Raw genomic sequence first — 66,848 nt, forward strand, 5'->3', positions numbered from 1 at the left:
TCCTACCTACCTACCTACCTACCTACCTTCACCCTGTCCTTCCTTTGCTCTGTCCTTCCTTCCTTCCTTCCTTCCTTCCTTCCTTCCTTCCTTCCTTCCTTCCTTCCTTCCTCCCCCTTCCTTCCTTCCATCCTACTTACCTGCCTATCTCTCTCCCTTCACCTTGTCCATCCTTCCTTCCTTTGCCCATTCCTTCCTTCCTACATCCCTACCTCCCTGTCCTTCTTTCCTTTGCCCTGTCCTTCCTTCGCCCTATCCTTCCTTCCTTCCTTCCTTCCTTCCTTCCTTCCTTCCTTCCTTCCTTCCTTCCTACCTACCTACCTACCTACCTACCTACCTACCTACCTACCTACCTACCTTCACCCTGTGCTTCCTTCCTTGCTTCCTTCCTCTTCCCAGTCCTTCCTTCCTTCTTCCCTCCTTCCTTGTTTTCTTTTATTTTCCTTTCTTTTCTTTTTTAAATTCTTAGATGGACTTCCTCTTCAGGTTGAATCATAAAATGTCCCACCTGTGCTTGGCATGACTGAGCACCAGTGGCACATTGCTTTATTTATATATTTTCATATTTATATTTGAGTTTTGGGGTCCCAGGCCAGGTCTTCTAGCCTTTATGGAAAGTCAGCAGGGAGGATGCAGATCTCACCTCGGGGGGGGGGGGGGGCATAGTGTTCCAAAGGGCAGGAGCCACAATTTTACTGGGTCCTTTTACTGGATCCTATCAACTAAAATTTCTTCTCAGATGGGCTCTGCTCCCCATCACAGGTGCCCATCTGCACCTGTGATGCCCTTTCTGCCATCACAGGCCAATCCTATCCCATTTTAACATCTTAAATCTATGATGTGCTTGGTTTGTTTGCTTTAGCTTTAGCATTAGGAAGTCATTGATCGATTCACCTGTAATTTACTATCAACACTGTTTCAAGTAGGTGTCTACTGTTGCAATGTTTTGCCAACCAATCAACATACTTCACTGATGTCACAGAATCAATTAGAAAAGAGCTGTAATGCATGTTAGATGATAGAGCAAAATTCCAATAGATAAATCACTGTTCTTTTTTTTTTTCTTTTCAAAATTGTGTCTGACAAATGGGACTTCTTCTGATCTTTTTTAGATTTAGATGGATTATAAGACGGAATTCCCTTTGGAGCGTTTATAAATATCCTCAATCATAGTTCATTTTAGCAAGATTAAAGAAGTAAATCTAAGTCCTTTGAAGTTATCTGAATCTATAATGTGGTTCATTAGGTTGCTTAGATAACAGAGTAAGAGAGTTGGAAGGAACCATGCAAGTCTTCTAGTCCAACCCCCTACTCTAGCAGGAAAACCTATATGAATTCAGATGAATGGTTGTTCAATCTGTTCTTAAAAACTCCATTGTTGGGGCATTCACAACTTCTAGAGCCAAGCTGTTCCCCTGATTAATTGTTCTGTCTTGAAATTTCTCCTTCGTTCTAGCTTGGTTCTCTCCTTGATTAGTCTTTACCCATTGCTTCGTGTCCTGCCTTCTGGTGTTTCGGATAATAGGTTGACCTCTTCTTTGCAGATTAAAATTTGTAAAACACTGCCCTAAAACCTGGCCTCTGAGCACTGTGGAATTAGTGTGGAATACACCCGCAGCAACCTATTTTAGGAGTCTTTGAAGAATAACAAACTGTCAGCCATTGAGGTTATTTTACTGTTGCTACCATAGAAGACCTTGCATTTTATATAAACATTAAAAGAAGCGTGTCGAACATCAAATAATTGAGTTGGAAGGGATCCTGGAGGTCTTCTAGTCCAAGGCCCTGCTCAAGCAGGAGACTCTATACCAGTGATGGCTAACCTTTTTGTCACTGCATGCCAAAAGCACATGCGTGTGCAACAGCACACACGTGCACCAGCCCCTATAATGCAATGCGTGCATGATCCCTCCCTGCCCATGCATACATGACCCCATCACGCTCCCCTTGCATGCGTCTGCTCCCCCGCCCCACACTACATTTTAGGCTTAGTAGGCTTCCCTGCAGCCTCCTGGGAACAAAACTGGACCGTGAGGGGCCTACACTACACCTACATGGCCCCCACACATGGATACATGCCCCCCCTAAGCATGCGGACCTCCCGCACGCACCCCGCCGGTTGTGCATGTGCAACAAACATCCAAAATCAGCTTGCTGGCGGGAGGTACATGCGCATGCGCGGTGGAGCTGAGCGGGGGGCGACAGCTCGCATGCCCGCAAAGAGGACTCTGCATGTCACAGTTTCACCATCATAGCTGAATACCATTCTGGGCAAATGACTGTCCAGTTTCTTCTTGAAAACATCCTGTGATGGAGCACCCACAACTTATGGAGGTAAGCTGTTCCATTGGTGGTTCTTAGAATCAGGATTTTTTTCCCCTTAGTTCTAGGTTTAATGTCATTTTAATGGTCTTTCGCCTAATACTTTTTCTCCTACCCTTCAGATGCTTTGGAGAATAGGTTAACCCTTTCTTCTCTGCGGCAGACCCTCAAGTACTGGAAGGCCTTTATTGCATCACTCCTAATCCTTCCCTTTGTTAGACTAGATATGCCAAATTCACCCAATTGTTTATCATATGGTTTCGCCTCCAGACCCCTTATCACCTTTGTTACTCTTCCCTGCCCTCTTTCTATGGTCGTAACATCTTTTTTGTGACCTTGGTAGTCGTAAATGGACACACATGTAGTTCCATTAAGTTCCATTAACTACACACATGTGGTTCCATGTCGCTGGATATGATTGGTCAGTCAGTACAAATCAGTGGTGGGATTCAAATAATTTAACAACCGGTTCTCTGCCTTAATGGCCAGCTGGATAGGCGTGGTTTGGTGGTCATGTGACTGGGTGGGTGTGGCCAACTCAACGTCACTCTCGTCGATGGGCGCTTCGCCTTAACTGTTACAATGTAATAAGGGTTTACGGGAGAAGCAGTTTCTGTAAGCAGGGCAATAAAGATCAGGCTAGAAACAACACCAGAATGTTTCCTTCCTGCCTTCCTTACAGGATTAGCCCTGCAAAGTGGGGGAAAACAAAAGGAGAACCACCGGTTCTCCCAACTGCTTAGAAAGTTAACAACCGGTTCTCCCGAATAGGGGCGAACTGGCTGAATCCCACCACTGGTACAAATCCATCTGACGGTGCTACTGTCCATCCTGCGTTGTTTTATCTTAACAGTGTGAAAAAGCAAAAACAAAAAAAAGTAAAAGAACAAGTACAGCTCTAATGGTTGTAGATGCATCTTGGCTTTTTTGAAAGCCCCAGTTGCCAAACATCCGAATTTTGATCACTGAGGCTGTGGGAATGCTGCAAGAGCTGTAAAGGGCAAGAACCAGTTGCTACGTCGCTTTTGCCAGTGCTATTGTAACTTCTAACAGTCGCTAAACAAATGTCTGTAAATCAAGGACCATTGGTATTTCCCCTCTGCTAATTGCTCATAGTGGGGAAATTTAGTTTTGGAAGGAGTCTGAAAAAGCCCCTTTTAGGGAGAAGATAGAGCGGGGGAAAGGGGGACTAAGGAGGAAGATACAACCACATTTTTTTTGCATTCTGTTTTATCCCATAACCAAGCTATTAAGAAGCACAGAATAACTTTGGATGGATTTAGCTATGTAATATTTTCAGTAGATCAATAGTCAATGCAATGTAGTCATTTTAACCAACTCCAGTCCCATTGATTTAATTGGGTCATTTTAAAATATAGGTAAAAGTTCCCTCGCACATGGGTATTAATTGCTCCCGGCTCTAGGGGGCGGTGCTCATCTCCGTTACAAAGCCGAAGAGCCAGTGCTGTCCGAAGACGTGGTCATGTGGCCGGCATGACTAAATGCCAAAGGCAACAGAACGCTGTTACCTTCCCACCAAAGGTGGCTCCTATTTTTCTACTTGCATTTTTATGTGCTTTCGAACTGCTAGGTTGGCAGAAGCTGGGACAAATAACAGGACCTCACTCCGTTACTCGGTGCTAGGGATTCAAACCACTGAATTGTCAACCTTCTGATTGACAAGCTCAGCATCTTAGGCACTCAGCCACTGTGTCCCTTGAGACGTGTTGGTTGTAAGTCAAGGACCGTTTTAAATATTCAAAAACTGTTTTAAATATACAGCAAGGTAAAATGGGTGGGAAAGTCCTCATTCTTTTCTTGAGCTTGCTGCTATTACTTATTTCAGAGGTCTTGCAGAGGAAATTATATTAGAATATTGCTCCCAGCTTCGTAGGATTATTGATGAAATCAGTGGAAAACAATTCATACAAATTTGTTTGCATGTCAGATAATATCAAATTCATCCACTATCATTGAAACTCTACATTTTTTAAATGTATATCATGCACACACAATGCATGGAAAGTAATTTTTATTTTTTATTTTTTGGCCCACATTACGGACACAAACATACCTACTAACTCTGAGCTCGGAGAAATAAATCAGAGAGGTTTAACAACTTAAGAATATCAGGCTTCATTTATTTAATTGCAAAGGCAATGAGCTAATATGACTCTCCTATTGCTTCCTTTAAACATTCTTGCTTCAATTTTTTCTAAATATGCCCTCAAAGCAAAATTAAATATAAACTGAGACTGGATATTCATATTTTCTATCTGAATAGCCTTTAAAAAGAAAAAAAAAGATGTGATGAACCAGAAAAGCTTTGTTATTATATACTAACCAGATTGTGCATGGCACATTTTATTTCTATAAAACTATTACAAAATATTCAAAAAATACATTTTAGTAAATTGACAGCAGTTATTTATCAGTTTATTAATGCAAAACATCCTTTCCCTGCCTGTACAAACTATTCTCCATTCTCACCATAATAGTCAACCTGTGCACATTTTAAAAAATATTTTCTCATAAATTTCTTCTTGATTTTGAAGACAAAAATAAGAATTTCTTCCACCTCCCCACTGAATAAAGATGTGTAACAGTCTTGAGTATGAAGAATGTGGATGAAAGCGTGCTATTATTTTTATACAAAACAAAATATTTCAGAGGCAATAGAAACATATAGAGGATGACATTACATTTCATATTATTTAAATTAAAATAATATATTCTCATATCTTACATTATTTCAAAAAAAAAATTGAAATGTGACTGTTAGGTATTGTTCTCTCTTTCTTTCTCTTTCTCAAAAACAAAAACAGAAAAACCACGAATTTACAATTCTGTGTATAAAAATATAATTTACGGATTCCCCCTCCCCCTTCGTTGTGTCTTTTGTTCTGAGTCTGGCTATTGGGAAAGATCAAATCCGGAGGGGGGGAGGGGAGGTCTGCAGGGTCTGTCAAAAAAGTCAAAATGGCGGCCATTAAGGTATGATCAAAACTCTACCTAGTTTTTGTTTTGTAAAAAGTAGGCGGAGCTTCAATCACATCCTCTCATCCGCCATCTTGATTTGTGTTCACTGCTCACTGCGGACATCCCTGAGCAAATCCATGGATAGTTGGAAGAAGGAGAGGCATTTTGCTTTTCGAAATTCTGGACATACATAGAAAAATAGAACTCTGTGCAGTTTTGCTAGGCAGCGCAAAATAATTTGCTTTTCCCTGTGAGTGTACAATTCACATGATAATAAATTATCAAAGAAACTATTTAAGGCTCTTGAAGTTGGGTTCATATTCCTTAAAACATCTATTTAAAAATACCAAACAAATAAATATCCAAGAGATGAGGACAACAAAACAGACAAAAAATATAAATCAAATAAAAATATAATATATATATTTATATTTATAAACTAAAACAAAAACTTCCTGGGTTCTTCCTGTTTCTTGAAGTCTACTTTGGAGCGTCCTACTATTATTGTTAAATTTTCTTTCTTTCTTTCTTTCTTTCTTTCTTTCTTTCTTTCTTTCTTTCTTTCTTTCTTTCTTTCTTTCTTTCTTTTTTTGTTTCTTTCTTTCTCTTTCTTTCTTTTCTTTCTTTCTTTCTTCATCTTAGTTTCCCCCACCCCATTGGTACTATTTTAATCTTCAAATGGGTATAAGTGGACTTGCCAGCTGTCACTCTCAGCTGGCCATGCCCAATGGGTGCATCATTTCAGAACCCAAAATCCAGCGGCCAATGTAGTAGAGGAGGCGGGAGTACCAGTGGACTCCAGCCAATGAGGAACCCTCTTCTGGTACAGCAGCTGGAAAAAGGAGAGGGGAGGAGAGACCCTCAGGATTCAGCACTGCCAAGGCTGTGTGAGCTATGCGGAAAGGCGCAAATGCCCAATGAGCCCAGCTGTGCTCCTCAATGACAGCATAACAGGAAGCCAGCACCTGGTTGATGAGAATGGTGCCCTGAGCGGTGAGTGGGGCATAAGCTCCCGAGGCCTCCTCCTTCAGGGACACACGGTGCACTGCCGCTTGCAACAGGGTCTGACCCCCTTGGGCCAGCACATAGACATGTTGTCCAGGCTGCACACGGCTAGCGAAGATAGGCTGGGGTTGGGAGTGGGAATGATTGTGTGGTGGGGCCACAAATAGCAGGTGGGCAGCGGTGAGCAAGAGGCGGGCGTGGGGTGTTTGGGTCTCAATCACGTAGAAGAGTTTGTGGACAGGAGGGTCCTCTCGGTCCAAGAAGGCTAGGAATTCACTGTAGAACAGCTGTCCGTGCACATCTGCTGCCAGAACTCGGTCACCTGGACGAAGGTCTTTCACCAGCTTTGTGCCTCCTCCTTCCAGGTTCACCCAGGCAGAACCAGGGAAGCAGCCACCCGATTTGGCAGCCACCGAGTTTTCTGAGAGAGGGAGACAGAAAGCAGCATTAGAGAAAAGCCAGAAAGGGAATAAAGAAAAGCGTAATGCTAGGCAATCATCCGTGTCCTACTAGCAGAAGCAAAGACTGTGAAATCATCCTGGGGATACCAGGCTCCATATAACAGAACAATAGAGTTGGAAGCCCTTATAAAGCCCTTTATGGTATTGGACCTGGGTACTTGAGAGACCGCCTTCTGCCAATTACCTCCCACAGACCCGTTAGATCGCACAGGGTCGGCCTCCTCCGGGTTCCATCTACCAGCCAATGCCATCTGGCTACTACCCGGGGGAGGGCCTTCTCTGTAGCAGCTCCGGCCCTTTGGAATGAACTCCCAGTGGAGATTCGGACCCTCACCTCTCTCAAGGCCTTCCGGAAAGCCGTCAAAACCTGGCTGTGCCGGCAGGCCTGGGGTTGATGAGTTCCCCTCCCCTCTCGACTTGTATGGCTGTATGACTCTTGTGTATTTTAATTATATGTATTGTGTTTGTATCCCCTTTCCCCTTTTGAGTTGTTCGCCGCCCTGAGTCCCTCCCGGAGAAGGGCGGCATACAAATAAATTAAATCTGAAATCTGAAATCTGGAAAGGATCTTGGAGGTCTTCTAGTCTAACCCCTTGCTCAGGCAGGAAACCCCATATCATTTCAGACAAATAGTTGTCCAATCTCTTATTAAAAACTTCCAGTGTTGGAGCATTCACAACTTCTGGAGGAAAGCTCTTCCACTGATTAATTGTCCTGATTGTTAGAAAATTTCTCATCAGTTCTAAGTTGCTTCTCTCCTTGATTAGTTTCCACCCATCGCTTCTTGTTCTACCCTCAGGTGCTTTGGAGACTACTGTGTTTCTCCAAAAATAAGACAGGGTTTTATTTTCTTTTGACCACTGAAATAAGCACTTGGCCTTCTTTTCGGGGAGGGCTTATTATATTTGAGGCATAGGAGGCGGTGAGCATGGTCATCTCATGGCTGCTGCTGTGTTGCAATATTTTCGGGGGAGGGCTTATTTTAGTGCATGCGCTTAAAAGCTCGATTGGACTTATTATGTGGGGAGATCTTATTTTCAGGGAAACAGGGTGGCTTGACTCCCTCTTCTTTGTGGCAGCCCCTGAGATATTAGAACACTGCTACTATATCACCTCCCTACTCCTTTTCATCAGACGAGACATACCCAATTCCAGCAACTCCGTTCATTATATGTTTTAGCCTCTAGCCCCCTAATCATCTGTGTTGCTCTTTTCTGCACTCTTTCTAGAGCCTCAACATGCTTTTTTACATTATGATGACCAAACACTGGATGCAGCATTCCAAGCGTGGCCTTACGAAGGCATTATAAATCGGTATTAGCACTTCACATAATTTTGATTTTAATTCCACTGTTAATGCAGACTGCATTAGCTTTTTTGGCAGCTGCAGCACACAATTGGCTCAGATTTAAGTGACTGTCAACTAGGAGGATTCCAAGATCGCTCTCATGGCTATTACCATTGAACCAGGTACCACCTGTCCTATAACTTTGCATTGGTTTTCCTTGTCAAAATGTAAAACTTGACTTTTTTTCACTTTTGAATTTCATTTTGTTAGATACTTTACTGACTTTCTTCACAGGATCATCTATATCAGGTTATATGACATTATATCTTCTGGTTTTCTTCTCTATCTTATCCCAACCTGACTGAAAAGAGATTCCATCTTATCTGTCTATTCTCTCTGTCTCTCTGTCTCTGTCTCTGTCTCTCTCTCCTATCTATATCCATCCATCCATCCATCCATCCATCCATCCATCCATCCATCCATCTATCTATCTATCTATCTATCTATCTATCTATCTATCTATCTATCTATCTATCATCTATCCATCCATCCATCCATCCATCCATTCAACCCATTGCATTTTTTACATGCTTTCAAACTGCTAGGTTGGCAGAAGCTGGGACAAGTAACAGGAGCTCACTCCATTACATAGATTTGAACTGCCAAACTGCCGACCTTTCTGATCAACAAGCTCAGCCTCTTAGCTACTAAGCCACCGTGTCCCTTTGAGTCACCACATCCCTGTAAACATTAGGCAGCCCCAGATCAATTGCAAAACGCCATTGGTGAGTGGTAGAGGCCTCCATCCTTGCCTCTGATTGTGAAGGGTGTTTGCTAGATCCTTAGCAATTCCTACTAAAATGCAGCAGGTCTGTTCTGTATTGGGGGTGGCATTCACTTGCACTTACTTTCTCTACCATTTCATAAATGTGAGCGTGCACACACACACACACACACAGGCTAGCTTCGCTCACATGCGCCACATCCACGCTTGTGTTTTGATCACACTCATGGCTTACACACATGTGCCTGCCTTGAAAATGTGCCTAAATAGGATGGCATAGAGCTGGGGCAGAGGGGGCAGGCCCACCCGCGATTTCCATTATGTGTTGGAGTGAACCAGTCCGAACCGGCTGAATACCACCTCTGTTTTGTATGCTTACACAATATTACATTCCTGGGATCATCACAAAGCTTTCCCCATTTCAAGGTACTTGTAGATAAACTGGCTATTAGCTTAAAACCAAGATGTTCTGCTACAAGTCACCAATCTCACTGTGCAAAAGTGGAGTTGCTTTTGGGATAATGCAATCTACTCTGGCTCACTTCCAGTTTTGCTTCTATTTCTCCTCTTGTAATTATAATTATCATCGTACATTCCTCCTTGGAAAGGGAAAACCCAGGGCTTAATCTGAGGAGCAATCATTTTCAGAAGCTTGTTTCTGAATGCCAGAGAAATAATTAAAGCTAGAAGGGAGCGCTCCCAAAAGCATACAATATCTTGCAACTCAAGATCGTGACTTGTAATCAGCTTTTGCCAACCCAGTGCCCTTTGGAGATGAATTGGACTTCAATTCCCAGAATTCCCACTCCATCCAATCTAGAAAACCAGCACCTTGAATCGGGTTCGGAGACCAATGGGCAGCCAGTTGTTCTACACATGTGCAGAAGCAATAAACAAGATGGCAGTGCCTACGGCGCCACCCAGAGAACCAATCCCAGAAAACCCCGGGGCATTCTGAGCCCACCAATTAGTTGTGGGTTCCTATTGGTTCAGACCAATTTGGCTGAACCAATGGTGGTTTGGAGGCCTGGGCTGCTGGAACCTGCAGCAACCCAGGCCGGCCACGCCCCTAGATTGGTTCTCTGGGTGGCGCTGTAGGCACTGCCATCTTGTTTATTGCTTCTGCACATGTGCAGAACAATTTTTATTGCCCTGCGCATACGCGGGCATCGTGCATCAAGCGTGTGTACTGCACCCCCAAGCGAACCGGCAGTAGTGCCTGCCAGAACCCACCTCTGCCACCAAATGCTGGGAAAGATTCAGCTGCTGTTTGACTAAAGGGCACCCAGCTGTGACCATGTTAGCAATTCATAGCTGCTGCACCTGCTGCTTCTTCTTCTTTTTTGCCTTGATCCACCCTCTGTCCTCTCACCAGCTTTCATCCATGATATATGAAAAGTCAGAGCACCGAACCCCAATACTCTGACACTGGATGAAATAGCTGCTGTCAATGGCCCCACTGTGCATTTAAAGTCGGGGCCAGCTTCCAGATTTAAGGGTTGCAATGTTGAGCTCTGAAGCTACTTTCTAAAGATTAAATGCTGGGAAAACCCCTAACTCCTGGCAACGGTGCTGGGGCTAAAGCATATGTGCATGATAAAAATGCCAGATGAGTAGCAAAACATGCCTGCTGCTTCTGAGGGCAGGCTAGGAGTCTTTGAAATCTAATCTCCCTCTTCCCACCGCCAACCCCCCCCCCTGCATATTTGTACACCTGCTTCCTTACTTATGAAGTTAGCACGCATCACAGTAGAATTAAAACAGAATCAAAGAGAGACGAGGAAAGAGCTAATGTCTTCTCCTCAGCTGCCCAGATGCTGCTCTTTAGTAATTACAACATGCCACAACTTTTCCGAGTTGGAGGATTTGATACTCCTTGGTCGGGTTGCCAGCTTAAAGGTGCATTGGGGCAGACAAGCTGTGATCAGTTCCCCCCGCCTTGAAAGTTTAGAAGTCCCTTATCGTGGAATTAAAAGTGACATGCCATGATGGACAGATCAAGCTTTCAAAAACAGGAAAACAACTTGAACAGTTTCCAGGTTTTTAAACTGTAAGCTTTGATTTTTAAAAAGGGGAGGGAGACATAAATTAATTAAAACGTGGGGTGATGTAGAATTCCTAACACTTAATTTCAGAAGTTATGCCTTCTCTAAAGTAGGCACAACCTGGTGAGGCTCAAATATATTTGATTTCCAAATTCCAGCTGTAGTTCCACACTGGAAAGAAATTTGGGGGGGGGGTACAACTGCACATCTGGAAGGGGTCAGGTTTGGGAAGGGTGGCTTAAATCTTTATGATGTACAGCATAATTCTTTTTAAATGCACACAATAATATCTACTTGCAAATAAGTAGATAAAGTTCTGCAATCCAAATAAACTATATAACACTTTTACCGGATTATCACTTTAGCATGTGAACAAACATGTACAAGAGACAAAACCAGAGAGAATAGAATTCGGTCATCAGAAAGATGATGCTTAGACAGGGGTGGGATCCTGCCAGTTCTCACCTCTTCTATAGAAGAGGTTCCACAAATCTACAGTGCCATTTAGAACAGGTTCCAGCTCCCTCCCCCCGCCTGTCTGTACATCATCAAGATGAAGAGCGAGGGGAGGAATTCTGGGAGTTGAAGTCCACAAGTCTTAAGCTGTCAAGTTTGAACACCCCTGGGGTTTTTTCTAAAGGGTTAGGGGTGCAAGGGGTTAGGGGTCTTGTAACTTGACAGCTTTAAGACTTGCGTGCTTCAAATGCCAGAGCTTCTGAGTCAACATTTTGGTTGCTAAGCAAGAGTGTTGTTAAGTGAGTTTCACCACATTTTACAAGTTGGCCATACCTACCCAATCACATGGCTGGCAAGCCACTCCCACCCAGTCACATGCCCAGCAAGCCACTCCCACCTGGTCACATGCCCAGCAAGCCACTCCCACAAAGCAGGCCACACCTACCGAAGAGGTTCTAAAAAATGTTGAAACCCACCACTGTGTTTAGAGCATGCATTTTTGCACAGCAAATATTTCAGTGCTAAAAGCCATTGTTCATTGAATCAAAATGAAACAACACTGATTGTCGTTCAGAATAATGCTGCAAAAATCTAATGGAATATTGCTGAATGTTGGTAGTGCAATTCCCGGATTATCAGAGGCCCGTGATCAAACAAAAAAGACTATTCCACCTAAATCTAATCTTTTTTCGTTTGAAAAAAAACCCAAACCCCTCCATATTTGTCAATTCTTATATTAAAGGCTCACTGTACAGACCAAATCCAATAATGCTAGCGTAATTAGAGAAGTTGCAAAGCAAATCTAATCATTTGCTTGATGTGGAATTCACTCCAGTTGAAAACTAATTCAACAGCTTCTCAAATAGGCTTTGATTTATGACAATTGGGACCAGAATTTCTATGCTAAAACAAGGCGGCTTGTTCAGGGAGTCATGCCTGGTTTTTTGCCATGGTTGTTAAGTGAATCACTGCGATTTTTAAAAATGAATTGTACAGTCATTAAGCAAATCCAGCTTCCTCAATTGACTTGGCTTGTTGCAAGCCGGCTGGAAACATTGCAAATGGTGATCACATGACCCTAGACTGCAGCAACTATTGTAAATATCTGCCAGTTGGCAAGTGTCCAAATTTTGATCATGTGATGCGGTGATGCTACGAGAGTTATTAATGTGATGGTTGGTTATCCGTCACTTTTTCTGGTGGTACTGTAATTTCAAACGGTTGCTAAGCAAATGACTTCAAATCAGGGACTATCTGTACTATAAGTGGAGCTACTTATAATATCTGTCTTGAATTTTTCAGGATGATGATCCTGTTTGAATGCCCTGCCATCAATTTGGATCAGCCTTGCAAAGAAGCCACCTGAATTCTGTGGCTATGCATGTTCAGATAATCTTTTGCAAAAATGAAAACATACCCCCCCCCGTCTGCCAAAAGAAGGACCAGGCACCATTCTTCAATCCATCCTTGAAAATTCAACAGACTTCCGTCCACCTTCCTCAAAAGCTTTGCCCAATGAGCCAATTTAAGGCAGACACATAGATTCCTATCTACTAACATTTCCCCATGTCACAAGTGAAACTGCATAGAGAGGTGATAAAACAATAATTGGCCAGTGCTCCAGAGACTAACTTTTGTCTAAGGAGGCCTGTTTGAGGTCAAGGCAAAGAATTCTGGGCAACTTTTGCCCAAATGAGGCAAAGCCATCATTTAACTATAAAGCTGTGCACCTCTGTGGCCATGGAAACCTGGTTACTATGGAAACACTGTTGCTAGGGTGAAAGGAGAACATGCAACCGCAAATGTGCTTCACATAGAACCTATAGTCCTGGCTTTCCATTACTCAGTACATTTTTAATTTATTATTGGCCTAGTTTTTCAACACATGATCCAAGAAGAGATTAGAAACTGCTAAAAATGCCCCAAATATCTTTTTCCCAAACATAGTTAAAGTGGCAGCCCATTCACTTCAAACTCTTGGTCTTCCCCCTATATTTTTTCCATCATGGTGCTGAAATATTCATAATAAAACACCCTATCTATTCATCTGTCCATCTAGTCCACCTAATAATCTGCATTGTGATTGAAGCAAACAACTTGAATACAAATCAGGTATGATCCAATCTTTGAATCCACATTCAAATAATAAAAAAAACACACCCTATTATTAGATAAAAATAAAACCTATGAAGAAAAACCCATACTTATAGAAGGTCTGCTACCAAGAGCCGTAAGGCACAGTGGTTAGAATGGAGTGTTGCATGCTAACTCTGCATTTCCTCTGCCAGGAGTTCGGTCCTGACCAGCTCACGGTTGACTCAGCCTTCCATCTTTCCAAGGTCAATAAAACGAGGACCCAGATTATTGGAGGCAAGATGCTGACTTTGTAAACCACTCAGAGAATGCTGTAAACCACTACAAAGCGGTATATAAGTCTAAGTGCTAGTGCTATTTTTACTACTATTTTAACTGCTCAGTTCATGTTCCAGAAGTTGCGGGGGGGAAAGCAATATGGAAAATACTGAAAGTAGAAGTCCAAACTTAAATCTGCCAAGATTACGAAATGCTGCTTTAGAAAACAGTGTGTTGTGCAGTGGCCAGATACATACCGTATTTTTTTGGACTATAAGATGCACTGGAGTATAAGATGCACCATGATTTTAAAGAGGTAAATTAAAAAAAAAGTTTTTGCACTTTGCAGACCTTCCAAACTCTCTGCACACCTCATTTTTTGCAAAAATAAAAGGGGCATGCAGAGCCTTTGGGAGGCTTGTAGAGTGCTTCTGGGGGCTTGCCCCCCTTAATAAGCAAGCAAAACCAGCCCATTTTTCACTCATTTTTGCCCTCCCCAGCTCTAGAAGCACTTTGCAAGCCTCCCAAAGTCTATGCACGCCCATGTTTTGCAAAGGGGGCGGGGTTTTGGGGCGCCAAAATGCTGTATTCAATGTATAAGATGCACCCAGATTTTCACCCTCTTTTTTGAGGATAAAGGTGCATCTTATACTCTGAAAAATACAGTACATGTATACAGATAGTCCTCGATTTATGGTCACAATTGAGTCTGAAAATTTATGTTGCTAAGTGAAACATTTGTTAAGTGAAATTTGCCCCATTTTACAACATTTTTTGACACGGATGTTAAGGGAATCAATGCAGTTTTAAGTCAGTCACCCTGTTGTTAAGCAAATCTGGCTTCCCCCCTTGACTTTGCTTATCAGAAGATCATAAAACATGACTGTGGGGCACTGCAACCGTCATAAATACGAGTCAATTGCCAAGTGTTCACATTCTGATCATGTGTCCACGGGGATGCTGCGACAGTTGCAAGTGTGAAAAATTGCCACTTTTTTCAGTGCCATTGTAACCTTGAACGGTCACTAAACGAATGGTTGTAACTCGAGGACTACCTGCACCTAAATTTCCACGCACAGGGGAAAAAAAGGTACAAATCTGATCCCATTCCAGCAGCATCATGCAGCTTTTTATATGCCTTCCCTTGCATGTTTAAGGGCGTCGACCTAACTTAACTCGCAGGGCTGTTGTTGAGACAAAATGAACCGGGCAAAGATGCTCATATAAGTTACTGTACTTTGCACTCTTCATAGAGAAGATAAATGCAATTAAATAGAGACTTCCAAACTAAATTTGATTGCATGGAAATGAAATGTTTGAAAGTCTGGAGGGTTTTTTTTTAATTCCTCCCTCAGAAAAGACAGAAATAATCAATAAGCAAAGCTATTTTTTCCCCCCCTTCTTCTTCTCAAATTCTGGTGGGACTGATTTCCTTTCTCCGGGTACCTCCTTAAATATCAGTGTAATTAATACACCAGCTTCCTTGGACATATTTGATTGTGTAAAACTCCTTAACATCTTTTCCAAAGAGTAGAACATAATGGGTGGAACCCTAACTCACCCCAGGAAATTAAAACATCAGAGCTCAGACGAGAAATGCTTTTCAAGCTCAAACAAGGAGCACTTTTCAAATGCACATTAAAATTTGATGTTTTCTTTCTTGCCTGAATATGTATTTACTTCAAAACCCCTTGAGGACTTCTTGTGCTCACCGAAGGTAGTGGAATGCTATTCTGAGAGATAATAAATTTCCTTACAAAACCTGTAGGAGGTACTTAACCTTTATGCGCGCAGAACCTTACCAAGGGCTAGTTGGCCCTATTGTTGCAATATTATGACCGTTGTGTTATTTATTAATATAATCATAAAAAGGGCAAAGGTAAAAGATTTCCCCTGTCCAGTTTGTGTCGGACTCTAGGAGGTGCTACTCATCTCTGTTCCCTATCCTGTTCCCCCGAAAATAAGACCTCCCTGGATAATAAGCCCAATTGGCCTTTTGAGCACATGCGTTAAAATAAGACCTTCCCCCAAAATAAGGCCTCCCAAAAAATATTTAAAAGCATGCGCAGCCGGTCTCCGACGTTTCCTCTGGTTGCTTGCTGCCCAAACAACATGAGGTGATGAGGCGAGGCTGGAGGAGGAGACAGGGAGGGGCACCCCACATGCCTTCACCTAATGGCCACTCTCACAACCCTAGCCACCGCAATGACCACTGCAAAAAGAGCGGCAAACCCAGCAATGCGCCTCGCACCACCGCTCTTAACACCCTTTACTCCTGCAGCTGAGAGGTGCCTTGGCCGCTTCCTGCACCTCAAAAATAATAAGACCCCCCCCCCACCAAAAAAATAAGGCCAAGTGCTTATTTCGGGAGTCAAATAAGACCCTGTCTTATTTTCGGGGAAACTCGGTAGCATTGTCCAAAGCTGCTTCTGTGGTCATGTACCAGCATGGCTATATGCCAAGGTACCTGGAAATAACCAGAGTATTATTGTTGGCCTGATATCATTGATAGCCATTGACATCAGGCCAATGACAATACTCACCATAATACTGATGATGAAAATGATAATTATATAAAGCTAATCTCCATCTGCTTCAAGTAAGTTCATTTTCATTCTCTGAGCTGTAAATAGAGAAGTTGACTCCAGCAAACTTGAAGAGTTCCATCTTGCTAAAAACCCAAATAGTTGGCCCATATGTTCATATGGTCTCCTAGGTCCTGTTAGGCATGACACCCGAGCTCATAGATACTGCTGGGAGAACTATAAAATTACAAAATTGGATGGCACTGAGTCCAACCTGATGTTCGGTGCAGAAATCCACATTATAGGATCCCAACACCTTTTCTTCCCAGCCTCTGCTTCAATACCTCCAGCAAAATGCAGCTCATTATCTCTCCCTTGGGAATGGACTGCTCTTACTATTATACAGATGAGTTTTTGAAATATTCTGTTGGCATCTGCTTTCCTACAATTTGACTCTGTTACTCAAATATCAAAGAAATGGCTCCTCTTAATTAGTGCATTCTTCATTCATTTCTTACTATATTCGACAGCACAATATCAGCAGCGGAGTCCATCAGGTTTTGGGGTTTTATAATCTCCCAGGATTTGAAATGGACTCCCAATATTAGGTAAAGGTTCCCCTCGCACATATGTGCTAGTGGTTCCCAACTCTAGGGGGCAGTGCTCATCTCCGTTTCAAAGCCGAAGAGCCAGTGCTTTCCGAAGACGTCTCTGTGGTCATGTGGCTGGCATGACTAAATGCCGAAGGTGCACGGAATGCTGTTAACTTCCCACCAAAGGTGGTTCCTATTTTCCTACTTGCACGGTTTTGAACTGTTACATAGTCAGAAGCTGGGACAAGTAATGGGAGCTCACTCCATTACGTGGTGCTAGGGATTCAAACTGCCAAATTGCCAACCTTTCTGATCAACAAGCTCAGTGTCTTAGCCACTGAGCCACCGCGTCCCTATGCCCCAATATTAGAACCATCATTAAAAAGGCACAATAATGAAAGTTCTTCTTGCATCGACTCAAGAAGTTCTGTCTGCCCCAGGAGCCACTGATACGGTTCTACAGAGGAATTGTTGAGTCTATCATTTGTATTTCTATAACTGTCTGGTTTGGTACACCAACCAAAGAGGACAGGGATAGACTTCAACGGATAGTTAGGACTGCAGAAAAAACAATTGCAACTAGCCTGCCTTTCACAGATCTATATATTGTACAGGTCAGAAGGAGGGCTGAGAAAATATCTATAACCCGCTCACTTCCTGGACACAAACTGTTTCAATTCCTCCCCTCGGGAAGGTGTGGTACAGCACTGCAGGCCAAAACCACTAGACATAGTGGTTCCCAACTCTAGGGGGCAGTGCTCATCTCCCTTGTGCCATCACTCTGCTAAACACCTAATCCCCACAGTATTGCTTTATGTCTATATATATTTACCTATCATGAGTGGCTGTGGTATCCTTCTTATCTTCTTTACTGTGTCTTAAAGGTATTATTACGATTATTATTATTATTCTGTTGGTTTGCATGTATGCTGAGAACTTCTGCAAAAAATTCCTTACGTGGCTAATCACACTTGGCCAAGCTGTTCTGTTCTTTTCTGTTCTGTTCTATTCTATTCTATTCTATTCTATTCTATTCTATTCTATTTATTCTATTTATTCTATTCTATTTATTCTATTCTATTCTTCTATTCCATTCCATTCCATTCCACTCCACACCACCTCATACAGCTGATGAACTGCCTCATCTATCCAATTTTTGGCACATCAGAAATAAACATTAATTCCATATATTCCATTCACTTTTTTGTTTGCTTGACATGTGTTTTACTTGGAGAGCAGGAGTATTTATTCTTTTTTACCTTTGATTCTTACGCTGATCTTCAGCAAATCTGGGTCTCCAAGACAAAGTGGACAATGTCAGGGAGAAACATGAAACACGATTCAAATTTAAACTTAAGCACAGTCAAGTGCTGTTAGTATAAACACCCCTCTGGATTTAATAATTTCTCTTATATTAAAGGAAGGTATGCAGACACAGGGATGTGGTGGCTCAGTGGCTAAAATGCTCAGGTTGTCAATCAGAAGATCGGCAGTTTGGTGATTCGAATCCCTAGCGCCGCATAATGGAGTGAGCTCCTGTTACTTGTCCCAGCTTCTGCCAACCTAGCAGTTCGAAAGCACGTAAAAATGCAAATAGAAAAATAGGAACCACCTCTGGTGGGAAGGTAATAGTGTTTGTGTGTCTTCAGCATTTAGTCACGCCAGCCACATGACCACGGAAATGTCTTCAGACAGCACTGGCTCTTCAGCTTTCAAATGGAGATGAGCACCGCCCCCTAGAGTCAGGAATGACTAGCACATATGTGCGAGGGGAACCTTTACCTTTACCTGTGCAAAAACAACAGTAGGAGGAACATCGGAAAGCTTTCCTTTTTGAGGGGTGGGAGGGAAGGATGGGGGGGCTCAGTACCTCAGATTGTGTACCTCTGAGGTTGGGCAAGGCGCACGGTGGAAGAAAGCATGAGAACTCATTCCCAATGTACAGAGCCCGGAGTTTTGCAGCTCGATCCTTGCCAGCTCCACTTGAAAGGCGTTTGGACAACGGCTGCCAGTCAAATGATAGTAAACTAGAAGGATCAAAGATCTTCCGTGGAGTAAAAGTATGGAGCAGGCTTGGAGCCAAAGGGTTACTTCCTGCCCCAACAAGTCTCAAGCGGCTGAACGTCCTTCTAGGGAAAAGGTTGCCTTTCCAGCTTCAAAGGGATCAGCTGACTTACACACCCACTCTGCTTCCCTCTTTTCGGTTGACTCCACAAGTAGTTGGCACAAGCGAGTTCTTAACAAAACCTCAGGTGAACAAAACTAGGCCAGTTTTGTTCAACCGAGTGGTCATGTGTGAACGCTTTAGCGTCAGCCTTGAATTTGGTTGCGATTTCAGCATCTCCACTGGTTTCAACTGGTCACTTAATGACTGTTCAAAATTAAGACACAGTGGGAATATGGTACTTGTGACCTGTCCTCAAAGCTACAATTGCCACACCAACCCAGCGGTCCTTTGATCGCATATTGGGTGTATATTGGCCACGTATGAGCAGTTGTAGCATCTTGTGGTTGTGGGATCATGTTTTGCAATGTTCTTTGCTGCTTTCTTGGCGAGAGAGAGAGAGAGAGAGAGAGAGAGAGAGAGAGAGAGAGAGAGAGAGAGAGAGAGAGAGAGAGAGAGAGAGAGAGAGAGAGAGATCTTTGGATAATCTGGATTGGGCTCATGACCGCATTATTTGCTTTAGGACGAGGGGATTCACTTAACAACTATTATAAAAATGATCTTAAAATTGAATAAAAATCTGGACTCAATTATTGTCGTAATTCGAGGATGTCCCTTTTGTGGTTTCCAGCAACGTAGCCAAAGATTCAACTGCAACTTCTCTGTATCTTTCAGGGGTCCTCATTTTTGTTGATATAGGCATGAGCTTTCCTTCCATATGCCTCCTTCCTTCCTTCCTTCCTTCCTTTCTTTCTTCCTTCCTTCCTTCCTTCCTTCCTTCCTTCCTTCCTTCCTTCCTTCCTTCCTTCCTTCGACTCACCTGTTTCCCATTCTCAGAACCTCTCGGTCTAGACCAGTGGTTCCCAAACTTGACAACTTGTGGACTTCAACTCCCAGAATTCTCCAGCCAGCAAGAGTTGGGTTTGATGGCTTTGAGAGAAACAAGCAAACCTTGTGAGCTTGCAGCCTTCCTTGGTTTGGAGACTCTCTGCTGATTCTTAGTTTGCAATCTGCCCGAAGATCAAAAGCCTGATGAATAAGCATGATGTGCTCTTTTTGGCTTAGTGTTCGTATCTGCTCTTACGTGATCCCTGACTTTGATGTTTTGCCCGTGCAAAGGTGGTTTGTCCGCCCAACCCAACTGCATTACGGTCCTCAACAAATCTTCCCAAAGATCCTAGCTGGAAAAGTTAAAAAGAGGACAGTGATTGTTGCCAATCTGTTGAAGCACGTGCAAATCTCTGCTTGGGGGGTGGGGTGGGGTATAGTATAATTTATAATATAATTTCTGGTCTCAGCCCAGATGGACTATGATTTGCTGACTGATTCACATTTTGAACCAAGGTGTGATTTGTTTCACCTTAGCTTGTGGGCTAACTTGGAACTGTGCTAAGCTATAAATCATGATTGACACACTACCATCATTAGCTGGCCTCACCCCCACATGCTAAGCAATAACCAAACAATTGTGGTTTAGTGGGACATGTAAACCTAAATCTTTATCGCAGTTTAGAAAGCCTTGATTATTTTACTCTTCAAAGGAGCTCATGATGCCTGTAGCAGTCTCTTCTCTCAATATATGGTATCAACAAACAAAATACGAGTTTATTCATAACTGTCAGGTAAAGACACACATACACATAAATACACACACATACACACACACATTGATTCCATATATTCTATAGACAATACTCTTGACTTTCTAGATAATTCCTGAACAATACACAGTCTAAAATAATCAATTGCTTTCATTATTCCATTCGTTCAGACTTGTATTTTTAAGTAATCAGAATACAATATAGGTTCAGCTGCACTAGACAAGACCAAAAACCAATCTAAAGCCAGAGATTTCCACAGATTGTTCCCGAGAAGAACACGAACAGGATATTAAAAAAAAAGAAAAAAAAGAAATCTCCTTTCAATAAAAACACAGCAAACGATTTCTCTTGGATAGCAGCAATTCACCTGCTTTGCATTCAACTTCCCCTCCCTGTTATTATAAATAAGAGGAAAGAAAGTTAATGCTTTAGGTTGCAAAGCGAGTGTATAAGAAGCAGAGATGCTCCTACTTTGAAAACAGTTTCAGAGAAGTGGCTACTGCTTTCAATTCTTAAAATAATCACCTCTAGGTTTCCATTCCACAACATAGCCGCCCTGAGTCTCTTTGAGAGTGGGCGGCATACAAATTAATTAATTAAATAATAATGTATACAGGGCATGTTCTATATGTCTAATTAGAGATATTCAGTATCAATGCACCAAAGCTATAGAAGCAGTGGCATTGTCAGAATCTGATTTGTCCCTCCTACTCTGGCATCTCTAATACTAGAACCCGGAAGGGTCATCATTGGTGGTGGGTTGCTAATTTTTTTACTACTGGTTTGGGCGTGCTCCCGCATGCACAGAAGCGTCTGGGTGGGTGGGCGGAGCCTCCCACCACCACTACTCCCGCTGCCATTACTACCGGTTCAGCCTATCCAGGCTGAACCAGCAGCAACCCACCTCTGTTCATCATCCAATGGAGCTGAATATTCAGATCAAGAAAACAAGATGCCGTAATTATTCCCACAATACAGTCAACCTGTGGATTCCTTGTACGGCGATAGCCAGGAACACAGAGAGTTTTAAGTGAGGATTAAACTATTAATAAGGCTATGCATTAGTTCCAGAAAGAGGTGGCTTAAAGTACCAGTTTCTGAGTCAATTAACAGTAACAATAACCTATTCTTATAATTAATGGGCATCCTAAAACAATTTGAGTTTGTGGCAAGCAATTTGCTGGAGTTTGCTTAGCAACTTTTGAGGCCAATGACCAGAAGCACTTTAGGTATTGTTCAACCATTAATGTGTGACACTCCTAGGAGGAATGACCAGTGATGACCAATACTGGGATATGGAACTCAACATCTCGTGTAGACCCAGAGGTCTGCTCGTTCTACTTTATAATATGTAGTATAATGTGTGAAATGCCCTGTTGGCAAATATCTGTAATGTATCTGTGTTTCAAAACAGCAAAATGGTTGCCATATAAGTTGTGCCCTTTTTGCATCTTGGAAAGAGATGAGGGATGAATGACAATTTTGATTTTGACCGCTTTCCTCTCCACTGGCCCTGGAGTCAAATAGAACCGTTAACATTTATCTATAATGCTCCATTTTTGCTTAGAAACAAATCCTATTGTGCTCTGTGAGATTTTAAACCCGTGTGAAGCATTTCAGCTTTTTTCCCTGTCTTGCTAACTAAAATTTTAAACTTGTCTATAAGTAAGCCTCGCTGAACTCTATAGTAGAGTTTTATTTATGAATAGAACTAGAGGCTCAACTAGACTATTTAAAATAAGGTTACTCTGCCTTCTCTGAGGTTTAAGGTATGGGAGGTTGTTTCCTAACCAGGGGTGGGTTCCTGTCAGTTCTAACCTCTTCTGTAGAAGAGGTTCCACAAATCTACAGTGCCGTTTAGAACCGGTTCCAGCTCCCTCCTCCCGCCCGTCCGCACATCATCAAGATGAAGAGCGAGAGGAGGAATTCTGGGAGTTGAAGCCCTCAAATCTTAAAGCTGTCAAATTTGAACACCCCTGGGGTTTTTTTCTCTAAAGGGTTAGGGGTACAAGGGTCTTGTAACTTGACAGCTTTAAGACTTGTGTGCTTCAAATGCCAGAATTTCTGAGCCAACATTTTGGTTGCTAAGCAAGAGCATTGTTAAGTGAGTTTCACCACATTTTACAAGTTGGCCACGCCCACCCAGCCACATGGCTGGCAAGCCACTCCCACAAAGCTGTCCACACCTACAGAAAAGGTTCTAAATTTTTTTGAAATCCATCACTCTTCCTAACCCAGTAGTAAGGTAGTCAAAAAGATAACTAATAAACTAACTAAAGAAATCCAGGGAAAAGAAGAATCAGAATTCTACCAGATATGGGATAAATGGTATAGGAGTGTCACACATTATAGGAGGAAAGAAACAAGAATCAATGAAAGAATATAACAAAACTCAAAAAATAATAGTTATGAGAAAAATAAGAGGGTTAAGAATAATGAAATCCAAATGAAATACAATAGAAGGGGAAATAATATAAGGTGAGCAGTATCGATTGATAATTGCTATTAGAAAGAACAGGAAGCTCCTGTTCGTATTGTATTGTGTAAATGTGGTGTACGTCTAAGTTTTGTGTGTGTGTATTTTACATGTTTGTTAATAAAAATTAAAAAATAACAAAAACAAAAAAAACAAACAAAAAGATAAGTCTCATAATATTCTGTCTCTCCTTTGTTTATTTTAATTCTAATGTTAGTCTATCCATTTCTGCACATGATCTTCCTTAATATCTCACTTTTCCATTGCTGTGCACACACCATTCTTGCTGCTGTTAAAATATGAAGTATTAGGTATATTGACCCTTTGCTATAGCCTTCTGTTATAATAAATTTTATCAATGGCTGGAAACACAAGGTGGGAGTCGGAATATGAAAAAAAATAGGCTGAGTAGACCTGAAATGAGATATTATATATGTATTCGAATTAATACGTTGGTCAAAAATAATTTTATAAGATAAGCACTGTGTAAGTAGTATATATATTATTTGTCTTTCACTTTGGTTTCTTTGGCGGGTGAAATGCCAGGACAGTGTTCGACATACTTATATGTAATTAATAAAAACATATTTTAAAAAAACACGACAAAAAGATAAGTGGAATTAAAAGGATAAGATTTATTCACTAGTACCCAGTGGGTTGATTTCTCTTCCACACAGGGTCTTATTTTATAAGTTGTGGGGCAGGCATAAAGAGATGGATGTGCTTTTGAAAGATGTTTTATGGCCCCATTGATTTTTACTCTTGTTATTTACATAGTTTTATTGACAGCTAAATGGTGCTGTAATGACTTTATGGCTTAGTTGGGTTTAAATGATATAATTGTTGTTTTTATGGCAGTTCCTGATCCTAATGGTTGTGTACTGTGAACAGGGTGCAAAGAGGGATTGGATAAGGTTCAAATCAGATAAAATGGACTCTTTTGGTCAGAAAGCAGGGCAGTCTAGTTTGGGAAGGGCAGCCTGTTCTACAGAGGTTTTAAGGAGGGGATTCTGAACTTGGAAATATTTTTAGATTCAACCCTGATCCTGACAATTCAACAACTGTTAGTGACCACCAATATTTTTGCTCAATATTGATGATATTAGGCAATATTGCACCCTATTAGGCAAGGTAGATTTGTTCACAGAAATCCATACCTCCTTTGCTATACTGTACTGCGTAGGGTTATCAGACCTGATTTGCAAAAATTTCAGCATCCATTAGATGGCAGCAAAGAAGGTTTATATACTTCTTTGCTGCCATCTGGTGGTCATCTGGCCTCAGTTTGTTACCTGCAATATGTGGACCAGTACAGGTAGTCTTTGACTTATGACCATTAGTGATGACAGGCTATGACACACTGAAAAAAATTACTTGCAACCAGTCCTCAAACTTACAACTGTTACTTCATGCCTGTGATCAAAATTCAGTTAGTTGGCAGCTGGCACATATATACAACAGTTGCAGTGTCCCAGGATGATCACATGATCTCCATTTGCGGTCATCCCAGGGTGTTTTCAACAGTTAATGGGGGGAAGCCATATCTGCTTAACAAATACAGCAAAAAAAAAAAAAAAGTCATAAAATCAGGCACAACTTAATGACTGCACCGTTTGGAAGTTCAGCTTCCAATTGTGTTTGTAAGTTGAAAACTACTTGTACTATGGATACCAGATGGATCTCTGCATGGAGCTGCTGTTGGATTGCTCAAACTTCCTAAGCTTCCTAAGCTTCTTTTGACCTTTTTAGCCCTAACTGGTTCAGACTATGATACCTGAAAGATTACCTCTTCCACTCTGTGCATACCCATTATCTATCTATCGATCGATCGATCATCTATCTATCTATCTATCTATCTATCTATCAATCAATCAATCAATCAATCAATCATTGCTCTTCTTTTTATCTTTTTATCCCAGTAGCAACAAAGCTGAAAGTAAGTTGGGTGAAGAGAAAGTAATTGACCCACTCTTCCCTGGTCCTGATTCAATGCTTCCTTCAGAAATACTCCTGTAGAACTCATCCCCAAAAGAGAGCCAGAAGATAAACTATTCTTTTTTGTAGTAGCATTCTGAGCTAGGAACTGCTTCCAAGAGAGATCACATTACTAAGTTTTAGACTTGCATTAAAAAAAATAACTCAGATTAACAATTTTGCTTTGCTCAATAGCATGATGTACCTCAAACACATAAAATATATATATATTATGGCTTAACACAATAGCCACTCACTCATTGCACTATGTTAAGACAAACACTGAAAGACAACAATACAATCCCACTTTTAAGTTAACCCAATAACAATATTTTGTTAAGGCTTTGCTGACCTCTAATTGATTTAAGGATATTTTGGCTTAGTTTAAGGTCGTGATGCAGAACCTGTGGCACACAGAGCCCCAATTCAGCTCCACCATGCGTGCATGCGCACCTTCCGCCGGACAGCTGGTTTTGGGGTCTATGTCGTGCATGCAGGGGATGGGTGTGGCACATGTGGGAGATGTGCACACATTCATGGAGAGTACACACATGTGTGGGTTGTGCATGCATGCTCAGTGGTGGAGGGAGCATGGGGGTGGGTCACGCATGCATTGCATTATGGGTACATGCGCTGTTGCACATGCTTTTGGCCCGCCACGGCAAAAAGGTTAACCATCATTGGTTTAAGGAATGGATATTGCTGGAAGAGGCCACTCTTTATTTTGTTGTGACGGAATTGCAATGAATTTGAATTTGGGAAGGGAAGTTAGAGGGCTCCAGAGTACCATATTTTTTGAAGTATAAGACGCACTGGAGTATAAGACGCACCAAGGTTTTGAAGAGGCAAATTAAAAAAAAGTTTTTGAACTCTGCAAACCTCCCCAAAACTGCCCATTTTTTGCAAAAATGGGCCTGTTTTATTTTTTAAAAAGGGGCATGAATAGCCTTTAGGAGACTTGTAGAGTGCTCCTGGGGAGTAGGGGGGGTCAAAACCGAGTATATTTCGCAGGGATATTATGTGTTAATACAGACCTTGAAGTCCCTTTTCTTTTTCTTGTCTGCTTTTGACATTCCTGCCATCATTTCTTTTTTTTTACTTTGTTGGTGTTTCCTTTTTTAGAATGTTCAGGTTTTGTAAACTACCAGAGTCAGTGGGAGCTGGACAGCATTTATACTAAATTTAGCACACTGCTATTATTATTATCGTGGGTGTTGTTATTGTTAATGCTTAACTTTTAATTTGCAGACATGTTATTCCAGACGGCAAGTAAATTTGCTGGAATCTCTGAATTCACACGTGTAGAATTCTGCCTGCTGTCAATTAATTTAAAAAAAACACATGAAAATCATGGAAAAATGGGTTAAAAGAAGGCATTTCTGACCGAATGCTAGGGGGGAAAAAACTTCACAGTAAGAGTAGTTTGGCAATAAGATCAATGGCCCAAAGAAGTATAGGGCAATCACGCGGAGGAGAGCCTTCTCTGTGGCAGCTCCGACCCTATGGAACGATCTCCCCATGGAGATTCGTACCCTCATCACCCTCCAGACCTTCCGCATAGCCCTTAAAACCTGGCTGTCCCGACAGGCCTGGGGCTAAAGACCTTAACCCTGCCCGAATAGTATGAATGTTGTGCTTTTAATGATGTATTCTCTTATATGTAACTTGGTTTGTCCTCCCCTCCCCCTGAACTGGGGGGAGTACAAGATAAAGAGGTATAAGTATAAACATCAAAATGAACAAGGGAAATGAGTACAAATAAATGGGGTCAGTAGGATAGGGATGGAAGGCATGCTGGTGCTCTTATGCATGCCCCCTTTATGGACCTCTTAGGAATGGGGTGAGGTCCACGGTAGAGAGTTTAAGGCTGAAGCTGTGGGGGTTTGAGGATGTAACAACAAGAACAGCAACAGAACTATGATCGCAAATATCCTTTCAAAAAGGATATTTATGGGGCCAGAACTGAATTTTTCTGCTAGACTAATCATCATGCCCAGCCATCAACAGATCTTCAGAAAGATAAATTGCTATGGCCAAAGTGCAGTCAGGTTGTTTGCTTCATTCTAATTAAACCAAAATGTACCCCTCTCTGGGGGTTTTTTTTTTGGACACAAAGGTTATTAGGTCACAACTGATCTTAACTCTCTCTCTCTTTCCTCCCACCCATTTATAGTTCTTTATTAATTTTTGGAGGACTATTTTCAGATCCCATTTCCCTCTAAAAACAGAATGGACAAGAAGTCCCAGAGATTGCTGATTGCTTACACACCCACCTCTTTTTCTCCGAGGCTTACAGGCTGAGCCCTTATACCTTGAAACCAACCCTAAGAATGTCTTCTGTCTCAAGAGGAGCAACAAGAAAAGAGGACAAGACAGATTTGATAAACCGACTGCTTTGTCCACTTTGGGAGCAGGGTGGGATGGGTGAGGAATGAGCTGTCCGGAAACCTTGGCAGAAGAGAAAAGGGCATAGCTACCCATCAACGGTGCCCTTTCTGGTGAAGCAAGCGACACCTTCATGCAGCCTCTTTCCCACCCTGCAGTCAACTCCAAGCTAGGCTTTGTTTGCATACTTGGTGTGTTGATGAATAGGTCTAGTTGTGTAGCAGCTCAGCAAACATGCCAGCTAACCAGCGGAGGTGTGAAAATCTTGCTCTGTTGAGCAAGCCCTCCTCTAATTAAAATCCAATAAAGAATCGGCACTGTCATTCCGATGTGGGCAATAAAGGGAGCCTCTCTTAGAAGAGAGGGGGATACTTCCAAGTCTCCACCCTACCCCCATCCATCCCCTGTTTGTTCAGGTGCAGGGGGACTCCCCCCCCCCCCGAGACCCATTCACACACACATACACTCACCCACCAAATCCTCCAAGGCCTATTTGCACAGACCAGGACACTTTTCCAAAACACTCGAGATGTGTATTTGAATTTGAAATAGAGGGGGTGGACTCTTAATAGCCCTCCTGCCACCCCCCCACCCCACCCCATTATCCCTGTCCCTTTTGCAGATCCTGTCCTCCTCTTCCCCCCACCCCCCACCACTACATCCATTCAGGGCCCGTATGGGGGAAATCGCCTCCTTTGCATTCCGATCTCCAGGATGATACTTTCTGCAAATAGAAATGGCCTCTGAAAGAAATGCCCCTCCCTGGAAACCGTTCACTCTTTAATCTTCTCATCAGATTCTCAGCCATGAACCCCTCCAAAACCAGCTGGGAGAGGCATTTTCAAGGCACCCTCTCAGGAAATCTCTCTTGTACAGTCACACGACCTTGAGTGACTCGTTCCCTTCCTTCCCAAACACCCTGGCGTGCACTGCCTGTTAATGCTCGGATTTGGCCCTAAAGGCTGAATTCTCCTCCCCCTTCGGAATCCACCAAATTGGACTTGATGAATCCAGGCGGTTAGGTGGGTGGTGGGAATGGAGTCTGTTTAGTTTGTGTTGGCCCTACGGGTGGCAAGAAGGTAAGCGTGCCCACTTCAGAAGGGCACTGTGATGTAGCAAAGTCAAAGTCACCAACCTCAGGTCCTCTTAACCATCGATCAATCAAAATAGAGCTGGAAGGGACCTTGGAGGCCTTCTAGTCCAAACGTCTGCTCAAGCTGGAGAGTCTATGCCATGTCAAACAAGTCCAGTCTTTGACTGGACTTGTTTGACATGGCATAGACTCTCAGTGGAACAGAAGTTGCCTTCAGAAGTTGTGGGAGCTTCATCCCTGGAAGCTTTCAAGAGGAGACCGGACTGCCATTTGTCAGAAATGGTGTAGGATCCCCTGCTTGGGCAGAGGGTTGGACTAGAAGACCTACAAGGTCCCTTCCAACTCTGTCAATCTGTTAATCAGTGATGAAGCACCTACAACTTCTGGAGGCAAGCTGTTCCACTGGTTAATTGTTCTAACAGTCAGGAAATTTCTGCTCGGTTCTAAGTTGCTTCTCTCCTTGAGGAGTTTTCAACCATTGCTTCTTGTCCTGCCCTCAGTTGCTTTGGAGAATAGCTTGACTCCCTCTTCTTTAAGGCAACCCCTGAGATATTGGAACACTGCTATCATGTCTCCCTTCATCCTTCCTTTCTCTACATTAGCGATACCCAGTTCCTGCAACCGTTCTTCGTATGTTTTAGTCTTCAGGCCCTTAATCATCTTATCAATCACCTTAATCATCTCTTCAAGACAACCAGAGCAGAAATCCAGTGCCATATTGGTCAGTGTGACTGCTATTATAAATCTGTAGCAACTGAGTCTTGCAGGCCTGAATGCATTTCCTTCTTTCTCTTTTTATAGGATTGGTGCCTTCCTCCGGTTCCTCCAGGCTGTTCCTTCTGTCCTCCAGAGATAATACAATACAATAGCAGAGTTGGAAGGGACCTTGGAGGTCTTCTAGTCCAACCCCCTGCCTAGGCAGGAAACCCTATACCGTTTCAGACAAATGGCTATCCAACGTCTTCTTAAAGACTTCCAGTGTTGGGGCATTCACAACTTCTGAAAGCAACTTCTGTTCCACTGATTAATTGTTCTAAGTGTCAGGAAATTCCTCCTTAGTTCTAAGTAATTTCTATCCATTGCTTCTTGTCCTGCCCTCAGGTGCCTTGGAGAATAGCTTGAGTCCCTCTTCTTTGTGGCAACCCCTGAGATATTGGAAGACTGCTATCATGTCTCCCCTAGTCCTTCTTTTCATTAAACTAGACATACCCAGTTCCTGCAACATCTTCAGCCAACATGGGATTTGTAATGCAATGCTTCTGGAGGCCCACATGCCCCAGAAAGTTGTTCTAACCTACACACTGCTTGAATAGACAAACAAGGACTGTGATGGTGAACCTGTGGCATGCCTGTCACAGGTGGCAAATGGATCCATGTCTGCCAGTATGCCCGCCAGCTGATTTTTGGCCTTAGGCTGTTTTCATCCTCCCCAGGCTTCAGGAAAGCTCTGGAGCCTGGGGAGGGTGAAAATGCCCCCCGGGAGGAAATACCAAGCTCAGATTGGAGGTGAGCATTGCGGCACGCAACAAGGGGGGGTTGTGTGTGCATGCAGGGCTTTGCCTTATGGGTGCCAGCAAACACGCGTACTATTGCGCGCGCACGCTTGCATTTTTGGCACCCGACAACAAAACGGTTAGCCACCAGTGAACTAGGAGGCAGGAAACACCCCGTTCGTCCCCCACATGCACTTTTGCAGTGAGGATTGTTTTAATTGACGCTACTCTGGTTTTCTGCTGCGCGTTTATAGGGAGGGAGTGGGGCATTTGAAGCATTATAGATATAACCCTACAAGGTAGGTGGGGATTATCCCTGTGTGAGGTTACCCTCCAGAACCGTCACAAACCGAAAGCCGGGAAGGAGAAATATTTTTTGCCTTCTAGCTCATGTTCCAGATCTCTGCTTCCAAAACAAAAACAAAGCTCCACTCCAAACCCTTGTGCATGCATCCACATGAATGTAGGCCAGATTCTGCCTGCAGAGTTCACACTTGTCGTAGTTTCAACATCGGCTCCCTGGATCAAAGAGGAGGTGGTGCCTCCACCCCTCCCTTTGTGGTTTGGATCAGACTAAGTCAGGAGAGCCAGTTCGGTGCACTGAAGTGGTTAAGACGTCAGGCTAGGAACAGCAAGGAACCGTGAGTTCTAGTCCTGCCTTAAGCACAATTGCCAACTGGGTGGCTCTGAGCCAGTTCCCCCCCACCCTCCTCCTCCTCTGTCCTGGGAAATGGGAAATGGCAAACCACTTTTGAAAAACCCTCACTGAGAAAAGTGCAGGGATTTGTCAAGGCTCAAGACTGACTCCAAGGCACAAAATAAATAAATCTCTGTGTATAAAAACACCTGTGTGTGTGTGTGTGTGTGTGTGTGTGTGTGTCTGTTTGTGTGTGTGTGTTCCAGTATAACTCTGGAATGCCTTGAGCAATTTCAACCAAACTTGGTACATCTGTACATCTGTACATATTTTTCTGGAGAAAAATACTGTGGGGGGGTAAGACACCACTAAAACCCCATGGGGTGTGTGTTCTGTTAAGATACAGCCTGTGGTGCCTTATAATGGCTTCTACTGTACAGCCCTAAAATGGCTTCTACTGTACAGTGCAGTGGAGTTGCCATGGTAATGGCTTCACAGTACTCCAAGAGGGGGCTCCCTCTGGTAAGGGGGGAAAAATCCAACATTAGAAATTAAATTTTGGCTAGACATTTCCCTCCTATAAATAAATACCTGGGAAACGCTGGGTTATCGGCTAATATTAAATCAAAATCCCAATAAAAAACCATGTTGCTACTGCAACCTGAATGAATCTGGATCCAGAAACTAAGTTGAATATTAATCTTGAGAAGGTGACATTGCCAACAACAGAATGACAGCAACCTGGTTCAGAAAGGATAGGATAGTATAGGATAAAATATTGGTTAGTTTTCAGCTTGCGACCACAATTAAGCCCAAAATTTATGTTGCTAAGTGAGAAATTTGTTAAGTGGGTTTTGCCCCATTCTATGACAATTCTTGCCACATTTGTTAAGCGAATCACTACAGTTCTTAAATTAGCAATGCTGTCGTTAAAGTGGATCTGGTTTTCCCATTGACTTTGCTAGTCAGAAGATCGCAAAAGGGGATCGCATAACTCTGGGACACTGCAACCGTCATAAATGTGAGTCAGTTGTCAAAGATCTGAATGTACATCACATGACCACGGGGATGCTGCCACAGTCATAAGTGTGAAAAATCTTCATAAATCACTTTTTGTTGTAACTTCAAATGGTCACTAAATGGCTATTGTAACTCCAAGACTACCTGTAGTATGAACTACACTGCATACATCCAGTCTCCAAGACTGGGGATAAAGAAAACCAAATGGACATATTCCTGTCAAAGTTAAGACAGCTTTTTTTTTTAACTTAGTACAGAAAGTCCAGTGGTTTTATGGTCCTGATTTCTGACTCATTAGTCCTAGGAATAATTACTATTGTCACCGACACTCGACTTTAAATGAGTGAAGGGAATTCTCTAATTCTATTGCAAGGTAACCATCTGGGATATTACATTTTCCAGACTGAAAATATGAAATCTATGCTATCTTCACATGCCCGGGATTATAGTTCACATTATTTTAAAATGTGCATAAGGGATTTTAATAATAATAAGCAAGAAAAAAAATCACAAAGTACCAGTAGAAAAAGAAATTGTGTGTTGCCCCAATTGTAATTGGAGCCCTTGGAGCAATACCTAAAGGGCTACCTCGCTATTTGGAAATTCAAAATTTATCGGACTTGAATATTATGATTCAACAAAAAACCACCTTACTTGGAACAGCTTATATCCTTGCCTTGACAGTTCCTAGGTCCTTGTTTTTTGTTTTTTATTTATTTTTGCAGAGTTGGAAGGGACCTTGGAGGTCTTCTAGTCCAACCCCCTGCCTAGGCAGGAAACCCTATACCGTTTCAGACAAATGGCTATCCAACATCTTCTTAAAGACTTTCAGTGTTGGGGCATTCACAACTTCTGGAGGCAAGCTGTTCCACTGATTAATTGTTCTAACTGTCAGGAAATTTCTCCTCAGTTCTAAGTTGCTTCTCTCCTTGATTAGTTTCCACCCATTTCTTTTTGTTCTACCCTCAGGTGCCCCGGAGAATAGTTTGACTCCCTCTTCTTTGTGGCAACCCCTGAGATATTGGAACACTGCTATCATGTCTCCCCTAGTCCTTCTTTTCATTAAACTAGCCATGGTTAGGACTCACCAGCCCCAAAGTCTGTGAATCTCACCAAAGATTAACCACATAATAATCATAATCATCATCATAGTAATTGTAACAGTGATACCCATTGTCATCGGGTACCATGTTCAAGAATTTTACAAGATACATCAACAAATTATAGCTTCTTGCAATAACACCAGTGAAACTGCAAAAAAACTGCGCTACTCGGAACATCGTATATTTTAAGAAGGTACTTGGTTGATACCTAGAACGCTGGCAGCAAACCATATCAACCATTAACACCAGTCAATGGTATTTGTCATGCATTTTTGAATATTCAGCTGACTGAGTTTCATGTTTAATGAATAAAGTATAATAATAACAAAAAAATTGGATCTGTGACTTGAGAAAAAGTCAATCTCCAATGAAAAATCTATTATGGCAGACTGAGAAAAAATAAGTTGCTTTTTAGGAAATCTTTTTGGGGAATCCAGTCCCGTAGTGGAATCTTACCCACTGTCTTGAGTGGAATTCCACCCCCTCTCTAATCACGCTGGTTCTCTTAATCCTTACTCCCTTCTCACATCAGCTGATATATTTAGAGAGAGTTAATTATCTTTTCATCTCGATGGCGTGTTTCTTGGCACTTCGAGAGTGTTTTCTTTAAGCGCCAGTCAACAAAGGAGAAGTAGCAAAACAAGAAGGCGTCTCCGCCAAATATGTGTGTGTGTGTGTGTGTGTGTGTGTGTGTGTGTGTATGTGTGTGTATGTATATGTATATATGTATATATAAATATGTGTATGTATATGTGTCTATTACTGGATATATATGTGTATATTACCGGATATATGTGTATATTACTGGATATATATGTGTATATTACTGTTAACTGTTTTGTTTGAAAGCGACAATTTATGCGGAAGGCGGGCAACCAGCACGCGCCCTGAGGCTGCGTTTCTTAACCGGACCGGCAAGGGGCGCTCGTAGCACGAAGGAATACTTGACAGCCTAGGCTGGATTTTTAAAAAAAGGTCCAGAGAGAAATTGCAAGTTTTTTCCGTAATCCCGGCGACAGAAAAGAGAAGAAAGAGCTTCTGCGGCTTGTTTCATTGCCCCACTGGCGTTATCAACGCCGGCTTAAGTGGTTCGGAGGCCCGCAGGGCCGGTGGAGAGGCGAGAAGCGTATCTGCTTCCCTTCCACTCTTTTCCACCCCTGAAGGGGGAGCCGGAGCTGGTGGTTTGGGCAGAAGTCCCGATCCGTGGCGGGACATGCGAGCAACGTTCCCTCCAGGTCACCTGCCTGCTCTGGATCCGAGGATGGGGTGAGGGGGCAGGAGGACCGCAGCGTACGATCAAAAGGGTCAGCTCAGCCCTATGATACGAGCTCAGGCTGCTTTCTAAAACGCGTCGTGTCTTCACTGGCGCCGCGGAAAACGCGCAGGCGATCGAGCGCCCGCCTGGTCAAACGACAACGCGGAAGAGGGGGGGACGACAACGTTGCGGGTGATCCCCTTCGGTTTCCTAGCACGGCTTCAGCAAGCGGGGGTTGTGGCCGCGTCCGCGCACGCCGTTAACTCTGGACGAATGAACTCGAATCGCTCCAAAACCTCCTACCTTCCCTACCGCCTGGGTACCACTCGCCACACCTCACCACCTTCCATCATCTCCTCTGCCCAGTTTATTTTGATTTCTTTTTCTTTCTTTCTTTCTTTCTTTCTTTCTTTCTTTCTTTCTTTCTTTCTTTCTTTCTTTCTTTCTTTCTTTCTTTCTTTCTTTTTCTTTCTTTCTTCCTTCCTTCATCTTCCTTCCTTTCTTTCTCTCGCTCTTTTTCTTTCTTCTCCTTCCTTCCTTTCTCACTCTCTTTTGCTCTTTTTCCTTCCTTCCCCTCTTTCTTTCTTTCTCTCTCTCTCTCTCTCTCTCTCTCTCTCTCTCTCTCTCTCTCTCTCTCTCTCTCTCTCTCTCTCTCTCTTTCCCTCCCGCCCTCCCTCCCTCTCTCTCCCCCCTCCCTCCCCTTCTCTCATTCGGTTGGAAGGAAGAAAACGGGGCGCCCTAAGATTTCTAAAAGGAACCGGAACGAGGGCTTCTGGGATCTCTCTTGAATTGCGGGGGGGGGGGGATTCGGGAGGGCGGTGGAACAGCTCACCCGGGATGCTTGGGATGAATTGGCATTGACAAACTGAGTTGTGGCTGGTTGGTTAAGGGTACAGGAAGACCTGCTTTGAGTTCAGGGGGTCTCAGCTCCCCTCCGAAGAGGTGAATTAGCGTGGAAACGGCGTGGGCGGGGGGGGGGAATGCTCGGTGCTGCGTTGAGAAACCCGTTCCGCTCCTCAGTGGGCTTTACCTCTGAGCCCCCGTCTTGCCAGGAATCTTAAGTTAGGTTGTGCGCACAAGACCCGCTCGGAGCTCAAAAGGTCGCAGCCAGCAGCTTCCCTCGTACCTACCCAGCTGTGAAGACGCGCCGAGGCAATTGCAACAGAAGCTTATAATTGCAATAATTGCAATCTAGGATGCCCGGCAGAAATAATTGAAGCATCCCACTCGCAGGGCTGGAGGTTGGGGGTGGAGAGAAGATGCTGACCAACCTTAGTTGGGAACAGAGCACTGCGCGCGGAACCTCCCTGCACCGGATACGTGAGGCTGTTTCCCACGTTCTTAGGTACTAGAGAAGAGAGTGGGCGGGGCTATTGCTCTTAGAGGGATGGTGGGGACCAGAATGCCTCAAAAGCCCCTTCATTTGAGGGCGCCCTAATTGGGCGAAAGGGTTAGAAGATCAAATGCTTTAATATCTCTAGCCTTCCTCAAGACAATTTCGTCCTCCTACATTTTCCATAGCCCTCTTAGACGCAGTTTCCCTGTCTCTTAAGGCCTGCAGGCCTCCAGGCACCTGGAAAAGGTCCCTGACATTTCCCCCACCCTCCTTTCCGTTTTCTGGTCCTTCTTGACTAATTGGAGATCTCTGGATAACAGTTTATGGCTGATAGGACGTCAAAGAGTAACTGAAGAAAAGGTTCGTTTATTTAACTTGGCAAATGGAAGACGGGTGGACTCTAATAATTCTGGGAATTGAAGTCCTCTCATCTTCCAATTGCCAGGTTCTGGATGTGATTCACATCCCATTTTTCATAGAAGAGCTCAAACTGGCATACAGAATACATATTCCATTCTTTTCCCCACAACAATTAGGTGAGGTAGATTGGGGAGAGAGAGAGGGGAGAGAGAGGGAGGGAGGGGAGGGAGGGAGAGGGAGAGAGGGAGAGGGAGAGAGAGAGAGAGAGAGAGACGCACTTGGCCAAAGCCGCCCAGGAAACATCTACGGAGGAAGATGCACTGAACCTTGCCCATCAAATCCATCATATTCACCCCTGTGTTTGTGTGTGACTATGTGTGTATATACTCGCATTGGTGAAACACAGCAGACGCCTTTCTTATCTCACAACTAACACCTTATGGAGGCTAAATAAATGGGAAACTCAGCCAAAGCATTTTCCTGCTCCCGAATAGCGGTATCAAATCTCTGGCAAGCCCCATCCCCAGATCCCTTCAGGATAAACAGGAATGCCCTGTCCTTTCACAGTAGGTGTTACTGCTGCTTTACTACTTGGCCCATCTGAAAAAATCGAGTGCTTTTAAGAATGATCCCAGTTTCTCCCTCCCGCAGGGGTGTCCGCCATCGTCTTGTTTGTTTTTAACCGATCCTCGGGTTCCCCGCACCCTGGCAAAGGTAAGCAGACCCGCCACGCCTGGGAGGATGCCCCCCACTCTCTCGCGCTGCTTACCGGCCTTGACGGAGCAGTGGATGTGCGCCTTGGACTCGTAGTAGACCCAGTCGAAGCCGGCCTCGACGGCCAGGCGAGCCAGCATGCCGTACTTGCTGCGGTCCCGATCCGAGGTGGTGATGTCCACTGCGCGGCCCTCGTAGTGCAGCGACTCCTCGGAGTGGTGGCCGTCCTCGTCCCAGCCCTCCGTGACGCGCAGCTTGACGCCCGGCCACTGGTTCATGACGGAGATGGCCAGCGCGTTCAGCTTGTCCTTGCAGCGCTGCCGGGAGCAAGCAGAAGAGAGGCGAGCGTGGCGGAGGCAGTCAGAACAGCTGGCGGCGCAGTGGGGTGGGGATGGGGGGGGATTGTCACGGCCGGGCTGGCTGGGCAGGGGAAGCGAAGTCCCACAGCGGGAGCCAGACCTGCGGTGCTTCCGTCCGCCCGCAGGTCCCCCGTGGCCAAGCGACCCCCGGCAGGGGGAAACAGCATCGTGTGACCCTGGTTTCCCTCCCCGCTGAGATACTCGAGTGGACCCAAAGTGGGGGACAGAAGACTTGTGGTGGGCTCGCAGCTCCGGATGGCAACCAGATGGGTCATCTCAAGAGCTTTGCAGTCCAGATCTGGTAACCTTGACTTTCTCTTGCGGGATCCGTGTAAGGCTAATTGAACAATTCATTTCCCCTTTGTTTAAAGGGTTCTTAAGCTACCCACAGGGGATGCCCCCCACCTGTAAGCAGACAACACTGAGAGGCCACGTCTGAGCATCCTAAGGCAGGTTAGTTGCCGCAGAGCCAGAAGTCTAGAATAGCTGTATTTCAGAGCACCTCCCCCCTCCCCCAAACTTGGCACCTTTTAAGAGGTGTGAAGTAACTGGGGAATTCTGGGATCCAAAGTCCCGAAGGTCTTAAAGCTGCCAAGTTGGAAAAAACACAGGTTTAGATACTTTGCTTACTTGTGAGAGTTTGAGTAGAACTCCCTATGCATTTTGCCCTATTACTAAGGATGGGTGCCAAAAGTGGGTAGGTGGCAGATGAGCAAGAGGGAAAGTGCATCTCTCACCAGGGATGAGGTTGACAAACTCTGGAAGAAACTGAAGTAACCATTCCCACCACCCTCCCACCCCCCATGGAGACCTTCTGATATCTGTTCTACAAAGCCCGCTCTCCTCCCGCCCCGGGCACCAAGCTGAGAGGATGGAGGTTGTTGAACAAGCTCTGCTTCTGTGTCCACACAAGGGAAGCCAGATCTGAAAGACAAGCTTCCATCTTGTTCCTCAGTCTTGACCTGCTACCACATCTATTGTCTTGGAATGGATCTTCATCCTAAGACTCAAAGTTGAACCTTGCTAGGTGGGCAGAAAGAAGGGAGCAAAGGGAGACACAGTGCCAGGAATGACTCTCTCCAAGTGCTGTTCCAGAGTCCTTCCAGTCCAAAACTGGATTCAACAGCCCATAAACATCTCTGGCCAACCTGCATTCTAAAGTCAATTTGATAGAACTCCAACTTTACCAGTTATCAAATCATCTGTCCAGCTTAGCTGAGAAGGGGCCAGAAGACAATCCAAGATCATTATGTGTCCTGTGTCAGCAGCAGAACCTCTAGATGGACTAGAAAATATTTAATAATAGTTTTGTATATTGCCCAGAGCCCATTGGAGTTGAGCAGACAATTACAATTAAATAATATATTGAATATTTTAGGAGAGATAAGTTGATTGGATCCTGACAGAATTAGAGCAGGACTATTGATAGCTAGGCTGGGGTTTTAAGTTTCCTACAGCTAACATGTTCGTCTCCTTAATTTTGGTGGGCTTATTCAAGAACCATTTGGAGTCAAGTCTTTCCCTTGCTAGAATTGGAAGTATTACTTCCTTGGTGGAAAATGACTATCGAATGGAAGAACATATACTGAACCAATTTCCTTCTCAGATGAATGAAAGATTGTTGGCCTTGATTGGGTTTGCCAAACACCTTTCAGGATCATGGTTCAGTAATTGCATTCACAAGCATGCGTGACTTGATTAGTTTTAGCTTGAATGGGAGGAGAGGTAAGCTATTTTGCTAAACCAGACAGGATTCATTTGATGGTTGAATGGTACAAACTCCCAAAATTGATTAATTAAATAGACTTGGATCTTCGGAAATGGGGCAACATGGAAGGCTAATAATAAATAAATAAATTCTATTTCACTCAATGTAATTAACAAATATAGACCGACTTAACTTTCTGTGAAAAGATACAAGTTGGTAAGATAAAACCTTCTTAGCATGAGAAGTAAAGCCACTTCTGTGACTTACTCTCTAAGAATTTAGATTTTTTCAGATTTAGCTTCACATGCCTCATTCTTGAGTGATTTCTATCCAGGAATGGAATGGAAGAAGACATAAGGTTATCTTCTTAGATCCTGCAGCAGCTGGAAGCATCTATTTTGCTTTATTAAAAAAAACTGAAGAGGAAAAAAATTGGCCAAATTTGGAGATTGAAAAAGCTGGACTCTACTACTTCAAAATACGAAAGCATATGGATCTAGATAAGCACAAGTTATTTGTATGCACAAAATTAAGGTTAAATTCTCAAGTTTTGTACCTGAATGCAGTTTCTCTCAACTTCAGGATGCAAACACACACACACAGACACACACACAGACACACACACACACACACAGACACACACACAGACACACACACAGAGAAATCCCTACCCACACTTCCAAAACTGTTCTTGTCTGATTCTTGGACAAGACTGTTCAGTTCTATTGGCAAGGATTTTTAAAGTGGTTTGCTATTCTGTCTTTCCTAGGGCTGCACGAAAGTGACTGGCCTAGGGTAACCATGCTGGTTTTGTAACTAAGGCAAGACTAGAATTCATAACCTCCTATTTTCTATCTCAGTGCCTGGATGCAATGATATCAAACTGATTCTGATCACAACCTGAGAAAATATAATTCGGGAACAGTTTTCCTACTTAAAATTTTGCTGGCCTAACAATAGCCTGTGATATTGCACCAATCCGATATTGCCCTTAGGTTATTGTGAATCTCATCCATCCAGGATGGACATTCCCCAGTATATAATTTATTATTTGTGAATAGATAAGGAGACGTTTCACTTCCTTCTCTGGTCTGGCCTTGTTAATACTTATTTGAGCCCCTGCGATCTGTAGCTAGGGTCTATATTGGGATTCCATGACCCTAGAAACTGAAGTCATTAGCAACTTGGCCATAAGTTCCCACAGACTGTGGGTTCAATGGAGAAGGAAGCAAGGAGGACCTTGGTGTAGCCTACTAGTAATCTCCTAGCATTTTCTCCACAAAGGCCAGCCTTCAAAACCTTTAAGCAAAGAGGCAGATTTCTAAGCAAATGGTCTCTTAAAGTAAACAATCCTTTCCAAACTAATGTTCATTTATCTCAAACTCCATGAATTAGTCTTTTAAAGCTAGGGACAACATATATATTTTAAAAAAGGATTTCTGGGAGAATAAAACAACTGAGTTTATAGAGGAGGAGTTGTTGCTGAGGCTTTGCAGTTTTATGCGGAAGCATAAATAGGTCTCTAAGACTGTAACAAACCTTTCCAGAGGCTAATGACTTTTACACTGGACAATTTCTTGGACCTTTTCCCAGGAATACCTTCTGCCATTTCACCTCTCCAGCAAGAAGTGTAAGCTAGCAAGGCATTTCCCCCCCCAGAGTCAACTTTTGCAACATTGCTTTTTAAAGACCAACTCAGGGTGAATTTGGCACACTTTTACCTGCCTTTTATATATTGTTTTCAGTACGGAAGTTTAGCCCCATAAAACTCATTGGGATTTGCTTAAACACAAGTGGGATTGCATTGCAAAAGAGAAGAAATTGCCTAGTTGCACACACCTTCACTCCATCTTTCTCTTCTCTACAAGAATGGCCTCTACCACTCCCGCAAATGCCTCGACATTCTGGAACTTGTATATGGAGATTCTCAGTCCTCCAGGTCATGGCTGTCCCAAAGGTGCTTTTTCAAGAGAAAGTCCAGTTGCCTCTTGAAAAAGCACTTTTGGGAGTTGTAGTTGCCCTGAATGAAGGCTGGCAAAGATACATCTCAACAGTTTTAGAAATCGCTGCCGCGGATAACTGCTTTAAGAGTGGCATCTTTGGGGGAGGTAAGGTGGGGGGGAGATTTAAGACATCTTCGTTTATGTCAGAAGGCTGCTGCTGGGAATGCGAATGCGTAAAAAGCACATCAGCTGGGTGGGACAGGTGAGCGGAAACACGAGTGGGTTTTCCTACCCCTTCAACGCACCAATCCCGGATCTCTGCCGACTGGATGGGACTAGACAGCAGAAACTGATCCCCCATACCTGCGCTTCTTCCGTGAGCGTCCAAAGAGCCGGAAGTCTGGGGCTACGAAGGATCCGACGCCCGGTTTGCCCAAGACGCGCGGCTGGACTGGAGGAAGAGCCAGGGCGAGCTCAGCCGTTCGGCGTTCTCGGGCTCATGGAGGGAACTTCGCCGGCGTGGAGAGGGGAAGGAAAGATCTACAGAGCCGGCTTATTGGGATCAAAATCCTCACCCGCAAAGACGGCAGCACTGAGGCACCTTTGGCTTCCATCACTCCTCCAAGACGTCTTATCTGCCCGATCCTTTCTTTTCAGGAGGGCTCGGGCAGAAAAGAGACGAGTTATGGGGGCTAAACTGACCTAGGAAATCATGCAGGCTACCCTTGCCTTCTCCAGGACGCCGTTCCGCCTCGGCGCTTTTCACTTTCTCTCCCACTTTGCTGACAAGGAAGGCTACCCGCGTAGAGCATCTCTCCAGGAATAAACCCCATCGGGCGCAGCCTCTCGATCCCCTTGATTGAGCGGGACTCTCCCGCGCGCCCCCCCCCTCCACTCAAGCCCCAAAACACGCTAAGGAATATTCACGGACTGTACTGCCTTCCTCTCAGCGGGCCGAGAAAGGGCTCGTTTTTACAGACGAACGGCAGCTCTGGCCTGGCACCCTTATGTCACGCATAGATTCAGTCATTGGGGGGGGGGAGAAACCCCCTCCAGCTCTCCCGGGATTTGTCTCTTCCTCCTCTCCGCATCTAGTTAATATTAACTGGCAGCGGCGAAGGCGGCGGCGGCTGGATGGAAAGAAAAAACGCTTCCCTGCCGAAAAGGCTTCCCCTCCCTTCTCGGCCCCGCCCCAGGAGGGAGACCGCCTTGCCCAAGCTGCCCGGCCGCTGCGCGAGACAAGGGTCAAGGCGGAGGCGAAGGGCTCGGGGCCGCCCAGGTGCATTTCCGCCGCCAAGCGGCGTTCTATGTTAGCGAATCTCCCCCACCCACCCACCCACCCTACCTCAGACGCTGAGGGCCGCCGCGCAGGATAGCAAACTCGCTTCCTTTTCTGCCTTCATGCCCAGGGTCAGCCAGCCTCCACGAGCATCCCCTTCCCCCAGCGCACGTCCCCCCCAAGGTCTCCCTCGGAGGCCGCTCTTGGCTCCCCAGCTAAGGCTATTTTTCCGGCCGCGCCCAGAGCGGCCGAAGAATCCGGAAAGGAGCCAGGCGAGACGCGATGGGAAGCTCCCGGGAGTGCGTCTAGCGTGGCGGGGCTGGGGCGCGGTGTTTGTTGCGTCTGAGAGGGAAGTTGGCGGAAGGTCAGAAGTTCAAAGGCTGCCAGAGAAGGCTGCCAAGGAGGCCGGCCATGGAGAAGCGGGGAAGTGGAGAGAGTCTTGCCTTGCAGATGCCTCGTTCCACCAAACAAGGGAGCTCCAAGGCGTGTGGGAAGTGCGCATGGGGGCGGGGAAGAACAGGAGAGGCGGCGGTCAGAGGGGGCTACGTTTCCCGGTCCTCTCCGTTGCCTCTCTTCTGCCCACCCTCGACCCCACAAATCCGGACCACTTGTTCCAAATTTACCTCCTTTCCAGACCTATCTTCTCCTTTCCTTCCCAGACCGTCCAGATTACACTCCCACCACCCCCAGCTCGCTAGCACTGGCGTAAAAGTCCCGTACACCTGGAGGAGCTTCCCGACGGATTCCCCGGGAGTAGGACCCGCCCAGGTGCATTTTCCTTTGCTCTTCTCAGGCTGTCGGAAGAGCGAGAAGGAAAAGCGACCTGCGCCGGCAGAGGCGGGCGCGCACGCGCAGGACCCCTCGCCGCTCATAGCAGCGGCGGCAACGCTTTTTCCTGGGGCTTCCGCGTCACTGCCAGCCCCGCCACGAGCTCGCAGCCTCTCCGGCCGCCTGCAGCCAGGCTCCAGGCTGAAACCCGAGCTCTGGCGATCGATCAGAGAGGAGTAAGTGGAGCTGAAAACGCGAGGTGCGGTTGACTTGCAGCCGCACAGCTAACCCGGCTCGCGCGTCTTTGCAGATGAGTGAAGGGGGTGGGGGGTGGGAGCGGGCGGCGGGATGCAGCCATAAGAAAGCCAGGAGGGCGAGAACGCCAACCCAGAGCTTAAAGGTCTCCCAGTGGCGCTGGTCCCACCGTCGCCTCGCCTTCTGACAAGCGCCTTCTGCTCTCTCCGAGGGGGAGGGGGACTTAGCTTTCCTGCAGGCAGCGCTGTCGCGGCCTCGGCAGCTGTTGGAACTCGCGTCGTGCGCCTAAGCGCCGCGCGCGCGCTTCCAAACCTTCCCGGGTCCCCGTGAGATTTAAGGTGGTCAGATGGAGATGGCGGTGCGGACGGGCGCGCTTCCCGTATCCCCGAGCTAACTCCTCGCCGAACGGCAGGCCAGGACGCGAAAGGAAAGAGGCGAGAAGTGAGCCGCCGCCCCTCCGCCCTTCCAGGGGCGACTCGGGCGGAATTGAGCTGGTTCCCTGGTGCTGAAGGTGGGGCTTAAACCTCAGAATCGCGGGAGGGGTCGGGGAAGGAAAGGCAGCTGACCTATTTTCGGAAGGGGACGCAACCGACGGCAAGTCGCCCGAGGCCGGCGGCGTGGTGGAGAATTTGAAGGGCCGCCCGAACTCCGGAGGTGGAGCGGAGCCTGATTCGCAGAGTTCCCCCTGGACGAATCAGCTTTCGGTCGTTACTCGCTTGGAAAGCTGATCGGAGGGACGGAGAGTGGGCGGCTAATGGGTGCCTAGTTTTAGGCGCCTATTTTGTAGTCCTCGCTCGCTGAGGTCGTGAGAGGTGGACGCGCAATTCGAGACCTTCCTTCCCGGGGTTTGCTGTGCTGATTAAGTTCCCCGTCTTTCCCCCTCGGGTGGTATCACCGGTCTGGGGCGGAGGGGGTGGGGAGCGCGAGCATCTTTAAAGGCGATCAATGCGCTTTCAGACACAGTTGCCAAAGGGAGCTTGGCGGATGCCGCCTTTAATAATTATCATTGTTATTATCATTATCATCCCGCTCCTTGGACTTCAGAAGCGCCCCGGGAGATGCCAAGTTCTGACCTCCATCCTCGCGGCGCGTGCGAGGCGACGGGGAAAGGGGGTTAATCTAAAAGATCTAGGAAAGGAAAGAAACGGAGCTGGGCGATTTCTGCCTCCGAGGGGAAGCGGAGAGTCCCCGTGGGGGGAGATCGGTGGTGTGGCAGGAGGCTAACATGAGCAGCAGGCAGCAGCCGCCAGCTAACCAACTCGTTGGCAGGGAGCGGCCGAGCGCAGCTCTGCCTTCAAACTACCGGGCTGCCGTATTCACACGCGGAGCCTCCTCCCTCCGAGGCGGAAGGTCGCATCAACAGACCCGCCGGTGCTGTCCCCAAGGAGCTCTCCCCCACCCCGACAGCTCATCCCTTCCCCCGACAGCTCCTGGGGACCGGGGTCGACGACGCCCGGGGAAGCCGAGAGGCCCGGAGGGAGGCGACGCTGCCGGGTTACAGTCCGCCCCCCCCTCCCCAGGCCGGAAGGCGAGCAGGTCGGCAAGAGGCGAAGGGCGCGTCTCTGACCTGGGTCATCAGCCGGTCGGCTCCCGTGTTCTCCTCGTCCTTAAAAATAATGTCCGGATTATAATTGGGGGTCAGCTCTTTAAAGCGCTCCGAGTTCCGAGTGATCTTCCCCTCGTATCTGCCGCTGGCGCCCAGCGTCTTCTCGGCCACGTTGGGGATGAACTGCTTGTAGGCTAAAGGGGTCAGTTTCTTCGGGTGCCTCCTCTTGCCGAAACCCCGGCCCGGCCCGCAAGCCAGCCCGGCGGAGAGGAAAAGCGCGCCTAGGCACAGCGGCAGGAGCCCAGTTCTTCTCAGAAGCAGCATGCCGTCCACGGAGCAAGCGGCCCCTTCGGCTTCCCCCCTCGCCGCCCCCTGCGCTCTACCGGGCTCGTGGCTCGGGTGAGTGCGGGTGAGTGTCAGAGAGCGCGCCCGCTGCTGCCTTCCTCGCCCGGGAGTTGCCCTCTTCCCTCGGCTCCTGGCTTCTCCCTTCCTTCTCTCCTGCTGCCTGCCTGCCTGCCCGCCCGCCCGCCTCTTCCTCCTTTCCTCTCCTCTCCTCTCTCGGTGACTTAGCCCCCGATCTCTAGCAAAGCAGGTGCATCTTGGAGGGCGCTTGCGATAACGGGACTCATCGGAGTTCAGGATCGTGGCGCGTAGAAGGCAGGAGGGGACTGCGGGCGGGAAGCGGGGAGGGGAGGGGGGGAGCGACGGTGGAAACGGAATGAAATAATAAAGACTGGGATCTAATGGGAGCTGAAACGCCTGTGAGTGAAGCCTGGCTTTGGTTCTATATTATAGCTGCCAGCGCCGAGTCCTGATTGGTCGAGGCGGGAGAAGCTCGCCTTCCGATGTATTAACCCTGAAGAAGGCAAAATAGGAAAGGGGGGGGGGCGGGAAGCGCCCACAACAACAAGGCGAGAGATTTTTTTTTTTTTTAATGGTCTTGAGAGATTTTCGCTCGCTCCTTTCTTGTACCTGAAGGGTTGGGAAGTGAAAGGGGTGGAGACGGCGTTTTCTCGGGATAACATCAATTACATGTTTCTTTTCTCTCCCCCCCCCCTCTCCTCTTCAACTTAAAAGAAAATTGGCAGCAGGTTAATATTTGTCAGCAAGAGTAAGACGAGGTGTATGTGCGCAGAGGTGAGACCCCCCCCCTTAAAACGTTCACACGTTACCTTCCAGCCTGGAGGTTGAAAATGGTCTGGAAAATTTAAGGGACCGATAAAATAGGTCAGTGGAGGGGGGGGGGGAGGAGGCTTCGTCGCCGTTTGAGAAACTGAGGAAATCACAGGCAGAGTTAGGGCTCCCATTAAACACCAACAACCACACATAGTTGGGCATTACATCAAGCAGGCTCATCCCCACGCGTCGCCTTAGGTTTCAGGACAAGGAAGGGAGAAGAAATATTTATTTCGGAAGGGGCCGTTTTTAATTCCCCCCCCCCCTGGACTGCACAGATCTTGTAATAACTTTCTAACGTGGAAAATAGCTCCTGTTTATAACACAGGGGTGTAGAATAGAAGGGCTCGGCCTCCGGACAGGATGGATGTAAAAGACTTTGGAAAGTATCTGTCCTTTTGTAGCCCAACCAGAGTTCAGGCGAGCTACGTACGTGGGACGGCAGTTGCAATTGCCTTGGGGTCCCATAGATCTCTGGACGTATACACCGCTTGACGCTGAAGGTATGGAGCAGGATTCGTGTACGAGAGACGGTGGAGACTTAAGAGAATTATCCTTAATGTTGGCTTACTTGTTATTTCTCGCTGGCTGGCAATTGAGGACTTTGGAGCTGCCGGAGCTGCCGAATAAACAAAGGTATCTAGAGGCTAATAAAATGGACGCAGATATGAAACTGTGCCTACGACTAAACTTTTTTTTTTTTTTTTTTTTGGTCTCTGTATGAAACTGGGGTTGATTGTGCTCTGCTTCAAAGGACAACAATGCTTTCAAGAATTGAGGAAAAACAAACCCTTGCAAATGAAGATGTATGGATGGTCTACCTCAGAGTTTCTCAAAGCCGGCTGGGAAATTCTGGGAAGTTCGAAAACACTGACCTGTAGAAGGGAGGACGTAACGGTGTTGTAGTTATCTTGCAAAGTAGAAAAGGCACGTAGGCTTATTTCTAGCAAGTTTAAAGAAAATTCCCCATTGTGAACTTTTCTTTCTTCTTTCCCTCTTAAGATCCAAGTTTTTTTGAGGTTCCTCAGTTCCAAATACTTGGGCTCAGTTAATGTTTTTCAAAACTCTGAAAAAAGGATCAGCGTCTAAGAAGTTTTGGATCCACTTACTTTTAAAAGAGAAGAACTATTCTTAACCAGGGCTGCAATATTGGATGCCCGGAGAGTTATTTCCCTCCCTTTCCATTCCCTGCCCAATTTTGAGCTAACGCTTCTTCATTTCCAGCAGGTCTGTTACTTTTCTGCACAAACCCTGTGATCCCCTAGATGTTCCCAGAACGTCACTAGCAATGTGTGTCTCTCTGCTGCCACTTAGTGGTTATCCGTAGTTTGGAACGCCAGATAGGATAGTCTTAAATTTTCAGGAACTTGTTCCAAATCGGCACCAGCTGCTCTATAATCCTATGTCTTGGGATGCCCATAGAAATCAAGAGGCGCAAGTCATCAAGGCAGATTCGAAGTTCCACAGAACCGAAGCCACTGGCGATATTAATCCCAAGAGGAGGGGGGAGGAGGAAGTTATTAATCCGAATTCAGTGATGAGAGATTGATAAAAACCTCTGGATTTCCAGTGGGAAATTGACAAGATCTAGAAAGAGGCCTATTGCAAGCAAAGAAGTTTATTTCATGGCTTGTTTCGGGGTTTCTCTGGGCGATAGAGAAAAACTTGGAGAAGTTGGAGACGGAGAGATAACTATCAAATCTCTTTCTCTTCCACTTTGCTCCCCCCGCCCCCAGTGTCCTCTCCCCTCCGGATAGTATCTGAGATCTCCGTGAATAAACAAACAAAGATATAGATATAGATATAGAGATAGAGATAGAGATAGATATATAGATACATAGATACATAGATACATAGATATATAGATATATAGATATATAGATATATAGATATATAGATATATAGATATATAGATATATAGATATATAGATATATAGATATATAGATATATAGATACATAGATACATAGATACATAGATACATAGATACATAGATATATAGATATATAGATTAAGTCTGATCATTGCTTTTCGCCCTTTTTTCTTTGGTACAAAAGAGCTTTGATTCGGCAGGAGGAGCTGGAGTGAAGAGAGAGAGAAGGGCAGGAAAAGTGCGCGCGGAGGTTGCGCGCATCTAAAAAGTGGAAGGAGAAAAAAAAAGCCCATCTCCTCTATTCTCTCCCCCCCGCCCGTCCCGCCCCCGTGACGCCCGCCTCTTTTCATCATCAGGAGACCAGGATTCCCAAGTATAGCAGGAAAAGAAAAGCTCCCAAGAGGAATTCACGTGAGAATCGGTTTAGTCTAATGGGTAAGGTGCTAGGCTAGGAACCGGGAATCTGGAGTTCTAGTCCCGTCATGAAAGCCGGCTGAGGGCCAAACTCTCTCTCAGCCTAATGGGGTTGTAGTGTTGGTAAAAGAGACATGGGTATTATATATGTTTGTCGCTTTGAGTAACACCCATCCACCCACAGGTGAGTGGAAAAAATACAATGGAAGGTCTAAGGCAGAAGTAGTTGGGCATCCCTAGCAAAGCAAAAGATGAAGGGAAGCAACTGTTGCCACAGTTGAGGGTCTCCCCAAAGTTGTCAGATTCTTGCAACTTTAAAATAGGCGGAAGCCCACCGCCTTACAGTGGCTGAAATCGGGATGCACGCTCTGCTCACTCTCTCAGATCGTGTCGCCAAGGGAATTTATATACAGGAGGTACTGGAAAAGGTGCCTCAGACAACTCTTCCAATGTCTTCCGCGGACATAAAAATCAAACAAGCGCGGGTCAACTTTTTTCCTGGGAAGGGGACTTCCACTGGCGGGGTCCGGATATCCAGAAGAAAGCTGAGCTAAATGGCGCTTTAACTCGTCGGAACTGAATGTGTCGGGGTCCTTTTCAGGGCATCGAAGCCACGGACTGCCTTTGTTGCCCAATGGGGTCCCCAAACTAAAGTCCTCCAACTTTCCCCCGCCTTTCTGCCACGTGACAGACCCAGCCTGCTGGGCACCTGCCCGCCTTCAGCCCATATATGTGTATCAAAATAAGCAAGCCGGCAGGTGACTCGCTTCTCTTGAGTTTCCAGCTACGCCGTCTCCTATGCATTTTGCCTGGGCTGGTGTGACCAGCCTCTTTGCTCGCCTGCTCTTCCTGCAGGGAGACATCTCTTGCCCCGAGGCCAGGGGCTTCGCGGCGCTCGCTCCTCACCCTTCTTCCCTCCCTACAGCCGTGCCCGCCTGCATCTGCCCTGCCACCCCTGCACAGCTGACTCGGAGCGGGTCCTCGGAGCGCCGGGTCGCGATTCACCAAGGGAAAGGCGAAGATTTGAGCCGCCTGGCTAAGCCTCGCCTATGTCCAGCTCAAGTGACTTTCTGGGCGAAGGTCCCGCGCGCTTCCGGGAGGTGGTGGGGCTAGCCTGGGGTCTTTCGATCCCCAGCCATCGCCCCTTGTCTCCCGCTGCCCTCGCGACAAAGCGTTCTCGGCGGAGTTTTGCCCCTCGAGGACCAGACCGGTGGAGGGGACATCAAGGTCGCCTCCCTTTCGATTTCCCCTTTCTTGGTTGTCGCGCAGCAAGACCGCCTGTTTCCAGCGCCTTCCTTTGAGACTGGAGCAGCAAGAGTTTTTCTGAAGGCCGGAGGAGCTGCCACCTGCTCTCTCCGGGAGACCCTCTGGCTGGCACACTTACCGAGTGTGACTAGTATCCTCCTCTCTGCCGACGGGACGCAAGGCCAAATCCCGCAGGGCCCGATCTGGGCCAGGGAAGAATAAAAGACGGGCAGGCTTGGGGACATGTGCAGGGGACATGTGCAGAGTGCTTATGTCTCCCTACTGCAGGGGTCTCCAAACTTGGCAACTTCCATAGCTCGCTGGAGAATTCTGGGAGTTGAAGTCCACAAGTCTTAAAGTTGCCAAGTTTGGAGACTCCTGCCCTACTGAGTTAACCTAACTGACCGCTGCCAAACGTGGGCTCCAAAAACCCGGACCAGTTTTTTGGGTCGCCTGCAACTATGTCCTCCCCACAAGTGCCCCTAGGTTCCCTGGCACTGGAAGGCAGGACGTCGCTTCCACACGTCCTTTGAAGAAAAAGCACATGCTGGGGGGCCTCGGAGACTCAAGGGAAGGACCTCAAACGGCGAGGTTCCTTCGCGCTCCCGGCCAGGTCCTTGGTGATCTGCCCTTCCAGTCTTATCCCTCCCCCATCCCGCGCCCACCGCTTTCGCATCCTCTCCCTGGAGAGCAGAGGGCGAGGTAGTGGACACAGCCTTCCATCCCCTTTGGTTTTCCGCCGAGTTGCTGCATCGCGCTGCCAGCTGGGCCCGAATATGGGACGGGGTGGGAGGTGGGGGGTGGGAGCAGCAGTCGGCAGCGTCGTGCAGCAGCCTTTCACCCTCTGCGAACGGAGATCTTTCAGCTTGGCCAGCTCATTAAGGCCTCTGCTTTCCTTCTTCCCTGCCAGCTGTCTCGGTCCGGGGACCTCCTCCTGCGCTGAACCCCCAGCCCCGTTTAGGTTTCGGCTGCTTCCCCACTGGAGGTCTTTAACATCCGAACCTCCCCTCCATGTCAGGGCTGCTCTTTCCAGCTGGTTGACCATGTAGCATCTAAAAAGCTAAAAGAAAGAAAGAAAGAAAAAGAAAGAAAGAAAGAAAGAAAGAAAGAAAGAAAGAAAGAAAGAAAGAAAGAAAGAAGAGCAAAACATCTCCTGGCCAGTCACCAACACTCAGATAAGAGAGGATTAACACCAGACAAACATTCAAAAGCTAAACAACACAGCCTAACCAAGGTATTACCAAGAATACTACCACCCACAGGGACAGGGCAAGCCACCTGTATATGAACAGAGAACAAACCACACTCCCTTCTAGCACTGATGTTATTATATAGTTGAGTAATGAAATGTCTGCAAAAAAACCAACCAAATTCAGGGAGCATCAAGAATCCCACAGTTCAATCTTGACCTAGAGATATTCTCTACTATTAATCTAGCATCTTTTGAGTTCCCCAGGCCCTCATGTCCTCTGCCATTTCTTAAAGCTCCCCCCCCCCCAACCTGGATCCACAATTGAGCAATATAATAGGTTTAACTCTCTAAGGAGGGCAGGTCAGCCTACTTTCTACACCTCCATAACAGTTCGGTTCTGCAACCCAACAAGACAGAAGATAATTAGAACTGCAGAAAAAACAATGGCTACCAACCTGCCTTCCACTGAGGCCCTGTACACTGCACGAGTCAAAAAGAGGGCTGTGAAAATATTTACAGATCCCTCACATCCTGGACATAAATTGTTTCAGCTCCTACCCTCAAAACAACACTATAGGGCACTGCACACCAGAACAACTAGACACAAGGACAGTTTTTTTTCCCCTGAACACCATCACTCTGCTAAACAAATAATTCCCTCAACACTGTCAAACTATTCACAAAGGCTGCATTACTATTACTGTTAGTCTTCTCATCGTTCCTATCACCCATCTCCTCCCAAGTTATGACTGTACGACTTCCTTGCTTGAATCCTTAAAATTTATATTGATAGTGTTTCCTGATTGTTTAATTGTACTCTATGACTATCGTTAAATGTTGCACCTGATGAGTCTTGTTACGTACACTGAGAGCATATGCACCAAAGACAAATTCCTTGTGTGTCCAATCACTCTTGGCCAATAGAGAATTCAAGTCTATTCTAAGATGGCTTCTCCTCCTTCAATGGCCTGTTCTCCTCCTTCAAGGGCCGTTTCAGTAGTAGCTCCGACCCTTTGGAATGACCTCCCCGTGGAGATTCGTACCCTCACCACCCTCCAGACCTTCCGCACAGCCCTTAAGATCTGGCTATCCCGCCAGGCCTGGGGTTAAAGATTGGGATCCGTCCCCACCCGAATGATGAATGAATGTTGCTTCTATTTTTAATTGTGTATTGTCTGTATATGTCATTACGTGTATCCCCTCCCTATAGGTTGTAAGCCGCCCTGAGTCCCCTCAGGGAAAAGGGCGGCCTATAAATAAAAGCAATCTAAATCTAAAATCTAAATCTTCTCCAGAAGCTTTCTCCTGGCCTACAGCATCTCCCTTAGCTTTGAGAACACCCTTGTCCTCAACTCCTAAGCATTTCAAGAGCTTTGGAAGGAAGTGCAATCAAAACTGTGATTGGTTGGCATCCTTATTTCTGCTACTTTCCTCCTGTCCTCACACTGCTTACTACCTTGTGTTTGTTCTTCTATATTCCCACTTTTCTCTTTTTTGGAGGATCTCATCAAGTCCATATTTCATTTAATTTCTTATTTCTATCCCACCTTTTTTATTTTTATAGATAACTCAAGGCAGTAAGCATACCTCCTTCCTTCCTCTTATTTTTCCCATAACAACAACCAAGTGAAGTGAGTTGGTCAGAGAGGGATTAACTCAGAGTCACCCAGCTGGCTATCATTTTTTTTTTCTTCCTCCCAGGTTATTCAATCTTCTTTCATATATTTATTTTGTGATTCGGTCTGCATTTATTCTCTCACCATACGACCAAAGCACCTCGGTGTAATTTTCTACTGGATTGTTCACTTTTGCACTCAGTTGCCATTCATCCAGTAACAATTCAACCTCAACCGTACCTCTTCTTGTGTTGTCTCAGCCTACATGTCCAGTTTTCCTTATACAGGCAGTTCTTGACTTATGACCACAACTGAGCCCAAAATTTCCATTGTTAATTGAGACATTTTATGCCCTTTCTTGCCAGAGTTGTTAAGTGAATCACTACAGTTGTTAAGTTAGTAGACACAGTAATGGTCATAAATATGAGTCAGATGCCAAACATCTGAATTTTGATCCCATGACCATGAGATGCCACAATGATTGTAAGTATGAAAAATGGTCATACTGTAAGTCACATTTTTCAATGTCATTGTTAACTTTGAATGGTCACTAAATGAACTGTTGTAAGTCGAGGACTACCTGCGTTCAATTTCTTTTGATGTACTTCTGTCTTATGCAACTTCCATGTCTCGTACAGCAGAACACTGAGAAGAATATTCTTATACACAATCACTTCTTTTCTTCAGATAAACTTTCTCTGCAGATCCTCCCTCTCTCCCCTTCCTCCCCCTCCCTTATTTTTTTCCTTCCTCTCTCCCTCCTTCTTTTCCCTTCCTTCTTTTCTTCCTCCTTCCCTCCCTCCTTTCCCCCTCCCTTCCCCCTCCCTCCCTTCCTCCCTCCCTATTTTCTCCCTCCCTCTCTCTCTCCCTCTTTTTCTTCTTTCTTTTCTTCCTTCTTTTCTTCCTCCCTCCATTCCTTTTTTCTTTCTCCCTTTTTTTCTCTCTCCATTCCTCCCTCCCTTCTTTTCTTCTTCCTTCCTTCCTTCCTTCCTTCCTTCCTTCCTTCCTTCCTTCCTTCCTTCCTTCCTTCCTTCCTTCCTTCCAATTCTGGAGGCTCTAGGTGGCTATACCTATAGCCTTCCTACTATCATTTGCAGCTCTTTAAAATTTCCCTGCATACTGTCTTATTCTTAGTCAACATTCTATCAAGCTACCCAAGTTTCTGATTTGCTCTGTTTCTTTCTCTCTTTTTTTTTTGCCATTTTATTTATAACTTGCTATTATTCATTCTGTTTTGCATATCAAACACAATCTCTTTGGGCTTTGCTACATGAATGTTTGGATCCAGGCTCCTTATAATATCACACAATATATCTAACATGATTCATTGCAAATCATTCAAGTTCTCAGCCAGCTACATTATTTCATCTGCATACGAATGTGTAAATACATTCATGTCCCCAGCCAACACCCCTCCAAAAGTGCCACAAGCATTTCTTGTATGTTTATGCACAAGTACATTAAACAATGAATTGTATAAAACACATATTCTTATCTTACTCTCTGCTCCACATCGAAGCTTTTGCTTTCCATTGATTCTCATAATTTATATTCCACTACAGACTTATGATCTTAACTGTATTCAGCCTCCATTCAGCCAGAATCAATATTTAACTTCATATTTTTTTTAAAAAACAATTCAATGTTTCAAGGCTATCTACTCTATCAGATGCTTTTTCCAAATCAACAACTACAGGTATTCCTCAACTTACAACAGTCCATTTAGTGACTCCACAAAGTTACAACACCACTGAAAAAAGTGACTTACGGCCATTTTTTCACCTTTCCAGCATCCCCAAGGTCATTGATCAAAATTCAGATGCTTGGGCATTGTTTCATACTTATGACTGTTGCTGTGTCCTAAGATCATGCAATCCCCTTTTGCAAACTTCTGACAAGGAAAGTCAGTGAGGAAGCCAGATTCACTTAACAACCGGTTTGCTAACTTATCAACTGCAGTGATTCACTCAACAACTGAGGCAAGAAAGGTCGTAAAATGGGGCAAAATTCGCTTAACAAATGTCTCACTTAACAACAGAAATTTTGGACTTGATTGTGATTGTAAATCGAGGACTACCTGTATATAGTTTAGTTGTTTACAGGTAGTCCTCTACTTACAACCACAGTTGGGGCCCAAATTTTCAATTGCTATGCATGGCAGTTGTTACGTGAATTTTGCCCCATTTTACAACCTTTCTGGCTGCAGTTGTTAAGTGAATCATTGCAGCTCTTAAGCAAATCATGTGGTCATTAAGCAAATCTGGCTCCCCCCATTCATTTTGCTTGTCGGAAGCCAGCTGGCAAGGTTACAAATGGTGATCACATGACCTCGGGACAGTCATAAATACACGTCAATTGCCAATTTTGATCACGTGACCTTACAGGTGCTGGAGCAGTCACGTGAAAAACTGGTTATAAGCCATTTTTTTCAGTGCTGTTCTAAGTTCAAAAGATCACTAAGTGAATGACTGTAAATCTGCATTTCTATATATTTTTCAATGAATTACTAGAGAAAAATAACCTTATTTCCAATGCTTCTATTCTGCATAAAACCACGGTGCACTTCCCTTTTTAAAATAAATAAATAAAATAAATTCTTTTATTCAGAATTCTGCCCAGGCATTATTTTCAGACTACTCTCCATATAGTCTAAGATTTTCCTTTGTGAAAGGAAACACTAAAAATATACCTCCAATTTTCAGGCACTTTATTAAACAAATCAGTTCAGCTTAGCCCAGGGGCCGGCAACCTTAAACATTCAAAGAGGCATTCAGACCCGTTTCTCACAGAAAACACCAGGAGCCACAAAATCCTTACCGTGCCTGACTATTTCCTGAACAGTCACAAAACTAGCATACGTAGTTGAATTAAACATTCCGTTTTCTTCTGAAACTTTTCTTTTCTTGGATTTATCCATGGTTGGCCTTCCGGGGTCAAAGAGCTCAATAAATCACGTTCTGGTAGGTGTCACACATTGGCAATTGTGACGCATATTTTGAATGACAGGGAGCCGCAGCAGAGGGATAAAAGAGCCACATGCGGCTCCAGAGCCGCAGTTTGCTCACCCCTGGCCTAGCCCAGTTCACAAAGAAACCACAAGCATCTTGTAATACAGTGTTTCTTCCATTATATTGTCAACTCCTTATCATTTTCCAACACGATCAGTGTGAGCGCTTCGATCAGTGCATATTATACCTGTGCTCTGTGTGACCCATTGATTACCAGTTTGCTTTTAGGTTCAGTTCAGGGTAGTGATCTATAAAAACCTACAGGGCGTGGGGCCAGGATATTGGAGGGATTGTGTCACCCATCACATCTACGTGTCTATCAGGTCCAGCAGGAAGTGCATTTTATGGGTCCCATCCATAGAGAAATGTCATCTATTGGGACCAGGAGCAGAACTGCTTCATAAATAATTTCAGGTTTTCTATTGTGTCCATTATTCATTCAATTTCCTGACTTTCTGTCTTCCGAGAATCTCAAGAGGGCATACCTATTCTTTTCTGCCACAGCATCTCTATGCCACATACACATACATAGGCTTCAAGGGATAATTAGAACTGCAGAAAAAACAATGGCTACCAACCTGCCTTCCATTGAGGACCTGTATACAGAACAAGTCAAAAAGAGGGCTGTGAAAATATCTACAGACCCCTCACATCCTGGACATAAATTGTTTCAACTCCTACTCTCAAAACGACACTATAGGGCACTGCACACCAGAACAACTAGACACAAGGACAGTTTTCCCCCAAATGCCATCACTCTGCTAAACAAATAATTCCCTCAACACTTTCAAATTATCTAATAAGACTGTATTACTATTATTCTCCTCTTCCTTCCTAGGAGCTATCTCTCTCCCGGAACCTATCTCTTTCCACTTATGACTATAACCATGTTGCTTGTATCTTTAAAATGTATATTGTTTTATTTGTTTCCTAATATAATTTGATTGCTTATTAGTAACCTATGGCTATCACTAAGGGTTGTGTCTTAGGATTCTTGATGAATGTATTTTATTTTATTTCTCTTTATGTACACTGAGAGCATATGCATCAAAGACAAATTCCTTGTGTGTGCAATCACACTTGGCCAATAAATAATTCTACTCTACTCTACTCTACTCTACTCTACTCTACTCTACTCTACTCTACTCTACTCTACTCTACTCTACTCTACACTACACTACACTACACTACACTACACTACACTACACTACACTACTCTACTCAGTGACTCTTTCAGATTAAAGAATCTGGGTGCCTTTTTGGACAATAGATTTTTATCAGCATCATAAAAAAACAGAAATAGCCAGGCTCCACAAATGATACAGCAAGTGTTATCAGTTGCTCTGCAAATCAACATCTGGGGAAGGCTGATGTCACAATCTACCACCTTTCTTTCACTGGGCATCAAGATTTGGGCACGAAGCATGCTGTTTGGGGAAATCTGGTGCTGTTGAAATCCACACATCTAAAAAAGTTGCCAAGCTTGAAGAACCCCCCCCCCCTGCTCTGTGGGATCTCTAAGAGGCTAGAATGGATCAGGGACTTTCAGGGTGTCAAAGGACAATGAAGCAACCATTCTCAGCAATGTTCTTCAACTTGTCAACCTAACTGAGGTTGAACAAAGTCATCTTTTACGTTTAAGGTGTACCAAGGAAGGCACATATGCCATCTGAAAGAAATGGAAGAAGCTTTGAAATGCTGCATCTTCCGGAAAACTGGGATCTTGTTACTTTCCCCCCCAGTTTTTTCTTCTACCTCAAGATGATTTAAAGTAGGTTTATTGCAAAGGCTGGGATCCCACCACATATCTGTTTATTCTTTACTGCATGGTGTGATCTCACCCAGGGAGCTCATCAACCATGGTTTGTGGCTTAAGAATTATGCAATGCCATCTAATTGTGATTTGTTCAACAGGCCACAGTTAAACCCAATGTGAATTTATATGTTGAGTGAGCAGAGTCCTAAAGGAACTGATTTATCTTAAAGAGGAATTATTGAGTCTGTCATCTGCACCTCTATAACTGCCTGGTTAGGTTCTGCAACCCAACAAGACAGACACAGACTTCAGAGGATAATCAGAACTGCAGAAAAAACAATTACGGCCAACCTGCCTTCCATTGAGGACCTATAGACCGCACGAGTTAAAAAGAGGGCTGTGAAAAATATTTACAGACTCCTCACATCCTGGACATAAACTGTTTCAACTCCTACCCTGAAAGCGACCCTATAGAGCACTGCACACCAATTAGACACAAGAACAATTCCCCCCCCCCGAATGCCATAACTCTACTAAACAAATAATACTCTCACCACTGTCAAACTATTCACTAAGGCTGCATTACTACTATTATTATTAGTCTTCTCATTGTTCCTGTCACCCATCTCCTCCCAAGTTATGACTATATGACTGTAACTTTGTTGCTTAGATCCTTACAATTTATACTGATATTGATGGTTTCCTGATTGCTTATTTGTACCCTACGACTATCATTAGGCGTTGTACCTTATGATTCTTGACGAATGTATCTTGTCTTTTTATTTACACTAAGAGCATATTGCACCTAAGACAAATTCCTTGTGTGTCCATCCACACTTGGCCAATAAAGAATTTTATTCCATTCCATTGAAGCTGATCGCTTTCCTGGATGCCAATGTTCTTACCAAATCGCAATGCTTATTATCCCTGTGACTTTCTACAAAGTTTCTGTGAATCTCTGCAAGACTCCTTCCCTTCACCCCTCCCAAGGTAAGCCCACATGCGGTAGACCTCCTCAGCTATTCTGTGTCGCCTTCTTTATTCATGAGTCAGTAATATAAAAGATGCGAGCTATTTTTATCTTGTCTTATGCTAAATATAACTGAAGATGCAGAACATCATTTTGCATTATTCAAAGTTCCAGAGCATCTCCTCCACGGCAGGGCTGCCTAAGCAATTCCTTTAACACTCTCCAAGTTTCAGTGCCTGAGTGTGATTTGCTTTTATGAATGCACTGGCAACACACGCTCCTTGGCACAAGGAGGGGAAAACCCCAGTTATTATTCTTAGGTAGTTTTCAAACGCTGGTATAATTATGCTCCTAACAAGCACACTTTTTGCACTCACCACCTTTAGATAATAACAATTATCACTTTAGTGGGTGTTAAAAGTGGATTTTTGGAACCTTTTAAAGACTTGTGATATCTATCAAGGAAAAGTGGGCCAGTCGTTTTACTTTATTTATTTATTTGTTTGTTTGTTTGTTTGTTTGGAAAGGAACATTTTAACATGGGAGGAAATATGTAAAAAAGTCTCCTTTGGGCCTCCTTGGCAATGAATAGAAATTTGTGTAAGATCACATAGAAATATCTCTTCTTCTTTGCCCCTCTCCAAGTTGGAGGGCCAGGAGAAACGTGTAAGCCAAACTGATTTGCATCCAAATGAAACCTGCAGATTGGGTTGGACTTGGCCAGTTTTTAGTTTGTGTCAAACTACGACATGCATCTTGGGTGGATGGAGGTTTGCTCAGAAATGGGTAGATTTATTCCTTGGGGCTTTTTGCCCCCCTGGCAAATGTGCCTTTCATGAATTGAAATCTTAACCTGCTGGCTATCTTTTCCATTGAACTCATTTAGGCTCCACTATTGCGTTTCTCAGTGGACATGAGTTGGGCGATTATTTTGATTTGTCATAAGTCCTGTTCTAAGTTAAGTGACATGGCTTCCATGTTAGTATAAGGCATTGCTTGACTTGGATGTGTGTGTGTGTGTGTGTGTGTGTGTGCATGTACACACACACACACATAACCCAAAGTGATGAATATGCATAATATTCCTTTCTCCCCCTATTTTTTCCACAACGATGACTCTATGAGATGGAATGGGCTGGGAAAGAATGACTAGTTTTCATGTCAGGAGGAGAACTCACCATCTCCTTGTGATTGGCCCAATATCACCCAATCAGCTTTTATGTCTAAAGTGGGACTGGAGCACACTGTCCCCTGGTTTCTAGCCTAATGGTTCTATCTTGAACCACTAAGGTACACAACACACACACTCTCTCCTTCTCACTCCTGCCCTACCCCTCTCCCTTTCCTTTTCCCTCCCTCTCCCACCCTCTCACCCTCTCCCTCCTCTCTGCCTTCCCTCCCTCTCCCCCTTCTCTCCTTTTCTCTCTCCTCCCTCCCTCCCTATCCATCTCCCTCCTTCTCCCCACTTCCTCTATCCTCCCTCCCTATCCATCTCTTTCTCCTTCTCTCTTTCCTTCCCCTCTCTCCCTCCCTCCCACCATATCCCCCTCTTTCCTCTCCTTCCCTATCCATCTCCCTCCCTCTTGTCCTCCCCATTTCTTTCTCATCTCTCTCTCCATCCCTATCTATCTCTCTCTCCTCTCTCCCCCACTCTCTCCCTCCCTCCCTAATGTTAGGTAAGCTCTCCATGGGGAGAAGGAGTGCATTCAGAGAAGCGTTGTAAGAGTGGTGTTGGAGAACACACAAACCAGCATACAGAGACACTGCAGTTTAAATAGGTTTTTACTTTCGTGGAAATAGAGGTATCAGAGTCCATCAAACAGTCCAAGTCATACACAGTTAAGACAGTCAGTCATCAACATCTTTCAGTTAAGGGATAATCCAAATAACATAATCCATAATCATACAAACAGTCCGGTACACAAAGTTTGCTAGCAGTTGCATAACTTACAATAGCTCACGCTGATCATTGTACGGCATCTCTAACAGCCAGCTTCCAAACACTTAAATCAGATCAGCATCTAACAGTGATTCTGGCTCCATCTTATGGCCGATTGAGGAAACAGCAACCAATCACATTTTACAGCATGATTTAAAGAAACATGTACAACATTGTTACATGATTTATATTTTACCAACCCCACCATTAGATTATATTCCTAACACCTATCCATCTCTCTCTCCCTCTCTCTTTCCTTCCCCTCCCTCCCACCCCATCTCCCTCCCTTCCTCTCCCTCCCTTCCTCCCTCTCTATCCATCTCTTTCTCCCTCTCTCTTTCCTTCCCCTCCCTCCCACCCTACCCCCTCCATTCCTCTCCCTCCCTCCCTATTCATCTCCCTCCCTCTCCCCACTCTCCCTTTGTCTCCTCCCTCCCTAACCATCTCCCTCCCCCTCCCTCTTCCCCTCCCCATTTCTCTCTCCTCTCTCTCTCCATCCCTATCCATCTCTCTCTCCTCTCTCCCCTCTCTCCCTCCCCCTCTCTCCCTCTCCTATCAAAAATTACATTTAGAGGGGATAAAAAGCAGTCAGCCATTAAGTTTTTTGAACAAAATCATCAATTCTCTCAGTGGAGGAACAATACAATGGATACCAGAAAAGAAAAATGAAATCAAATTCAACCAATGTTTAAAAATATTTGCATGGTATTCTCTGATACCCATTCGATACAGTGTTAGATTTCAGACAAACGACTTTGTGGAAAGTGATTGACTGATGATCTGTTACAGAGGTGGCATTCAGCAGATTCTGAACAGTTCTTGAGAACCAATAGCAGAAACTTTGAATACTTCAGAGAATCAGTAAATACCACCTCTGACTGCCCAGGCCCCCATCTATTCTCTACCTCCCCCCAATCATTCAATAACTTGCAGCTCAGTTTGGAAAGTGGTAATATTGGCAATAATACTATCCATACAGGAAAAAGGAGAATCTTTTCATACATGGGGGAACCATTGAGGAACAGATGATATGCCTTGAGACAATGTTGTATGTAGTATATGGTTAAAATTAAATATGGCGGCCACAGTGGAGGCTTCACAGCTCCACCTGGTTTTAATGGGCATTGTACATGTGACACACATGAAAACCAGGTTGAGCTTTGATAGCATGATTGTGGCTATCACCTTCAACTTTTTTTACCACACTTTGTGGATACCCCTATACTGATTCAAATCTTCCTTGCTAGATGGGTTTCATTTTCAAGGGAAAGTCTCAACGAAAGGGACAAGTCAACCTTTTCCTCCTTAGCAACTAAACTTGTTTTCCAATCTCCGTTAATTCTACCTACAGGTTATAATCCCTCCGTGTTCAGGTGGGATGACCACAAAAGACAGGGAACAGATGTTGGTTAAAGATCCATGAAGTTAGGAGATCAAGGTGATGTGGTAAAGACCTATTGTGGCTTGACAATTGGAGAACAGAGCTTTTTAGCTAACAAAGGGAATCAAAACTCAATTTAAAAGGAGGAGCTATGCCTGAAATTTAATTAATGTCATAGCAAAAAAATCTTCCAAACATTGTGTTGTAAACCCAATGACAACCTATTCAATGATTACAGTTATATGCCACTCATCTCACTCTGCAAAGCGACTTTAGGTAGCAATGGTTCAAAAAATGAATGACCATTATGGTTGAATCAAGATGTTGTAGCCAGATGTTTTTGATCAACTAGAGACATTAATGAACTGATGGGTGGCACCATCAAGGTTGACTCAGCCTTCTATCCTTCTGAGGTGGGTAAAAAGAGGACCCAGATTGTTGGGGCCAATGGGCTGACTCTGTAAACTGCTTAGAGAGGGCTGTAAAGGCATCGTAAAGGGGTACATAAGTCTAAGTGCTATTGCTATCTAGCCAACTTGAGCTGATCTGCAAATTCCCAGTTGCAATGTATGGCTGTGAAAGATGAACCATAAGAAAGGCTGAGTGCCAAAGAATGGAGGCCTTTGAACTATGGTGTTGGAGAAGATTCCTGTGAGTCCCTTGGACTGTAAGGCGATCCAACTGGTCAGTCCTAGAGGAGATCAACCCGGATTGCTCTTTAGAAGGCCAGATCCTGAAGAGGAAATTTAAATGCTTTGGCCACCTAATGAGAAGGAAAGACTCCCTGGAGAAGAGCCTCATGCTGGGAAAGATTGAGGGCAAAAGAAGAAAGGGATGGCAGAGAATGAGGTGGCTGGAAGGAGTCAATGAAGCAGTAGGCGTGAGCTTAAATGGATTCTAGAGGATGGTAGAGGACAGGAAGGCCTGGAGAAACATTGTCCAAGGGATCACGATGGGTTGGACATGAAATTGCAACTAACAGCAACAACAAATGAGCCAAGCTGATTCAGGCTTAGATGGGAGATCAACAGGAGATCAACATTTTGATGGGAGAGCAACTGTTCCAGAAAATTGAACAAACATTCTGGAAAAGAGAAACCACTTCCATATTGCATCTAGGTAGTCAGCAGGAGTCAAACTGGATTCACATGGGTTTCCTACCAATTTCTTGGTTCATATGAAAGAGGCATTTTTTTAAAAAAAAAAGACATCCAATGACCTTTAAAAAAGACATGGAGTGCCCTCTTCTGGATCAATAATAAAGAAGCATAACTCTGAATCAAGGATGACCCACAACTGAGATCTGACTCAACTTGTTGCAAGCATGTTGCATTATGTTTAATGGGATTTATTTCCAGATAAGCATTTATTATTGATTTACCCAATGTGTTCAAAGTATGCTTGTTATTGGAGCCTTCATTGTACACAGAAACTCAAAATATTAAAAACCACATGAAGAAAATGTATGTATGTATGTATGTATGTATGTATGTATGTATGTATGTATGTATGTATGTATAAAGGAGTTATTGTTTTAGACAAAGCTCTGAATGACTAAAGATGAAATTTAAAGACAGAGTTTAAAGAGCTGGTTTGGACTAATAGTTAAAATGCTGGCGTAGAAACTAGAAGGATGTGAGTTCTAGTCCTGCCTAAGGCATGAAGGTCTGTTGGGTGTCTTTGGGCCAGTCACTTTTTGTCATCCCAACCTACCTCACAGATCTATTATTGTGGAGAAAATAGAAGGAGGATTAGTTATGTTCGCCACCATGAGTTATTTATAAAAATAATAAAGGTAGGATAGAGATAAAGATAAAGGTTCCCCTTGTACATGCTAGTCGTTCCCGACTCTAGGGAGCAGTGCTCGTCTCCGTTTCAAAGCTGAAGAGCCAGCGCTGTCCCAAGACGTCTCCGTGGTCATGTGACTGGCATGACTCAACGTCAAAAGCGCACGGAACGTTGTTACCTTCCCATCAAAGTAGTCCCTATTTTTCTACTTGTCTTTTTACATGCTTTCGAACTTCTAGGTTGGCAGAAGCTGAGACAAGTAACAGGAGCTCACTCTGTTACATGGCGCTAGGGATTCGAACTGCCGAACTGCTGACCTTTCTGATCGACAAGCTCAGCATCTTAGCCACTGAGCCACCGCGTCCCAAAAAGATAGGATATATGTATATGTATATGTATATGTATATGTGTATGTGTATGTGTATGTGTATGTGTATGTGTATGTGTATGTGTATGTGTATGTGTATGTATATGTATATGTATATGTATATGTATATGTATATGTATATGTATATGTATATGTATATGTATATGTATATGTTTATGTATATGTATATGTATATGTATATGTATATGTATATGTATATGTATATGTATATGTATATGTATATCAGGGGTGGGTTTCAACCGGTTCGCGGCGGTCCCTGCGAACCGGTTGGTCGGCGAACCCGGAAGTAAGTAACTTCCGGGAACGGCGACTGGCCCACCCACCCGCTCGCGCTCCTTACCCGGTTTTGACGAGTTCTGCGCTTCCACGCATGCGCAGGACGCATACAGCACCTGCGCGATCCTCCAGGAGCAGCTAGAGCATCACACAGATGCTAGTACGCATGTGTGCGTCACACGCGTGCACAAGGATGCCGCCGGCCCCATTCCAACCGAACCGGTTGGAACGGGGCGAGAAACCCACCCCTGATGTATATTTATATAAATAAAATTATATTTGCTATGAAGAATGTCTTCTCTGTTAAGCTCCACAATAACAGTTGTTAGACGAGACATATCTGAGATTCTTTGGGGATATTGGAAGGTGATGGGAGATGCAAAAAGACAACCATGTAACCAATCACGTTTCATGCATTATGCTAAATCATCTTTTTCAACCTTGGTAACTTTTCAGAAATGGAGAATTTTGAAAGTTGAACTCCATCCATGTGAAAATAGCTGAAACAATAGAACTTTGCTTGGTTGCTTACTTGCAGACGTTTTATTTCCCAACTAGGGAACATCATCAGGACCAAGATTCAAAATAAAATAAAATAAAAACAGCTAGGAGCAATTGTACCATTCCAACTGAGGTGTTGTGTCGTTCAACTAAACCAATGTTTCCGAAGCTTGGCAACCTTAAAAATATGTGGACGTCATCTCCCAGAATTCCCTAGCGAAAATCCTGGGGAATTATGGGAGATGAAGTCCACATGTCTTAAGATTGCCAAGTTTCATAAACACTGGCCTAAATACACAAGGCAGGTTATTTAACAGATTAACAGAGTTGGAAGGGACCTTGTAGGTCATCTAGTCCAACTCCCCCACACAGGTGCACCGACACCATTTCTGATCGATGGCAGTCCATTCTCTTCTTGAAAGCCTCCGGTGATGAAGCTCCCACAATATTCAAAGGCAACTTCTGTTCCATTGGTTGATTTGTTCTCACTTTCAGAAAATTCCTCCTTATTTCTAGGTTGAATCTCTCCTTGTTCAGTTTCCACCCATTATTCCTTGTCTGGCCTTCAGGTGCTTTGGAAAACAGGCTGACCCCCCCTCCTCTCTGTGGCAGCCCCTCAAATATTGGAACACTGCTGTCATGTTCATGTGAGGTTACAAATGGAAAAGAAATGTAGAAAAAAACTAAAGCAAAACAGAAAGCCAAGATGGCTATGAGTATCCAAAGAGGCCCACAATGTTTCCCCCCAGCTCCTATTTAATATATAATTAATTCCATTTCCAAAAAAGGATGCTCCGAAGTGAAGGTATTTTGGTAGATAACAAGACAAGCTTATTTAGAATCCATTAGCCCTGTACATATTAGACAATGAAACTGTACCAAAATCTCAAAGTCTTGCTTTTTTTTGTTTTGTTTTTGTTAAGGAAAGCACAATGAGTTCCCATTGCATTTCACCGGACACAATGAGTTTAGGGCCACATTTTGGATTTTTGAAAAGATGACCTATTACCATGTCTTTCGCACACAATTGCTCTAAAGGGAGATGCTAAGAGAAACCTGAAAGCATGAGTTATGTTCAGACAGAAACAATATCCCTTAGTTCTAACAGGATGAGGTTGGCTTGTCTAAAGTACACAAACATACCAGTTGGATCAAGAATCACTGTTTGGGTAGAGAGAAGGAACAAAGCCTGCCTGCCACAGTCCATCAGCCAGCCATGGCAACCAAAATATTAAGTGGCCCATGGTAGCAGGGAAGGTATGTGGAACATTCCCTTAGAATTGTCTCGTTCCTTGACTTTTGCAGACCATCTCTGAATCTGTTCCTTTCCATGTATTTTTCCCTTCTTGACATATTTACATCCTTGCATTTCAAGATACGTTGCTTAAGTCACTCAGAAGTTAGCAATCTGCTTGCATGCCATTCTATACATATGTGCATATACATGATGAATAGGGGGGGAAAAAAACCTAGGAAGGATGTTTCAAGCATCTCACCCTTGGGATGGATATTGGTGAAAACATACTCAGATTCGAGATTAGAGGTAATTAGGTAGATAAGTAATAATAGATAGATAGATAGATGATAGATAGATAGATGTTAGATTGATAGATGATAGATGATAGATAATAGATGATAGATACTGTGTGTGTGTGTGTGTGTGTGTGTGTGTGTGTGTATACACACACACACATATACACACATATGCATACAGGTCCAAAGTCCTGTTGCTCAGTGGTCCAAAGTCCTCTTTTCTGATGAGACCAAGTTTTGCATCTCATTTTGAAACCAAGGACACAGTATGGAGGAAGAATGGAGAGGCACACACTGCAAGATGCTTGAAGTCCAGCGTGAAGTTTTCACAGTCTCTGTTGATTTGGGGAGCCATGTCATCTGCTAGTGTTGGTCCACCATGCTTCATTAAGTCCAGGGTCAAAGCAGCCGTCTACCAGGAGATTTTGGAGCACTTCATGCTTCCTTTCGCAGATGAACTTTATGGGGATGCTGACTTCATTTTCCAGCAGGACTTGGCACCTGCCCACACTGCCAAAAGCACCAAAACCTGGTTCAATGAACTGTGCTTGATTGGCCAGCAAACTCATCTGACCTGAACCCCATAGAGAATCTATGGGGCATTGTCAAGATGGGGCATACATAGATAACGATAGATAGATAGATAGATAGATAGATAGATAGATAGATAGATAGATAGATAGATAGATAGATAGATAGATAGACAGACAGACACACAGACAGTCAGACAGACAGACACTGTAGATAGACAGATAGACAGTCAGACATATATTTGTTTAAATAAATATTTATTTACACTTTTTTTTCTCTATTTGCACCTCAACTAAGACCTGATTTATATTATAACAGGGAGAAGAAAATGTCCTTATTCCTAACAGAATGTTAGAATGGTCCTTGAGCCTGGACTTATGGTTGTAAGTCATGGAGGTTGCGAAGCAACTCCTCATGTGACCACAACTGATTTATGACCTTTTCTGCAGTCATCATTAAGCAAACATGTGTAATTAAGTGAATTCTGGCGCCATTAAATGAACCCATTTTAGCCAATGGGTAATTTGTTTTGCCACACATTGAAAGTAAATGCTGGTTTCTGGCAAAAAAAAAACACATAATAATAATAATGCCGAAAATCACGGTCACGTGACTGCGGAATGCTGCAAATGGCCATAAATGTGAGTCAGTTGCCAAATGCCCAGAATACAGTCTTGTGACTCTATGTGTGTGGGGGAGGTGGGTCGGAGGGAGTGTGGATGAATATTGGAGTTTCAAAACTGGGTTGTAAGTAACCCTGGGGGGAAGTCCTTCTTAACTCTGAACGATTGCTAAGAAACAGGTCGTAAGTCGAGGAGTACCTGTATAGATAGATCTGTTCCACTCATGCAAGACCGAGTGGTTTAGATACCCAATTCCATCCTTTTCTTTCAAACGTGCTCTAGTGCAGGAGTCCTCAGGGACCCCAAAATTCATGATTTTAAATCCCGCGGACCACTAATATAATCTGCCTAATGACTGGC

General features: G+C 44.5%; 1 protein-coding gene across 2 annotated transcripts; it reads right to left on the reverse strand.

Moving 5' to 3' along the window:
* Window positions 1–4,442: 4,442 nt before the first annotated feature.
* SHH (sonic hedgehog signaling molecule) lies at window positions 4,443–44,728 on the reverse strand. Of its 2 annotated transcripts, none has more exons than XM_014067506.2 (3): window positions 44,301–44,728; window positions 36,477–36,738; window positions 4,443–6,727 (listed from the first exon to the last, which is right to left on the reverse strand). In XM_014067506.2, exons 1-3 carry the CDS (start codon window positions 44,601–44,603, stop codon window positions 6,012–6,014), a joined length of 1,281 nt encoding a protein of 426 aa, XP_013922981.1. In that variant the 5' UTR covers window positions 44,604–44,728; the 3' UTR covers window positions 4,443–6,011. The 2 variants fall into 2 exon arrangements, with proteins under 2 accessions (XP_013922981.1, XP_087568612.1); XM_087712486.1 differs by lacking the exon at window positions 44,301–44,728 and adding an exon at window positions 42,334–42,588.
* Between the last annotated feature and the right edge of the window lie 22,120 nt (window positions 44,729–66,848).

The sequence above is a fragment of the Thamnophis sirtalis genome, unplaced genomic scaffold (genome assembly GCF_051295495.1).
Source record: "Thamnophis sirtalis isolate CommonGarterSnake01/CBP01778 unplaced genomic scaffold, rThaSir2_p1.2 scaffold_4, whole genome shotgun sequence".
Lineage (NCBI taxonomy): Eukaryota > Metazoa > Chordata > Lepidosauria > Squamata > Natricidae > Thamnophis > Thamnophis sirtalis.

Excerpts from the sequence above, each read along its gene's own strand:
- SHH (XM_014067506.2), bottom strand. The coding sequence starts at position 44,603 with ATGCTGCTTCTGAGAAGAACTGGGCTCCTGCCGCTGTGCCTAGGCGCG. Across the intron at positions 36,739-44,300 it reads CCGACCGGCTGATGACCCAG|CGCTGCAAGGACAAGCTGAA; the intron begins GTCAGAGACGCG and ends TGCTCCCGGCAG. Across the intron at positions 6,728-36,476 it reads CCACTGCTCCGTCAAGGCCG|AAAACTCGGTGGCTGCCAAA; the intron begins GTAAGCAGCGCG and ends TCCCTCTCTCAG.